Below are 67,338 nucleotides of genomic sequence, written 5' to 3'. Positions count from 1 at the left end.
TTCTCCTGAAGATGACTATCACTTATTTTTTAGGAATGAGATTCTTTTGGAGAAGTCTAAGACTGCATATCAAGAAAAAAAGCAAAGATCACGACTGAATATTATTTTTTAGGAGAGGATATTCACGCATGAGAGAGTTTTAAGGAAAGAGGACTTCAAGTTGCTACTTACCATAGGAAGACATCTTTGAGAGGAAAAGATTACTGATAGTTGAGGAGGAAATTAGGAGACTCGTCACATCATTGGAGAGATTGACGAGATTAGGGAGAGCTTTCCCATCATATCTAAGAGAAGGGTTATAATTTATATGCTGACAATTTTTTCGAAATCAATTGTTATCAAGGAGTAAATCTCATGGCAAAGTTCAACTGAATTTTCCAATTATACATTGAGCAAGATTCGGTATTTTGAGGATAACTTTTGCTACATATATAAAAACAAGGTGATTCTTGAAGATGTGGAAAGATAAGAGAAAGGAATACAATTAGCATGTTGACAACTTCTCCTATATCAGTTGTTATCAAGGAGAAATATTAGTGATAAGATTTGGGTATAGGATTAGCCTAATTAGAGGATTCACTTGGTGTGAACTTTTTCGATATTGAGAAGAGAAGAAGATGGTGGTTGCACATAGAAGTGGGCTCACACGCCATTAAAAAATGGAATTAAAATAAGAAAAGTGAGGTATTGAGAAGAAATGTGAAATTTTAAGAGGTAAAAGTGGAGTCTTGAGAGGCAAGGAAAGGTATGTTTTCTTTTATTTTGTTTATTTATTTATTTATTTGCACCTATTGTTTATCATCATCTCTTTACCTTCCTCATTTCTTTCCATCTTGTTCAGATTCAGGTTTATCTTTGGTTGGTGTAGATGCATAGGCTACACGGATTGTTGATTTCCATTTATTGATGATTGTTGAGGATGATTGCTTATAGATACTAGGGACTTATGGATTTTCTTGGTTTTCTTTCTCTATTTTTTAAGCCTCTTTGATTATAGTATGGTTTTCTTTTTCTTTTTTTCATAAAGATTCAATCTTTTTGTCTTTTAAGTTCATCTTATGTTTCTTGGTCACAAAAAAAAAAAAAAAAAAAAATCATTTTTTGAAAAACATGCAATCATATTTCACTCAGTATGTAGATTTAAAAAAAAAGGGGGGGTTTTTGATTTTTGGGTTCTCGCATGAATAAAAATTCATGGTTCCAAATAATGGAGTACTTCATAATTCTCATAAGCTTCCTCATGATTATGAAGGATCGAGAAACATATACTAAATTCATTTATATTAATTTGAACCTTGGTGAAGTTCAATATTCAAATCGTTCTTTTTGAACAAAAGCCTTACTACCATTGTTTATTCAACTCACTAACTTTTGGAATAAAAAATTAGAATCAAATATCTTAGGGATTTTTTTTAAATTATTTTGATGCTTGTATGGTGTTTTGGACTTTCTGAATATGTTTTTAGAATTTTATTTAAGTCAAAAAGCAATTTTCAAATAGGTTTTATGAATTTATCTTTTGGAGGGTTCAATTTTCACCCAATTCTGGACACTTGGAGTGTTTCTATGTTTTTAAATTAGTGGGTGACTTTGTAAAATTGTTTTGATATTTTTCTTTATTCTAGAATTCTTAAAGTTAATTTTAGGTATTTGTTTCATAAAAAACTAACTCCTCAACAAAGAGAAATATTTTTCCCTTGTTGCACCCATTGAACTTATTAGAATTTGAATAGAGGGCTTGTTTGCTTGTTTTTAAGATTTATTTGTATGCCTTTTGACCTTGCCATTATTTTTCTTGTAAATTAGATTTTTTGAGCATGCTGTATGATTTTATTACACTTCTAGATTAGCTAAAAAATTTGGTTTATACATGCCATGGAATTCTGTCTTGTTCTAGACTTTCTTACATGTTTGATGAATTGAGATTAAATGAAGCTTCAATTTGGTCAATTTGGATGATAATCTAGACACATAGGAGAGTTTTTTTTTTTTTTTTTATGTAATTAAATTCCTCTTTTAGATATTCGTTTAGGATTTTTTTTATGAATCTTTCTATTCTCACTGTGTGTTGGAATTTATGTATAGTACTCACTTTTTTATATATATATTTAATTCAAAGTTAATTGACTTATCTTGACTTGACTTTGTCATGTGTATTGATATAGACATATTGAGGATGCTGCCTAATTTTTTCCATGATGAATTAATGCTTCTAGATATTTATTTAGGATTTTTCTTGTGGATGCTATTATGTTATTTTGCTGCATACTTCATCGTAGTCCCTAATTTTGGCATTCCTAGATATCTTGTACATTAGTTAAGGTTAACAATAGGTTGTATTGTATGTCATATGTGATAGTTGATATTCTTTGAACTTTTACTCTTTGAACTTTTACCATTTCATTTAAGTTGCATATATAGAGCATAGCATATGAGGTTTTGATCATGTTATTCTCTTCTACTAATTATTATTGCTTGTAAGCTAACTCCTCAAGTTTTATGCAAGCACCTTGTAAATTATACATGTTATTTAGGTACGTCCCTTATACTTTTTATCCTTTTAGTTCTATAAATAGACATGCTTAGTATGTAAACCTATTCATGTATGATTATGTTTTCCTATGCTTTGGTCTTTGCTTGGTTTTCTTGAATAAGATGAATTGCATATTGTATGTTATATTATTTCTCAAACTAACTTTGATGTTTTCATGAAAACGCTTTGGGATCCAGCTCAAATACACTTATTTTTTCTCATGTGTGCTTAATTTATTTGATATAATTGTTTTCATATGAATAGAATATTGTGAGGCTTTTTAGATGTAATCACTTTAGTTATCCAATGTATCCTTGATTTATTGATCAATTGTCATGCTTACCCTAACCTAGTTAGTAGAGACCTGTTTTTAGGGTTAAGAGGGGTGCTACCTTTATAGTACTTTCTCGATATGTAGCCTAACCTCCAAACTTAGACTCAGGTTTTCAAAGACACTTTTCCAAAAATCAGGAGTCATTTTTTTAGGATTTTATTTTTATTTTATTTTTTATTTTTAAAAATAAATAAAAATAAGTGGTGATTCTAACTTTATATCATTGTCGAGTAGAAATACATGTGAAAAATGCAAGTCCACACATTTCACAACTCAAATAAAGTTGTAGAGACTAAATTAGAAGACATTTGGTTAAGGATATAGGCAACAATTAAAAAGAGAATTTCCTAAAATGATATTGGGAGGTTAACTTACATCATCATTGACCTAACCATGTCTAGAAAAGTATGATTCCTTCTTTACACTACACCATTTTGTTAAAGAATGTAAAAAATTATCAATCATTTATGTATCCTTTTCTCTTTACATAGTTACTAAAAACTGATGTGACAAGTATTTATAATCTCTATCAATTCAAAGAATCTTTTAATGTCTCTCTTTGTTATTCTCAACCTTTACTAAAAAGCACTTGAAACAATCTAATGCTTCAAAGCGATGAGATACCGATTACATAACTGCAACACAAATAATCATCAATCAATGTGAGAAAATAAGACGCATCATCACGTGTCTTCATGCTCATGGGTTTGCAGATGTCCATTGGAACCAACTCTAAAGGGTAAGAGGACCTAGGTACCTTTCCAAAAGGCTTTCTACTCGCTTTGCCTACTTGATAGGACTCACACATAGGTAGACTAATATTGGTGAGAGACCTTAGAAGGCCTTCTTAAGCTAGTCTAGCCATTCTTTGTTTATTTATATGTCTTAATCTAGCATGTCAATTTGTAAAATCATAGTATTATCACAAGCCAAGAAGATGCAAAATCTAAATAAAACATGAATAAAAACCATTAGATAAAAACCCTTGTCCATACATGGCCTATAAAATGAAATTTAAAACCTAATTCAAGTAGTGTCATTATTAAAATTAAATTAAAATGGAAATTTGGTGCATATAAAACGTCTTCCCTTGTTCCATTACCTAGAGTAATGTATTGTCTTGCAATTGGTATTCTTTTGTAATCTATGAATCCTACTCAATCCCTTATTACATTTTTTGTTATTCCAGAGTCTATAATCCACCTAAGAAGAGAATGAGAAACTGATACATGTGTACAAACGTATGAAAAAAGACAGTTAGGATTTGGGTATACCTTCTTTGACTCAATGCATTCTTGAACAAAGTGACCTACCTTTCCATAGTTGTAGCATTTTATTTTGGCCTTATCATTCCTTTTACCTTGCTTACCTTTATGACACTTTTTCTTATTTTCTTTCTTTAGCTCGAAATTTCTAGCTATATCACCACATTTTTCTTTTCCTTTACATTTAGACTTATTAGCTTGTTGTTGCCCGCATAAACAACAATTATAGTGTACTACACCCCTAAGTGCTCTGCTTCTAACTCAATATAGCGAAAAATATTAGTAAATGTTTTGATATTCTCATTGTAAATAAGCACAAGTTTTACTTACCCCCATGATTTAGGTAAAGAGTGGATAACAGTTGTAACTTGCTACTCATCATTCAAATTATTACCAACTACCTTTAAGTTACAAATTAAGGTTGACATTGTCCTCGAATGTTTAGTCATGTGTTTGGGGTCCATGACATATTGCTTGAATTTCAAAATGAGTGCTTGCAACCTAGTTACAAATGTTAGACCATAGAAAATCTTAAACTTATTCTACATGTCTTAGGCAGTGAAACAATTCTCAAACTCCCCTAACTCATTAAGCATGCTACTCAACATAGTGAAATGTGCACAAAGGTCATTTTTTATCCAATAATAATAAGCTTTCATATTGTGACGATGTTAGATTGAATTCCCTTTTTCAAGTTGGATCAAGACATTACTTAAGGTCTCTAATACCTCTTATTCATTTAACTGGTATTGGATTTCTCTATGCCATATATCATAATTATTGTCGTCTAATTTTTCCTCTTTAGTCAAATCAACAACTTTTTTGGTGACCATTTCAATGCATTTATTGTATAAAATATGACATTAGCACACATTCTCAATTTCAAATTAGCATATGATATTCTTGTTAACATAACATGAGATAAAAAAAAATCACAATGTTCATAATCATCAGTCATTGAATATGAACTAGAATATTATAGCTAAATTAAAATTTTAATTTTTTTTAGAAGATATTGATATCCCTTAAAAAAAATCCACCATAATAGCAATGAGATTATAAAAAAAATTTCACATTCATCCATAAGTAAATTCTAATTTGAATAATATTGGACAAAACAACTCACATCACATTCATTCACAAGTAAAGTTCAATCTGTATAATATTGGACAAAAAAACTCACTTAAACAATTGATATGTAAATAAAAATTATATGCATAAAAAAAATATATAAATGTAATCCATAAATTCAATAACTTTGTTATCATTTTTTTTTTAATGAATAATACAACCCCTTGGACTAGGCTGCATTATGAGACAACCCCTTGAGCTAGGCTGCTCTTTTGTGTTTTGCACACCTAAACTTGTATTTTTGGATTGTATTTTTGCTTGCATGTTTGGGCTTGCGCTTTTGAATTGGGTCTACGTTTCTAGGTAGTCCATTTTTATGCTTAAATGTCTGGTCTTGCTTTTTTAGATTATTTTTATGCTTGCATGTTTGAGCTTGCACTTTTGGATTATTTTTATATATGCACGTTTGAGTTTGCACTTTTGGATTGAATTTGTGTTTTTTAGTAGTCTATTTTTGTGCTTGTATGTTCGAGCATGCACTTTGGAATTAGGTTTGCATTTTTGGACAATCCATTTTTGTATTTGCACACTTAAGTAGTGTTTGCTTTTTGGCTGAATAGAAAAAGCCAAAATATTTGGCTTTTTCTATTCAGCTAAAAGCACCTTGTTAATATTAACCAAAATAATTAAAGTAAATTTGTTATCAATAAGTTTAATTTAATTATGTTAATTGATGTCAATGAGTTACTTTTAGCTAAATAGAAAAAGCCAAATATTTTGATTTTTTCTATTCAGCCAAAAAACAAACACCACCTTAGACTTTTATTTTTGTGCTTACATGCTTGGGTTTCTAAATTTGGATCGAGTTTGCTTTTAGTAGTCCATTTAATGTAAATAAAAATCCATTTATTTCAAATAAATAAATATAAATAAGAGACAAAAACTGGCCTTATCTAGCTATAATACTAATATAGGATAAAAATGAAAAAAATTATAAATTAAATAAATGCCTATATAAGATATTTGTATTTTGTATTACGATCTCTAATTATTGGTAAGTTTCTTCTTCAAATAAACTATTAAAGTTTTTTATTACTTCATTCTTCTATTTGAGGTGCACGAAGAATTATTATATAGCTAGACACAATCACTTTGGGAAAAAATGATTAGACTTACCAAATAAGGTAACTATTTATAAACAAATTTATTGATGAATGATAAAGGTCTCCAATTGAATGAATTCAAAAACAAATTTTGAATTCAAAGGAATGTTGTCTACTTTTTCATTCATTTCCTTTTTTTTTTTTTTTTTTTTTTAACCCATGCTTAGGATGAATTTTATAAAAACACATAAATTCCAACATTGAATCAAAGGAAAGAAAAGAAAGAACTCAAAAACACGTTTTGCTTTGAGTCTAAAACTTTCAAAAATTTGTATTAAGGTAGTATTGGACACATTTCCACATTTTAGAAAATTGAGTAGAAAAAATTATAAAGTAAAATATTCTTCCACGCACTTTTTCAACTTTATAAAAGATAACCGTATCCACCATACAAAGTACAGCAACCAAAATTCCATTAGGCCTAGGGTTAGGGTTTGTGAGATGGGCGACCGTACAAGCTCTGCTGTGACTAAGCCAATATGGATGAAGCAAGCGGAAGAGGCAAAGATCAAGAGCGAGGCTGAAAAAGCCGCCGCCGCCAAAGCTGCCTTCGAAGCCACATTCAAGGATGCCGCCTCCGCCTCCGCTCCTGCGGTGGCCGACTCCTCCTCTTCTGACAGTGACGACGCTGAAGAAGACGCCGAGAGTCGCCTCGCCAGCAAGCCCATCGGCCCCGTCGACCCCTCCAAATGCACGGCTGCCGGCGCTGGAATTGCGGGCGGGGCCGCCTGTTCGGCTTCGTCGTTCGTCGTCGTGACCAAGGATTCCGATGGCAGAAAGGTTCCCAATGGTGGCGCTCAGATTAGGGTTAGGGTTTCGCCTGGAGTGGGCGTCGGCGGATCGGACCAGGAGGGCATCATCAAGGACCAAGGCGATGGCAGCTACACTGTCACATATGTAGTGTCCAAGAGAGGGAATTATATGGTACACGTTGAGTGTAACGGCAAGCCCATTATGGGTAGTCCCTTTCCAGTTTTCTTCAGTGCAGGTTCACAAATTCTCCCCTTTATTGATAATTACACTTGGGCAGATGTTTAAATCAACATATAGGTTACTTCTTTATTAATTGCTGGGCCAATGTGTGCATGTTTGAGTAATATATATCCTGATTTTCTGGAGTTTATTTCATCATCTTTTGAATAATCGAATGCATAATGATTCAATGCTAATTCATGAATTGTTGGGGAACTTCTTGCTGTTTCAGATTGAACACATGATCCAATTTCTTTATTTATTTTATTTTTATTTTTTATTATATTTTTTTTAATGTTGATTTTATTTAATTTGCGGATTAGTTGTGAAACTAGTTGCTTTATATTTAGTTTTTGAATGAGGCCTACTTTTGTATATGGATAATTCATAGCCTGATTATGTGTGTAGCTCGATATTTGTCAATGATTGAATGTTGATTTGATGATAATACACGTCTGAATGCATAAAATTTTCCTTATATATATATATATATATATATTATTTTTTGTAATATTGATTTCACTGTGAGTCTCAAATTAGTTGTGAAACTAGTAGCTGTTTATTCAATGTTGCCATGAATTGTTAGATTAATATGCAAATGGATAATGCATAATGTGATTTTCTTTGTCTAATTCATTATTTTGTGAATGCTTAAATGCAGATTATCTGATTTTGTATGAAGTGTTTTTTTTTGATAGGCAAATGAAAAGAAATTTATAAAAAGTGCCAAAAAAAAGCATACTGAATTACACAGATTGTATACAATAGGCGCCAAATGGCACAACCTAAAAGATAGAAGGCACAAAAAAAAAAAAAAATCGTACTCTTAGCAAGACCCCAACCAATCTACAGCGTTGAACAAAGACAAAACCTCCTTTTATTAGCAATTTCACCCATGAGAAAAGATTACAAAGGAAAGATTTTTGCAAAGAAAGATCCATTTGCTTCACATTAGCTAAAGACCTTTGGTTTCATTCTTTCCATACTATCCAAAAAAATGCATTAAGGGAATTGCTCTCCAAACCTTCTCACACCTTTGCCCACAAAGGATTAATGCCAAGATAAATCTCTCTGACTATGAAATGTTGGGCCCAATATACACCAAACAAAGCAAAGAGGAGCTGCCACAACTCCCTTGTCTTGCAGCAATGGAGGAGAATATGATCAATGTTTTCTTTTTCAACTTTACACAGAAAACTTCCATTAGCAAGGGATTACCCCTTTCCTTTGAAGTTAGATGAGGGTCGACACCTCTTTCCAACTAGCTTCCCATGTGAAAAAACTTGCTTTAGATGGAACCTACAAGTTCCAAATAATACCCGCTGGGAAAAGCATTGACCCTCCTGGTTCCAAAATGGTGTATAAGGTCTTGATAGAAAACTTATCCCTCCTTGAGTCTAACCACACCACTTTGTCCTCCTTCTCATTGCTAACTGCCATTACTTGCAACCTAGTGTTCACCTCCCAATCATTCAAAGATCTAGAAAAACAAATGTTATAATGTCCCCTCTTCCCTAAATGATCCCGAACATTTGTTACCCAAGCATCCTTTGAAACTTTTAAGGCATATAAAGAAGGGAAGGATATACAAAAAGGCTCATCCCCACACAACCTACTCGTACAAAACACCCTCCTTCCATTTCCCAAGGAGAATAAAGCTCTACTATAAAAAGTGCTCCCATTCTTTATAACAACTTTCACCATACCTGTTTGTTACTTCTCGAGATTTCCATCCTGCTTCTTCCCTAGAGTTTCCTTCTATAATATGCTTTCATAAAGCTTCCATCTCATTTGCATAATACCAACTTCACTTGCATAATAGAGCTTTATTATTCAAAAAAAGGCGTCTAATGCCTAAACCACCTTTACTTTATCCAAGCTCACAATTGGCTACTTCATAAGTACAACTTATTTTCCAAACCCCCACCACCCAAAAGGGAATCCCTTTGAATTCTCTCAAGTTCAAAGTGTTAATTCTATGATAATTCATGGATTAATTGTGAAATTTCTTGTTGTTTGTAAACAATTCTTAATTGAATGCTGATAATAATTTGCTATAGTGTTCATTTCATTTTTTTTATCAAAAAAAAAAAAAGTTCATTTTCTATGTGCATATAGATAGAACATTACCTCATTTTCTCATGTGGTTCATCAGTTTGTGAATGAATGCAAATGGTCCAGTTTTCTCTAGTCCATGTCTGGTTGATGGGAATGGATTCTTTTTCAAGTATTGGTTTAATGATAATTTATGGATTAGGTGTGAAACTACTTGCTGTTATAAACAACTTTGCAATGAAAAAAAAATGCTTTTGTGTCCTTTTTGTTGGGAAATAAGAAATCTTCTTATTCTCTCATTGAAAAATTATTATAGATATATGTATACATCTTTGAGACTTGTAAAGTAAATGGAAACTAAATAAGATAATTGACCTACTCCTAAATTTTTTCCTACAAATCCTCCTACAAAGCCTTTAAACTACAACTTCCCTACTTTACATAGTCAATTAATTTAAATATGCACAAATTAGGAATAAATCACATAAACTCCATAAAATCAAGAGTTGCACAAAATGGCAAAACAAGAGTTGCACAACCTACCAAATGTTAATGTTTTACCAACGTGATAGGGGGATGAAGAATGAGGAGAGGAAAGTGTTGGTTTGGTGTGGACTTGAAGATGTTTGAAATCTCTGTTGAAGAGGTCAAAGGAAAGTTGTTAGGAAAGATCTTGGAAAGGGGTAGAGGTTGTTCTAGTTGGATTAGACTTGGTGAGCTAAGTCTCTCTCATCTTTTGGATGAAGTGGAGTCTTGCAGCTGGGGTGATGGAGGGAAGCCTTTAAGCAAGCATTGGTTGGAAGGTGGGGGAGTTTATAGAGTGGAATGTCGTTGTAATGATGTTGGAAAGTTCATCCTTTGTTTGATGCGCTCTGAGGAGGCGAAGAGGTTTGTATTGGTTTTCTTGGAAGGGAAAGGTCTTCCTGGGGGTTGGGGCATTTTGGTTGGGAACTTCAAAGCTTAATAGTAACACAGGTTAGTAGAAGTGCTTTGTTGGGTGTATGCTAGTCAAAAGAGAGATCCTTGTTAGGGGTTTTCTCTACGAGTTGCAAACAAGGCGAAGATAGGTTTAGAAACTCTGGGAGAGGCAGTGTGGTTTAAAGTGGGGGAAAAGGAGGCTAGTACTAAAAAGGAATCCTTGAAGAGTTGTCTAGTGGGATGGTGGGGGGATTCTTCTGTCTTGGTGCCAAAGTTGTAGATTTTGAGGAAACGGGCAGTTCGCAGCTAGCACTTAAAAGGGGGTGTTGATTTATTTCTGTTAGGGGGAGCTCTTATCCTTTTCAAATTTGATCCTTTTGAAGATGCAGAGGAGGTGATGGTTAGAGGTTTTAGGAGGTTTGCGAACAAAAGTCTATCTTTGGAGGGATGGGCGCTAGAGGTGGGGTGCTCTTGAAGAGAAATACACGCAAAGGAGGTTTGGGTTAGGCTAGTAGGGCTTTCTTTGCATTTGTGTAGCATGGAGTTATTCAAATAGCTAGGGGATTATTGTGGGGGTTGTGTTGTAGTGAACAAAGACTGCAAGGCATCAAAATCTCCAATGGGCAAGAGTTCTTGTGAGTTCAGGTGGTAAGAAGCTTCTTGGTTCTCTTCAAGTGGTGCTGGGTGCTACATGGTTCAGTTGTGGTGGGAGGCCTCGCTTGGTTATCTCAGGTTGAAGCCATAAAAGGTGAGAAGCATCAAGAGGTTAGGGTGGAAGAAGAAGGTGGTGGTGTTACACGTGCTTCAAAGGGTGTGAGTGAGAAAGTTTGGTCTGACTGTAGAGGTCCAAAGAGCGTGTTGAGCTTGGGGGCCTTTAGGGGTATGATAGCTATGAAAGCTGGTGGCTTTGGAAAGGCTACATCTCTAGGCCTGGGTGATAGTGGGGGTGGGCTTGGACACATCGGTTCAGTGTGCAATGGGTGCAAGCCTTTGGATCTTGGGCTTTTGAAGGATGCCCATTACAAGCTAGATAAAGAAGCATCTTTGGGCTAGGGCCATATCGATCTAAGGAAGGATGGTATAGTCACCAACCCGCTAGTCCATGAGGTTTGTGTATTGGGCCTGACCCAATTTTCTAATTCAAGGGAATTGAACAGCGTGTTGAGCTTGGGGGCCTTTAGGGGTATGATAGCTATGAAAGCTGGTGGCTTTGGAAAGGCTACATCTCTAGGCCTGGGTGATAGTGGGGGTGGGCTTGGCCACATCGGTTCAGTGTGCAATGGGTGCAAGCCTTTGGATCTTGAGCTTTTGAAGGATGCCCATTACAAGCTAGATAAAGAAGCATCTTTGGGCTAGGGCCGTATCGATCTAAGGAAGGATGGTATAGTCACCAACCCGCTAGTCCATGAGGTTTGTGTATTGGGCCTGACCCAATTTTCTAATTCAAGGGAATTGAACAGCAGATTAAGGGAGGTGAGTTGGGCCTTTTCTGGTTCTGAGGGACTTGAGGGTTTGTTAAGTATCTCATACTTGGAAGGAGATTGCAACGTAGGGCTGTGAGAAGGATTCCCTGCGTAGTAAGAAAGTTCAAAAAGCCATGTCTCTAGATTTGGGGGTTGTCTTCAATTTTTTTTTTCTATGACACTAGGTTGGGTTGCAGCGACAATTCCTAGTCTCTTCTAGTTTGCCATTCTCTGCACCCAGAGGAGAGAGCGCCTTCTGCTGACACTGCACTTTTATTTGAAGTGGAAGGGTTTTTTTGTAAGCCTTTGTCTCTATTTGGTCTATTTGGGGGAGAGTCTTCTTCTTCAATTTCTTCTTTCTCCAAAGATGATGGCTTTTCTTTGGGTAGAACCAAAAGCTTGGTTCCTTGGAGGGAACAGGGCGTAGGTCTTTTGTCAGAGGGCAAGGGCGATGTTTATAGGCCCTTGTGTGTGATTTCTGGCAAGGGGTTGGTGGTGGAATCCCCAAAGATTCAACTTAAGGATACCAAGAAGGTGAATCCCAAAGTGTGCAATGATGAAGGGGAATTGGATTTTGGGAGTCCTAATAGGCGTTTGTTGGCAATAGGGAGCTTCTCCAATCCTTCTTTTTAGAAATTTATCTATTTTAGCAAGTTTGTGGGGTTGTCAATGGATGGCCATGAGAAGGAAATTGTTTCCCTGCTGAGAAAGATAGAAATTGGAAATGGTTGCAAAGTTTTGGTTGTGAAGAGAAGACCATCCTCCATGCCTCATGTTAGGGAGCTTCGTAATTTGGAATGCTTGGTCAGTTATTGCAATTCAAACAAAAAAAAGAAAAAAAAAAGGAGCTGGAGCAGTGGGTGGGGGATGGTTTGTAAGTGATACTGTACATTGTGTTTTTGGGGTTGTTGGTGGGTGGCTTAGAGGCTAGGTGACCGTCTTTGCTCAGATTTGGGGTTTTGCAGAAGATGTGAAGGGTTGCTGCTCCTGTGCCCGGTCTTTAGGTAAGGGTTGTGGGGTTGTGGAATCTTTTGTATTTACTAGAGGGCAAAGGGGGGTAGTTTTAGGAGTGGGAAGTTGCTAGGTCTGGGATTTTATGTTTTTCTAGGCTTTAGGATGAAGCCTTTTGCTTCGAGTGTTGGTTTATTGTTTCTAGTTCCCTCTGCTTGTTTTCGGCTGCTACCTGTATGCTCTGTGTATTTTGTGCTCATTTTTCAAGTGCTTTTTATATATTTGTTTTATTTACTTAGCAAAAAAAAAAAAAAAAGAAGTTTCCATAAAATCAGGAATCAAATTATTTGATTTTGACAACTCCAAGATGCACGGTAAACTGTAGGTTGACACAAGTGTTTAATTCAAATTATTTTTGGTTCTGACAAATTTTTAAATGCAGGTACTGCTAGTGGAGGATTGTTGGGTTTGGCTCCTGCATCTACTTTTCCTAATCTAGTTAACCAGACAATGCCCAATATGCCAAATTATTCAGGGTCTGTTTCGGGGGCATTCCCCGGATTACTTGGAATGATTCCAGGCATTGTTCCTGGTGCTTCAGGAGGAGCAGTTTTACCTGGGATTGGAGCATCCCTTGGTGAAGTTTGTCGAGAGTACCTTAATGGACGTTGTGCCAAAACTGATTGCAAGTTTAATCACCCACCTCACAATTTGCTGATGACTGCATTAGCTGCAACCACCACCATGGGAACCCTCAGTCAAGTTCCGATGGCTCCTTCTGCAGCTGCAATGGCTGCTGCTCAGGCAATTGTTGCTGCCCAAGCCCTTCAAGCTCATGCTGCTCAGGTTCAAGCACAAGCCCAGTCAGCCAAAGACTCAGCTGGTATCCCTTCTCTTGTTGCACTGTGTAATTTTTTTTATTCAATGGTTTATTCTTGGAAAGCAGTTTTATTTTGTTTCATTTTTAAATTCCGCTTTAACTGTTTCCTGTATGATTCCGTGTTGCTCTTCTTATCAGGCTCTCCAGATAAAGTGGGGAAGGCTGATGCTCTTAAAAAAACACTACAAGTCAGCAATCTCAGCCCCCTTCTAACTGTGGAACAGTTGAAACAGCTTTTTAGTTTCTGTGGCACAGTTGTCGAATGTAGCATCACTGATTCAAAGCATTTTGCATATATAGAATACTCAAAACCAGAAGAAGCAACTGCTGCTTTGGCATTGAACAATATGGATGTTGGAGGTCGCCCATTAAATGTTGAGATGGCAAAGTCACTCCCTCCAAAACCAGCTATATTAAATTCTCCACTGGCTTCACCTTCTCTGCCCATGGTAATGCAGCAAGCAGTTGCCATGCAACAGATGCAATTTCAGCAGGCTCTGCTTATGCAACAAACAATGACTGCACAGCAGGCAGCTAATCGAGCTGCAACCATGAAGTCAGCAACAGAATTAGCATCAGCTAGAGCTGCAGAAATAAGTAAAAAGCTAAAAGCTGATGGATTTGTAGAGGAAGAGAAGGAAGAAAAGGAAGAAAATAAAAAATCTAGGTATGTTTTTGTATCAATTGCCTCCAAAAATGTCTTAACTAATAACTAATTTATATCTGAACTCTTACAGAGAATTTTTTTTTATTCCATGTGATATGCATCACTAAAATCAAGCCCAATCCAATCTTGACCACAATCAAAGGTTTTAGCAAGCTATCCAAATAATAAACCATTGGTGCAGTGTGGCTTGTTTCTAGTCCTATTTGTGGTTATGAGAGCACCATGATTTAGGATGCATTGGCTTGGCTTTAGGAGTTGAAATGGAAGAATGATAAGATTGTGAGGAGGTAAATCAAATTAGTTCCCTATTCCCTTGGTAATGCAGGATTTAAGGATGATCAAGTTAGGATGTAAGTCAAATTAGGTTCTTATTCCCTTGGTAATGCAGGATTTTAAGAGCCTATTTTGGAATTGTTGTTAAAATACAGAAAACTGTTTTCCACACTTGAAAACACGTTTGGTAATTTTTTGACAGAAAATAGTTTTATAAAACTTGTTCTGAACTTCTGAGGACATATTTTAGTTGTTTTTTGGAGATTGTTTTAAAAAATAATTGTACAAATATGGAGAATGATTAAAAATACAACATTTATTTTTAAGAAATATTTAGAAACACTAAAAATAATGAGAGCATTCCCAATTATCAAACAAGCTTTTGTTCTTGAGAACATCAGAGAACAATTTTTGAAAATTGACCTAAAAAACTGTTATTTGAGAATTGTTTTCAAAAACTTTCCCAAACAAGCTCTTAGATTTCCTGCACCATAGAATATTTTCCTTTGTTGTATAATGAGATGCAAGATCAAATAAAAGAAAAGAAAAGAAAAGAAAAGAAAAGATAGGTCTTTGATAATCACATCAAGGTTTGTGGACAATTACACCAAGGGGTTCTAAGCAATCTCACATAGGGAAGACAATCACACTTTAAAGTGCTAGAAGGTAATGAAGATTAGGAATTTAATTTAAATAATTGAATATTGATATGGATTTTATTAAGGATTTGAATGCTTAAATTTAGAGATTGTTTCTATTTATTAAAGTCAATTGAAAGATTGATTTGAAATGCTTGTGAGATATAAGGATTTATTTGAGTTATTGGTCAGGGATATTTTTCTTTTGAGAAGATAGGAAGATTAGGAATTTAATTTAGAATTTTAATAACTAAATAAATTTTAAATAATTAAATATTAGTATTAATCTCAATTAATTAAAAGTTAAGTGAATATTAATAAGAAATCTTTTAAGGTTTGAGAGTTTATAAGATGTAGGAGATTATGCTTCTTAAAGATTTGGAAGATGAAGAAAAATTAAGAAGAATAAGTGATAAAACATTTGATTGGGAGATGATGCATTTAATTTAATTCTTTAGTGATTAATTATGGAATTAATTTGGATTAATTAAAAATAATTAAATGATTAATTTCAAATTAACTTAGGATACTAAATTGAAGTCATTTCTGAATCTTTAGCTTAAGAGATAGTTGGTATTAATATGTATATATATATATATTAATTTTTGAATGATATGAGCAGCTTGCATCATCAATTTAACTGCTTACATCAACAATTTGACAGCACTTTAATGACAAATGCGGGTCATGTTGTTTGACCTAAAGCCCAAGGGTCAAGTGTAATTTTTCAAAATAGAGGGGTGGTCCATGTGTTATGTCTTAACCTCAAGGGAGCTTGGTGTAATTTCCCCAAAACAAAATCCTTATAGATAAGATAATATCACCAATAAGGAATTGCTTGCACCATAGCGTAAATCTCTCGTTTATAAGTTGAATAACATTATTTTGCATCATTTAGTTTCCTAGTAGAGAATACAATCAGATTCCCCTCTTAGCTGAGAGCACCTCCAATTCCCACATTAGAAGTGCCTGTTAACACTTCAAAAACTTTAGAGAAATCCCATAGGTTTTCGTGAGTGCTTCTGTCATACTTTCTTTCACTTCTTCAAAAGGCTTTACTTCTTTTCATAGTTCAAGAAAACTTGCCTTTCTTAATACAATCAGTTATAGGGGCTGTAATTTCCCTCCTGTAGAAAGTAGCCAGGCTAGGGAAATTGCAAGCTTTTTTGTAAATTTGTAGGTTTAGGCCATTCTAAAATGGCTTTTGCCTTTGAAGGATCAGGTTCCACCTACTTAGATGATATAAAAAAGCCCAAAAATATAACAATAGGAATCATTAATGAACACCGTTTCAAGTTTATGTACAGTTTTTCCTGACAAATTACTGGCATTACTTCTTGAAAGTGTGAAATGTAACCCTCTTTCCTTGCGTACAAAACAATGGTCTTTATTGTACATTTGTTGATTATTTCAATAAGCATAGCCTCTAATTTCAATGGCCAAAACCCATTTTCTACGTAATTGCTAGCAACAAATCCTAATTTACATGATTATAGGCCTTCTCGAGGTTGAGTTTGCATAAAACACTTAGAGAAGTTATTCAACCTTGAATTGATGACTTCATTTTCAATAAGTATAGCCTCTAAAATTTGCTACCCTTTACAAAGGTGTTTTGAGAATTGGAGGCCACTCTATATAGAAGGGATTGATTTTCAGCCCTCTGACTGGGTTTCTGGTTCTCCTAAGTATTTTCAAATGTAAACTAATGTCTTTCTATTGCTGCAAACTAAGATGAGTGAACCTTCGAGAGGTGGAAGAAGTTGGTTTGCGGTGGAGGCTAAATCCTTTGAGATCCTAGTTGAGGATGTAGGAGGGAAGTTGAGAGGATGCATTTGGGAGAGAAGTAGAGGTGTTTCCTCTTGGGTCAGGTTTGGGGAAGCAAGCTTATGATGCTTGCTGGATGGAGTTCAGTCTTGCTGCAAGGAGGATGGAAACAGAAGGTGGATCATTGTTTGGGAGGAGGGGGGAAGTACAGGTTGGAGTGTTGCTCAAACAAGGCAGGCAGGTTTCTTCTCTGCTCTGTGCGTGATCTGGAAGGAAAAAAGATACTGTGTTATTTTCCCAGAAGGGAAGGGGTTGATTGGAGGTTGGAACACTCTGGCGGATAGTTGTGAGGTCTTGGAGTGACTCCTTCAGTTGGGATAAAGGGATCCATTTCCCCAGAAGCTTCTTTGAAAGAGAAGGGGCCGGTTTCAAGGACGTTTGCAGAGGTTACAAAGCCGAAGCCAAACAGGATAGGAGACTTAGTCTGGTTGGAACTGGGGACGAGGGAGCTGCAAGGAGGTTGGAACTGCTGGAATGTTGTTTGGTAGGCTGGTGGGATGATCCGTCGGTCCCTTTTCTAAAGCTGGATTTTTTGAGGAAGTGGGCGCTTCACCGGTTTTTGAAGGGGAGTTTGAGTATTGCTGTTTTGGGTGGAGGCTTGTTGATATTTGAGTTTGAATCTAGATTAGAGGCTGAAAGGGTCCTTGGTAGAGGCAAAAGGAGGTTCAAGGAGAATTTATTGTTTTTGGAAAAATGGAGTTCAAACCTAGGGTGTTTCAACAAGGGAGATAATGCAAAGGAGGCTTGGGTGAGGGTGGTAGGTCTATCACTTCACGTGGAGTCATGAGGTGTTTAGAAAAATTGGATCGTTTTCTAGTGTTGAATGATTGGGAGGCCATTTTAGTGGGGTTGTGTGGACCACTTTATCTAGACCAATTTCTGATCACTTTCCCATTTTGTTAGATGGGGGAGTGGTCCTGTGCAGTTCGTTTCGAAAATGTGTAGTTGAAGGAGAAGGGGTTTAAAGAGTTGCTGAAAAGTTGGTGGTGGGGTTTTATTTTCAGCGGCTCCTTCAACTTTATTTTGGCAGAAAAGTTGAAGACTCTAAAGTCTAATTTAAAAACTTGGAACAAAGATGTGATTGGGAAGGTTGGGGTTAATAAGAATTTGGCTCTACATAAAGTGTCTTTCTGGAATGAATAAGAGAATTCGAGAATTTTATCAATGGAGGAAGTGAAGGCTAGGGAGGAATACAAGAAATGGGGCCTTATGGAGGAAATCTTATGGAGACAAAAATCTAGAGAAGTTTGGTTGTGGGAGGGAGATAGGAATACGAGTTTTTTTTCCATAGGATGACAAATTCTCATTGAAGGAGTAATTGCTTATCCAAGATCAAAATCAATGGGACTTGGTTTTTAGAATAGCAAGAGATTTAGGGGGTTGTGGTTAGTGCATTCCAGAATTTGTTGATGGAACCTGATGACTGGAGACCATGTTTTGATGGGCTGGAGTTTGGAGGATTTGGGGGAGAGGAAGTTGCGGGGCTGGAGGTGGCATTCATTGTGGGAGAGGTTTTTTTTGCCCTTTCTGAGCTAAGTGGGGACAAAGCGCCTGGTCTGCATGGATTTTTCTTAGTGTTCTGGTAGTTTAGTTGGGATTTTGGGAAGGACGAGGTTATGGGCTTCTTCAAAGAATTCCACGAGCAAGGAAGATTTGTAAGAAGTTTGAATGCTACATTCTTGGTGTTAGTTCCAAAGAAAAAGGAAGGGGGGTGGGGAAGGATCTTAAAGATTTCATACCTATTAGCTTAGTGGGAGGTTTGTACAAGCTGTTGGCAAAAGTGCTAGCTAATAGAATTAAGAAGGTGGTGTCTTCACCCCAAAATGCTTTCATAAAAGGAAGACAAATTCTTGATGCGACTTTGATTGCCAATAAGGCTATTGATTCTTTACTAAAAGGCAACGAGTGTGGTGTGCTATGTAAGCTTGACATAGAGAAGGCTTATGATCACTTAAACTGGAAGTTGGGCTTTGGTGAAAAATGGACAAATTGGATCTAGGGGTGCATTTCTACTGTGAGGCTCTCTGTTTTGATAAATGTCACTTCATCAGGTTTCTTCCACAATTCTAGGGGTTCGAGGCAAGGGGACCTTCTTTCACTCCATCTTTTTGTGATTGTGATGGAGGCGTTAAGTAGCCTCATCAATAGAGCGGTTAAAAGGGGCTTTTTGTTTGGCTATAGGGTGAAGGGGTCCAAATTTTGCATTTGCTGTTTGCTGACGACATGCTTGTGTTTTGTGAGGCTTTTGAGGATCATATGGCTTATCTAAATTGGCTGTTAATGTGGTTTGAAGCTATCTCAAGGTTGAAAATCAATTTGGATAAAAGTGAGATTATACCAGTAGGAATGGTGGAGAATCTAGAGGTTTTGGCCCTTGAGCTTGGTTGTAAGGTGGGAGAGCTTCCTTCCTCTTGTTTGGGGCTTCCTTTGGGTGCTTTGCATAATTTTGTGGCAGTTTGGGATGGGGTGGAGAGGTTTCGTAAAAGACTAGCTTTGTGGAAAAGATATTTTATCTCTAAGGGAGAGAGAATCACTTTTATTCGGAGTACATTGTCTAGCATGCCTATTTATAACATGTCTTTGTTCCATATGCCAAGAGTGGTTAGATTGAGGTTAGAGAAGATCCAGAGGAACTTTCTTTGGGGGGGAGCTTTAGAAAGGAAGCCTCACCTAGTAAAGTGGGTGGTGGTTTGTTCAGACAAAAGAAAGGGTGGATTGGGTGATAGATGTCTTTCTACACTCAATATGGCCCTTTTGTGCAAATGGAGTTGGTGTTATGCGTTTGAAAGCGAGGCCTTTTGGGAGCAAGTTATTGGTAGGAAGTTCAGGGTAGAAAAAGGGGGGTGGAGTACTTGAGCAATTAGGGAGGGGTATGGTGTGGGTTTGTGGAAGGAAATTTCGAAGGAAGGATTTTTTTTAGTAACAAAATTGGGTTCTCAATGGGTAATGGAAGAAGAGTGAGATTTTGGAAGGATGAGTGGTGTGGTGATGTTGCTTTGTGTGATTCTTTTCCTTCTTTATATGCCTTGGCAAAATCTAAAGAGGTTTGGGTGGCGGAGGTATGGGATTCATCGAGTGAGGTTGGGGGATGGAATCTTCGTTTTTCAAGACCTTTCAATGATTGGGAGGTGGATTTGGTAGAGCGATTCCTTTCGACAATTCAAGGAAAGAGGGTGTTTGTGGATTTGGAGGATAGGACGCTATGGAAGGAGACTAAAAGTGGGAGTTTTCTGTTAAGTTTCTTTATGATGCTTTGGAGACAAGGAATGCAACCCCTTTTATGTGGAACATCATATGGAACCCATGAGTGTCTTTCAAAGTGCGCTTTTTTAGCTTGGGAAGCATCATGTGGTAAGGTCTTAACATTGGATCAGTTAAAGAGGAGGGGGTGGACTCTAGCCAATAGATGTTTCCTATGCCTTGTTGAAGAAGAGTATATGGACCATGTCCTAATTCATTGCTCCAAGGCTAAGGTTTTGTGGGAGTTAATTTTTGCTCTCTTTGGGGTGTCGTGGGTTCTTCCTTTGTCGGTTAAAGAGACTCTTCTTGGTTGGAATGGTTCCTTTGTGGGCAAGAAGCATCAAAAAGTGTGGAAGGCAGCCCCTTTATGTCTCTTTTGGACAGCTTGGAAAGAAAGAAACAAGATTGCTTTTGAAAGTGGGTAGTTTTCGGTTCAAAGATTGAAAAATTCTTTTGTTTGTAATTATTGGTCTTGGGCTAAGTTGTTCATAGATGTAGGTCCATTATCATTGATCGACTTTTTTGATTGGTTGGGTTCTAAATGAGGGTGGGTAAGTTTTTGTAACCCCTCTTCTTCTTCACTTTCGCCTCGAGGCACCTCTTGTATACTCCCGCTATGCTTTGGGTTGTCTTTTGGGCGCCTTTTTCTCTTTATATATAATAGACTTTTGTCTTTTACTTATATATATATATATAATATATATATATATATATATATATATATATAAAATTGGAGACCACTCTACCCACCACTTTCTTAAGCCTATTTGCCAACACCTTTGCTAATAAATTGAAGAGGTCCCTCATCAAACTCAAGAGCCAAAAATCCTTCAAATATTCTACTTCGCCTTTTTTTAGAGATTAAGACCAAGAAAGGGATGGTAAAACTTCTTTGAGAAAACCTTGATTAAAGAATTTCCCAAAGAATGCCAACACTTCACTCTTCATGAAGTCCTAGCAATGTGGCCTAGAAGTTGTAGTAAACTTGTTTGGTCCTAAGGCTTTATCTTAGCTTAAAGCTAAAAGGGTAGAGAAAATTCCTCTTTTGAAAAAGGCATCTACAAGTTCCTAGTTTCCTCCCTCCTCATGGAGTGTAATACAAGATCTCCAAAATCCCGAGTTGGCAAGAAGACTAGGATTTTTGAGGATACTTGGAGGACGCTGAAGTTGATGTGGGATTCTCTTTGGTTTTATGTTTCTTTAGAAACCTCCTCCTTCATCTCTTTCCTCCAAATAGCAAAACACCATTCACTCTGATTCTAGTGAAGTTTCTTCTCCTATGTGCATTTGCTATCTTATGGAAGTAGTTTGTATTTTTATCTCCTTTCTTCAACTATAACTCTCTTGAGTTCTATATCCAAGGAGGTCATCCACCTTTACCCACTTGTTATACTGTTCTATCCACTCTTTTAGCCTTAACCTCTTCCTCAACTAGAGTAGCTTCCCTCTCCTTAGCATCTTAGAACCTTATTTGATTGAAGCTTCCACTTTCATGGTTAAAACATTTTCAAACACCTCTCAGTTCCAAGCTTCTAAGTCCATCTCCAAGGTTTTCTATTTGGAAGCCAGATTATAGTTGAGAGATGCCTTGAACATATAGCCCACCCACCACTTTTGAATCAAGTCTCGGAAACACTCCACTTTAAGCCACATGTTCTCAAATCTAAAGGTAGTTTTCTCCCTCCTAACTCCCCCACCATCTAACAAGATGAGAGATACATTAGGGAACACATAAATGTATGTGCCTAGTTAGAATTTGGAGCTAAAGTTCGTCTCTAAAATTTCAAAAAAAAAATTATTTTTGTGGATTTTGTGATGAAAGTATGCATTAAACTCATATTTTGTTAAATTGAATTTTCAAAACTCAAGGGTTCAATATTTGCAAATGATTAGAGATAGTGTAGCTCTTCAAATCTATAAAATTTCATGAAATTGATTAAATATTACTCTATACTTCAGACATTTATATATACATGTATGTTTCTTTCTCTATTATTTTTCAATATGTTAAAAAAAAAAAACTTACAATAAATGATATAGGAAATAGGAAAATGATACACAATACGTTTTATGAGTTAACAACAATAATATCAAACCTAGATTAAATTGCAAAAAGGCATATTGGGAAGTATTAATGCCGATGTGCAGTCTTATTTATCTTTAATCCCATATATTTCTTTTTCGTTTTTAAGATCTCAGTAAGAATGATCACCAAGATTAAGAGATTACAATGGGATTTTTTGTGGTGAGGATATGGGGAAAGCTAGAGAGACCACCTTGTGGATGGGATTATGCCTGCAAACTGAAAAGAGATGAAGGTTTGGGGTTAGATAGGACCTCCTTCAGATGGTGCCCTTTTAAGGAAGTGGTTATGGATTTTTCATAGGTAGAGCAACCCTTTATGACCTGGGATCATGTTTATGGGTCTCACTGCAATGGCTGAAATGCCAACACTATGGTTAAGTGATTGCATCGTTGTCCTTGGAAGACTATTGCTCAAGTTTCCATGATTTTTGTAATTTTGCTCATTTCTCTATAGCAGATCATACAAAAATGTTGTATGGGAATATTTATAGTTGGGTGATTGATTTCTTTCAATTTCCAAATCTTTTTAGAGTTTGAAGGACTAGAGGCTGTCTTGTTTCTTTTGTCTTAGTTCCTTTCTCTACCTTTTCATCTTGGAATTTCAATTTCTGTGGAAACCATTTCAATCTAGAGATTGAGGTAGTAATAATATTTTTGTCGTCCTTGTTACATGTGGATCTTTTACCTAACTTCCTAGTTGTGAGGTTCTAGTAGCTTTTAGGACTTTTCTTAGTGAGTTCCTTTTTTAGTGCTTTTACAATTTCTCCCACCTTGACCCCTCTTGATCTTGCTAAAGTCACTTGGAATTCAAAAGCTTGACCTAAGGTTAGTACTTCTGCATAGCTTGTGGCTAATAAGAGGGTTAATACTAGCAATCCAATGTGACAAAAGTATCAATCTGGATTAATGTTTTATGTGCTTTGAGGGTACTAAATTAGTTGGTCATTTCTTTTTTCATTACCCAAGTCTTGAGACTTGAGCATAAATTCTTCGGTCTTGCCAAGTTTATTGTCTCCTTTGTCAGGGGCTATCACTATAAACATAAAGGGTGAGTTTTCTAGGGAGTGGCTATCCTATCTTTGATATGGTTTTTTATGGCAGGAGATAAATGCTAGGATCTTTGGGGACAGATGGAGATCTGTTAAGGCTATTTCGGATTTGTTTCATTTCTCCTCAATTTTGGCCTTTATCACTTAACCTTTTGTTGGTACTCCTTTCAGTCTTTTATTGTTAGATTGGAAAAATGTGGCTACTCTTAAGATCACATCAGAAGACTATGCTTGATTAGCTACCACCTCCTGTAGGTTCAGAATATTAAATTTTTATGGTAATCCTGGTCAATCAGGTACAAAGGGCATGACCAGAGATTATTTAGGTATAGAACTGAGGGTTTATTCTAAACCTGTTGGAGAGGGCTTGACCATTGAGGTGAAAATATTAATTAAAATGGCATATTTAAGCCAATCAAAATAAATAAATAAATAAATTGGCATACTTACCCTCTTTCTAGATCACTTTCTTTCTACAACTGGTATGAGCTCTCAAATGCTTTTTCATTTTCTTCCTCTATCTCTCTCTACAGTTTCAGGGATTTTAATTTTTGATAAATTGTACACCAATTCTCCATAAGTTGTTCAAAATTTGTCCCACTGAATGATAGGTTTTCTATTTTCCAGCTGAGTGTTACATAAAATACTGAAAACTAAAGAAAATAATGAAAAGAAGGAAAAATTTAAACCTTGTAAGGCACAAGATTGCTTCTTGAAAAATTGAAGTATTTTAGATGAAACAATTTATATTGGATCCAGAAAAAGTCAAATTCAAGATCAGAGACAAACTGTTTGGTCCTGTTATCAATTTTTGGGACTATTCTCAGGATGCCATTTCATAGCCAGTCTAGTTGTTTACAAATATCTTTTTTTACATATCTTTTTCAAATGAGGCAAAATCAGTATTCAAATGATTTAAAACAATTGCAAAGATATACTGTCATTACCTTTTCTAGTAAAAAGCTGATACAAAGGTTGAAGTGCTTCAGAGGTATGGTTTGAGAGGTTATCTGTCTACTTTTATAGTTAAGGGCGGCAAAGTGCCACCACCCCCAGAGTTGATTAAAGTTTTCTGTAAGTTATCCCATTATCTATATCGGGATATGTCAGTAAATGTCTGATTTTAGAAAAATAAAATAAAATTACATCCATGTCCCCATGTCTTCATGTCTGCTAGTGAAGAATTACATTACATGTGATTGACTTGAAGAAACAGTTCAGGGAAAGAATCCAGGAGATTCACTTTTTTTTCAAATACAATAATGAAGTTTGTGACGACAATGGCAGAAAGCAAAGGAGATATGAAGTTTTAGAATTTATGATGGTGATGGTGGAAAGCAAGAATATCTGGTTATTTATTTTTAAGTTTTAAGTTTGAAAATAAAAAAGAAGAATTAAGCATGGGAGGAATTAGAAGAAAGGCAGGAAGGCCCAGCTTCTTTGTTAGATTTTATAGAATGGTTGGGCTCTTTTTCTTAAAGTGGGGTTGTAGCTACTGTAGCTGTTTTTTTTTTTGTTTTTCACTTGTATACTTCCTGTATATTGTGTTTGCCACTTTAATTTGGCACCCCTTGATATATTTATTAATATACATACTCTATTTGACAAAGAGATGGGAGGAATTAAAAGTTTATAGGAGTGGTAGTAAGTTGATTTTTAAATTCAAAGATCTGAAATGATTAAAGAGGCTACCAAGGTCAATATTGACAATGTGTGCTTGTGAGAGTTTTGAGATAATCTTAAAAAAAAAAGGCAAAAACCAGAAGGCGTGTGGGGTAAAGTTGGAAGACAGATATAGAGGGGGAGAGGGTGAGATTTCTTCAAGACTCTTAAGATGTTGCAGTGGGATGTTTGTAGTTTTATTTTGAGTTAACTGTTCATGGTAATGTCCAATGCTAAAGAGAGAGCTTCCTATGTGGACAGAACTTTTTGCTGTAGATAAATGTTTTCTTCCAACCTGCCATCCATGATTCCTTGAGCAATCAAAACTTAATTCTCTTCCCATTCCAACAATGAAACAAATGCTTGTGTACTACTATTACTATTACTGTCACTATACTACTGCTACTTCAAATTTTCTGGTGTGTCATTTGTGTGTTTGCCTTCTTTTGTGCCTTGTGCCTTGTGCCTTAGCCACAGAAGACATCGGTGACCTGAAACCTTCAATTTTTGACATCTGTGTAGTCATTTCATCCTAGGCTTGCTTCTGATCTCTCATGGTTGTTTGTGGTATTATTATGAATTTTTGAACTTTATTTGTTCCTTTTCTAATATATTCTAAAACACAAGGATATTTCTTTTCCATTTTTTCCCCTGAAAACTACAAAACATTACTGTGGATGCAAACCTCCAACCTTTGTTTGCTAAAAGTTTCCTATTGTCAAGGATGCTATAGAGCAATTTGTGACATTCAGTCTCGCCATTTTCTGGTTGCCTTAAGTTAAAAGGGTTTCAAAATTTTTATAAAGGAAGTTTCTCAGCTGGGTTGGGCTTATGATTTTTGTGTTCTTGAGAAAATTCTCTGTATGAAATTGTATGCTCATTTTAATGGCATGTATTTAATTTTGGCTTATCTAAATGGGCTGTAGAATTATAGAACTTTCCATGTTTGTTAAGTCTTATTTTTTTTTTTTCTCTGTTCTTGTTTAAATACTTCTAGTTTTGAGGATAGTCCAACTCTGCCTGAGTTATCTTTGTTTTGCAAGATTAACAAGGTTGGAGTGGATTGGATAGACTTCTGTATATTTAAAATGATGTAAATCTGCTTGAAAGAGGAAATTGTGTCTTCCACTGATAAATTACTCTTGTACACAGGTCGCCATCCATATCTCGTGCAAGGTCAAAATCCAGGTCAAAATCACCTCTCCACTACCGGCGACGGCGGAGATCTCGTTCTTTTTCACCTCCATCCCGGTACTCAAGAGACCACAGATCTAGATCACCATTTAGATCTCATCACTACTCAATTCATGACCATGGAAGCAGGTCATATAGAGACAATAAAGATGGCAGTGATAGATCTAGAAGGCGGGATTTGGATAGATCACATGATCATCATTTATCTAGCTCAAGGAGAAATAGGAGTAGGAGTCGAAGCCCTAGATCTAGAAAATCATATCGAGCTGATTCAGAATCACCAAAACGCCGTGTAGAGAGTTCATCACATAGAACCAGGAAATCATCTCGTGTTAGTCCAAAATCACCAAGACATCACAGGGGAAATAGGTCATCACCTAGAAATGATGATGACAACAAATCAAAACGGAGAAGGCGGTCCCGGTCAAAATCTGTGGAAGGTAAGCATTATTCTAATGAAAAAATAGATGAAAGACGAGATAAAAAATCAAAGCATCGTGACAGAAGGCGGTCCAGGTCAATATCAGCAGAGGGAAAGCATCATAAAGGAAGTGGGTCCTCCCCACGAAGTTTTGATGACAGCAAATCAAAGCATAGAAAGCGATCCAGGTCAAAATCTGCAGAAGGTAAGCGTGTTTTAAGTGACAAAACAGATGAAGGCAGAGATGAGAAATGGAAGCATCATGACAAGAGGCGTTCCAGGTCACGATCAGCAGAAGGTAAGTACTGTAGACTAAATAGGTTATCTCCTAAAAGTTCTGATGAAATCAGACCAAAACATAGAAGACATTCAAGGTCAAGATCTGCAGAATATAGGCGTTCAGATAATAAAGGAGATGAAAAATTAATGCATCACAAGGAACCAAAAGAACGTGAAGTCACCGAGGACTTGAAGGAACCAAGCAAACATAAGATGCCAAAAATAGAGGACATGGAGCTGGCCACAACAGGTAATGTTAAAAAAAGTGAAAAACTGATGATTTTCCAGACTACTTGTCTACCCACTGTTGCTTAACATGATTTTGTGTGGTGTACAGGAGTGGAAGACCAAGGTGGAGGTGAAAAATCAGCTGAGGTGGTTGGCAGAACTGGTTTCAGCGAGGGTCAGGGTTATGTCAATGATGACGGGAAGGATAAATCAGAAAACTTGATGATTGCAGATCCCCCTGCTTTGAATGTTCATATCACCAACACTGTGTCATCTGATGCAGATTTGAGTTATGGGGTCTTCAGGGCAGAAGATGTTAATCGAAACAAAGAAGATGTCAATGAATGGGACATCTATGAGAAGAGCTCTGGTCTTGTTTGAGGAGACGGTTGAGACCCTCCACTACAAATTTATCCAAGTTTGAGTTCTGAGCAATGAGTCCTGCTTCTGCAAAGAAGGGCTGCTTGCTTAGAAGATTGCTTAGTGCTTCTTTTGGTGCTCAGAATTTTCTGTAGGTTGGGGAACTTCATAAAATTGCATCTTGTGTTTGTTTATCTTGTGCAGGTTCATGGGGAACATATTGGAACTAGGGTGTCTGAGCTGATCTTAATATGGTGAAAAGTAATTCAGAAGTGTTACTGCCCCAAATCTGGTACCAACCATGCAATATTTGTACTACTGTTTCTATGATGTATGGTGGACTATAATCTCTTATCACTAGGTACTGAATTTCTTGAACAGAAGTGTTTTAAGGTTTGTTATGACAACACATGTCCTTGTTTTCCTTTAAGATAACATTCTGCTGTTGTTGTCAGAAGTTAGAACGATTTTTATGAAGCCTTGACATCCTTGATAAATTGTAGCATAGGAATTAAATCTTCAGTTATTGTGGGGATCTAAATAGGTTATTGAATAAATGTTGTATGTGCTGAAGATAAGCATGCTTGATTTGAAGGTGAATCTGCACCTTAGGTATGTTTAGCTTGAAAGTATTCCCTTGAATTGACTCGTGTCTTGGGCCTCATTTTGCTTATTCCTAGCATTTATGGTAGCCTTTCTTTGATTTGGCTATCTGGGCTCCATTTTATTTACCTTGATAGAATGGTGGGTAAATTCCAAACACGTGCAGGTTTTATATGGTGGCTTCTGTTGGAGGTTTCTCACATCAATTTGGCTGGGTTGATTTTCTCTGTTTGTAAATGAAGGTATGCAGTCACAGATTTATCAAAATCTATCATGGGGAGCTTACAGAAATTAGCTTCCCTACCAGGTCTTGAAATTTTTTGGTAGTTAGTGGTTTGGATGGAAACATTTCTTTGATTAAGCTTGTCGCATGTTTTAACTTACCAGTAGTTGTAACTTCTACTGATGTCTTCCAATCATTGTGGCTTACGATTTGCCCATCTCTCTCTCTTTCTCTCTCCCTCTCCTCTTTTTTCTTTTTCTTTTTCTTTCTTTTTTCTTCCCCCCAATTTCCTTTTCCTTCTCCTTAAATTGTCTTGATTAGGTAAGCTTGTTTTAAGGTCCAGTGAAATCAGATGTTGCTGGGATGCATAGCTTTGCAAATGCACTTTGTTGAATATGAGCAGATTGGCTGATTTACTGTACTTTTAGTTCATGATGAAATGCGAGTATTGAGTATAGCAGGTAATTTTATTTTGTGAAATTGCAAATTGAGTTGTGTTAGGCATGGAAACTCTTTAATTTTTTTTTTGTGGGACAGAAACATTATATTTGCCCTTTGAGATATGTAAGAATCAGTTATGGGTGATTCACTAGGTAGTATGATTAGTCTGTGATAACTTTGATTATAGTGAATCCTCACACGTTGATGGTGTCTTGAAATGGTAAGTGCACCTTTTTTATCGCCAAAATATTTGTGCCAATGCTAGTCAAATATTATCGCATCATTATGTTTTATCTTACTATTTGTATTATTTTTATTTTCTTTCTTTCTGGTGGAGGGGTTTTGGTTGGATGCAATGATCGTGTTGGATTGGTTTGTTTTGTTATCAGCTTTATTGCTGAGTAACTTAAATTTTAACTATACGTGCAGTGAGTTTATACTATTAGAATGCATGTATTGTGAGACTTTGTTGCATAGCAGCTACTGGGAATGGAACCTTAGCTAAGTGGCTTCAGTGAGGGAACAAATATATCCTGTGCCATGTATACTTTTTGCCTCATTTTTATTCATCTGTCCACTAGTGTACTACTTCATTGTTTAGTCTCTGAACCCAATCACTTTTTCCCCTCTCATTCTCGCTCTGTGAATGTGTACTTGTTTTCTTTTGTTTGATTTTTTTTTTTTCATTTTTTTGGGGGTCCTTTTTTTTTTTTTTTTTTTTTTTTTTCTGTTTCATGTTGTTAGGGTAAGCTATGGATATGATGAATTGAGAGGTGAAGCCCTTGATCTCAACAGCGGGCACAATGCACTTGCATGAAGTGTCAGCAAATTTTTGGTCCAAACTCTCTTCTGTAGTTGAAATGTGGAAGGTGAATGGAAAAGACACCAAGCTGAGGTGATTTTGCATCGATATTCCTTCCATTTTAAGTTCTCTCTTGTCTGCAGCTGCTGAATGTGGCTCATAGCTATATCCTGCACTTTTCCTGTTGCTCTTCACTACTCACTAGAGTACATTTATCCAGAATGTCACCACAACTAAAATACCCTCTTAGTTGAGATGGCATTAAATGAAATAATTTGTATTCCCCCCTGGTTCTGAAAGAGAATCGAGTTTGAGGGAGCGGTCTTGTTTGTTATGGAAAAAAACCTCACTGGGAGGTTGATCATTTAGTAGCAGTATTCGTCTTACTTTCCGATTTGAAAAATTGTTGGAGTGTTTGCAATTACAAACATTTGCTCTGACATGCTTATTTGGCTGCATATTGCAGTTGACAATGACGAAGCCAATACCTTGTCGTTTTTGGACCCTGAATGATGCATGAGCAAAGATAAAAAAATTTCACTTATGTTAATACTTTGGAGATGGAAGAAAGTTATCTTGTACCTACTCTGTTAACATTTGCTACCATCATCCATTCACATTCTTAAAATCAATTGATTATAAAACCTAATAAAATGCAAACTTATTTTATTAAAAACCAAATGGCAAAATTCTTTTTCTTAATAGTTGGAAACTTCAAATTACTTTTAAATTTAAGCAAATACATCTTTTTCCTTCTAATATTTATAGATAGGAAACAAATGTTTTTTTATTTATTATTATTTTTTTTAGTTTTATGGAAGAAGAATTTTAAAAATTTTCCTAAAAAAAGTACATCTAGGTGAAATGTTATTACATAATGATAAAAAAAAAATACAATAAAGTTCATATATAACATATAAGAATCTACATTCGGGTGCCCATGCAGGTCATTTAAGACTTTCCAAAGAATCAAACTAGGATGGAAATATTGGTTTTTATAAAAGTATTGATAGATTTTATAGATATTAGAAAAAATATTGATAGAAATTTTGATAAAATATACAACTGGGAAGAAAATTGATTTAAAACTTATAGAAATATTAGGGGAAAGTAAAAGAAAAATGATAGAAGTAATAACACAATTGAAAAAATTGACATATATATATATATATACATACTCTCTCTCTCTCTCTCTCTCTCTCTCTCTATATATATATATATATATCTCAAAATATATGGTAATAATGTCGTGTGTAGTAATAAGAAATATGAATTTTTCAAGTGTATACTCAATAGTTATATACTATAAATATTTGATCATTAAATGTTAACAATTTATTCATATTACATTGTAAGGCTAAAAAAGCTAATCATAACTAATGAACTTGTCGATGAAGATGTGTCGAAAATGTTCACAAACCCAATGATCTTTGGCTACGATGTCTCTTACCTTGAATCCTAGCACTAGAGGGGTGATATCCTTTCTAAGGTTGAAGGATAGGGCTCCCTTTCTCTTTTTAAGAGAATAGAATATAAGACTGAAACCCTAACCTCTAAAGCGGGTTTATATAGGCATCTAGTGGGCTTAAGTGATTTGAGCTCATCTTGGGTTTGAGTCACTTAAACTAGCCCAATTGGATCTCAATTGATTAACTAGCCTTATTAGGCTTATTAATTGATAACAAATCCATGAAATGTTACATCATGTCATCTTTTAAGGGCCTTATCTTAACAATCTCCCACTAGCCCTCATACCATACTAGGAACACATATGACACCCATGTTATCCATATGACCATCAATGATTATGATTGACAAAGTCTTAGTGAAGGGATCTACCAAATTTTCCATAGAAGGTTCTCCACTATTACATAACCCTTTTGCACTATCTCACAAATCAAATAGTACTTCCTCTCAATGTGCTTACCCTGGTGATTGTTTTTTAGTTCTTTAGATTGTGTCACCACCCCACTATTGTTGCAAAATAATGTCATGAGCGGTACAACCAAAGTTACTACCTCAAGTCCCATAAGAAACTTCCTAAGCTTTTGTTGCTTCAGAATCTTAACGAACTCGACTTCCATGGTGGTGTTAGTAATGCAAGATTACTTTACACTCTTCTAACTAACAACCACACCACCTAGAATAAATACAAATCGAAGGTGGGTCGACAAGAATCCTTATTAGATTTAAAGTTTGAATCTGTTTACCTAATGGGTACCAACTTGTCACTTTAGAATACAAACATATAATCTCTTTTTCTCCTAAGAAACTTTAGTATATGCTTGATAGTTATCCAATGTTTTGAGCTTAAATTAAACCAATATCTACTCATCATCCTTATAACAAAGCAAACATCTAGTTTAGTACGTAGCATCACATACATGAGGCTACCTATTACTAATATATAGGGTACTGCTTGCATGCACTCTTTCTTCTTAGGTGTCTTAGAACATTAATCCTGGGAAAAGGAACTCCATGCTTGAAGGGTAAGAAACCTTTCTTGGAATCCTGCATCACATACTTGACCAAAAACTTGTCAATATAGTGGCTTGAGACAACATAATTTTCCTATTCTTGTAATCCTTTAAGACTTCAATCCTAAGAATATATTGCGTTTATCCTAGATTTTTCATTTGGAATCGAGTAGACAATTAGATCTTGACTGATGACAAACCCTACACCATTTCTAATGAGTAGAAGGTTAGCATCATACAAGATCATACAAACCATCATGCTTCCTTATACCTTCTTGTGCACACGAGGCTTATCTTTGTTTTGATCAAAGTCAAAAGTCTTGATTACCTAATCGAAACATTTGTTCCATGAGCTGGATGCTTGCTTCTTTTTGACCATTTGCTATGAAATTGTTTGGTTGTATCATGTAGATGCTCTCATCAAGATAGCCATTTAAGAATCCTGTCTTTGACATCTATTTTCCATATCTTATAATCGAGATATGCCACAATAGATAGGGGTATTTGATTGGCTTGAGCATGACTACTAAAAACAATTCTAGGATTTAGATATTAAGATTAGTGTGCTTACCTCTAATCTAGATGTTCATAAATCAAATTCGTGTAATGAAGAACCAAAATGATGTCCTCAAAAGTCTCGTAGACCTACAGTCTTCCGCCCAATGACTCAACCTTGATCTTTAAAACAAAACAGTGGGATGTTTGGGGAAGGTGGAAGCGAAGACCCTCTCTTCTCTTTGGACGGTGGAAAATGACTAAATTGTAACCCTAACACCTAATGGGGTATTTATAGAGTTCCTTATTGGGCTTAAGTAACTTAAACCCATATGAGCTTGGATTACTTAATCTAACCCAAAATGGGGTCATCTAATTAATCAATTAGCCCAATACAGAAATGTTGTTCACTAACTCTTATGCAACCTTACATAATTACAAAAACACCCTTACATACATAAGTGAACTAAGAGTCGATCCAACCTTTATAAATCATGCTAACAAGTTATACAAGCTTGAGTGAGGGCCATTGTGACCCATAGGATAGCACTAGCCTCCTTAGAATCCAATCTTGAAATTGATTCAACATCCCACTACAAAGAATAAACTGCACTTCAATACCCTATATAAATGACAATGAAACACTAAAAGTTCAGGTCTGTGACTTGTTATCTATCACGTTCAGTTTTCAATGAACTGGTATACTTCTATTGTCCATGAGTTACAGATCCTCCTATTGTGTGATCAACTGACACATCTTAACTCTCCAAAAGCTTATGTCAAGTTCCACTTAAGGAACTACTATGACAATAGTTTATATGAACACACCACCTTAGGATCATCTAAGAGGATATACTTTGTCTCAATTCCATGAGATATCATGGTGCCCCTATTGAGAATACCTATTGCTATTGACTTTCATCAACTCTAAAAAATCCATAAGGTGTAGGGAATCCTAGATCTCTCTGTTTTTTTATCCCAATATTAGGTTAGGTGCATGTGAATCTTCCTAGTTTTTCTAAATCTTATGCATAGTTGAAAACATGCATTTTAAACAATGCTAGGATTCAATTTTAAGATTAGTGCACTTAGCTTAGATTTGGATGTTCCCAAATCTATTGTTTTCGGAGAAAAAGAAACCTTAAGTTTTCGAAGGTCTCGAATACCTAAGATCTTCCATCGCGATGACTTTACCTTGATCTTTGCACTCCACCGGTGAGGAGGTTTGGGAGGGTGGAGGCCGAGTTTCTCTCATTCTTTTTGGATGGTGGAAGACGATTAACTTGAAACCTTAACCCTTAAGGGGGTATTTATAGGGTTCTTTAATTAGGCTTAAGTGACTTGAGCCTACCAAGGACTTGGGTCACTTAATTTAGTATAAAATGGATCCTAATTAATTAATTAATTAACTCTAGGTCTTCCAATTAATCAATTAACCAAATTCAGAAACTTTGTTCACTAACCCCTATGCAACCTTTCGTAATTACCAAAATTCATTTGTGCACAAAAGTAAACCAAAAGTTAATCCGACCCTCATAAATTGTGTCAATAAGGTATATGAGTTAAAGCGAGGACCATTAGAACCCATAGGACAATATTGACTCCTTTAAAATTCAATTCTAAAGTTGATTCAACATCTCACTATAGATAATCAACTGCACTCCGGTACCTTATGTTAATAACAATGAGACACTAAGTGCTTGAGTTTGTGACTTGTTATTCATTGTATTTAATCCCCCCTTGACCTGGTAGTTGTAGTCAAACAGGGTGAAAGCTATTAACCTCTCAAGACTATCTCTACTATCTTTGAGTTATAAATCCTCTTATTGTGTATTCAACTAATATATATTAACTCTCTAAGAGCTTATGTCAAGTTCCACTTAAGGAACTACTATTACCATAGTTTACATGAACACACCTCCTTAGGATCACCTAAGGGGACACTCTATCTTAATCCCATGAGATATCATAGCGCCTCTATTGAGAATACTTATTACTATTAGCTTCCATCAACAATGACCCAACTCATAGGGAATATATGATTAGCTTACAATCTCATTGATTTCTACTCAAAAAGTGCTATTTTATAGTTTGTAATTAACTCTTTTAAACACTTTTGAGTAGTAGTTATTACCTTTTAACTCAATTGGCATGTTAAGGACCCTTGCAATCATTTCTAATCAAATTGTGTTAAGTTTTGGTGTTTTTGATAGCTTTTTGATCACCAAAGCAATCTAAGATGAGGGAGAGTTCTATATAATCAATGGCAAAGCAAATGGAAGCTCATTTACAAGAATAATCCAAGCTTTGGAGCTTTGTAGTTCTTTGCCAAAAGCAAATCAAGAATGCAAGGAGGAAAAACAGAGAGAGGAATCTAACATGAAGAAATCCAAGAGGACAGCAACTGTAGGACACATTTCGAGCACTTCCTGGAGTCCATTTTATGCATACTATATGTCATTTCGAAGCTTGGGAAGTCAGGAGTCCAACGCTTCAAACGGTGTGCAAATCAGAGCTGAAATGAAGAAGTTATGGCTATTGGAAGACAACCGCACCAAGCTGAAAGACAATTTCGCAAGCTGCGAAATCACAAAATGCAAGCTGCGAAATCCACCTTTTCTTGCGAAATGGACACTTTCAGCTTGCGAAATTTTTGTAGGTCATGTTGCAAGCTGCGAAATCCACTTGTGTGCTCCTAGATATTTGCGACCGACTCTTTTATATTTTTTTCTTCAGATATTTGTTGTTTAAATCCCTATTTTCTCCCTGTAATCCACCAATCATAGGATTCCTTAGTTAGGAAGTAAGAAGAAAGGGTGAATAACCTCCTATATATCATTTGTAATTTCCTTTTTACAAAGAGCTTGGGAGTTTTTTCTCAGAGACCAACGTTTTGTATAGTTTTTGAAGAAAGTAATACACAGAGCTTTTGCTCTGCCTTACCTACTTGTTTTGATTGTATTTTTTTCACTAGCCAAACAAACTCTGAGGATGTTTCCTTAGAGAATGAGTGGTTAGGATTTTTGTCTCTTGCAGTTAAGGAAGCTGGGTAAGGTGCCGAATGCAAAAATTGGAAGTTTTGTTGTTTTAGCTTTTAATGAAGAGAAAGTGTGACCCATTAATGGTTTCTATGTTTTTAGTTAACTTAAAACGCCTTAAACTCACCTGAGCCAACACTTGGTAAGGCAAGTGGTCTCCGTCCATTGAGATACACTAGTTTATCTCTTGCGAGCCTTTGGGAGGTGGTTTAAAGGTAGGATTTTCTAGAATAGCCAACACTTGGTAAGCTTTTGGACTCTAAGGAGACATTCATTAGTTATCTCTTGTGAGCTTTTGACGAATAATCCAAGGTTAAGAATCACCTTGAATGACCAATACTAGGTGAGAGGTATGAACCATTGCAAGATGATTCAGTGATAGGGAATTAGTGTTTGAAACCATAGGAGGGAAGCATCTGTACCACACCGGTTCAGGAAATAACTATATGTTAAATCCCTAATGAGAGGAAAAGATTCAAGTGACCGGAACTCTCTTTTTGTAATAGGAACCTGAGCCCAGTGATCCAAAAACTCCAAGAAACACTTTTCTTTGTAAGTAATTTCCGTTACTTTATTGGTTTCACTTTAAAACCAACCTTTTCAAACATCTTTATGTTTTCTTTTAAAGCTAACCTTGAAATGAAAAAACACCAATTCAGTTTTGAATTAATATCGGTTGTAATTTGAAAACCCATCCCAGTGAACGATCCTAGAGTCACTATGTTATGCTAGCTGAAGCTATTCTAGTACATGGTGAAATAGGTTTATAAATTTTGTTGATTACTCTCGTCTGAGGACCGAAATCAAGGTACACCAGTTAATTAAACACCAATCAACAAGACGTACACCAGCTGGGCATGAAATCAAATGGAAGAGAAATAAGGAAGGAAGTTTTGCTTTTAATGCTAAGTATTTTGGTAATTTAGTCGCTTTTTGCTTAATTTTTTAAAAATTTTTTAAGTTTTTTATACTCTCCATGGTCATTAAGGAAAAATTCTCAAAATTAAATGGCGCCTTTGCCGGGGATGGTGCCAACTTTACAGTGATATCATCTTTTCAGAGAACTTGTGATCTTCATCACAAGTTTGGTGATTTTTCTTTCATTTTACTAACTCTTTTTAATTGTTTCTTTTTTCTTGTTCATATTTTAGCATACCTTTTAGTTTAGTTTTAGTTAATTTTAGTCTTTTTGTAGTTTTGTTTTCTTTTGTTTCTTTGTTTTTGTTACAGTTGATACTAGTTGTGTATGCCAAATTGGATACGAGACAGTGGAGGAAGACTTGTGAAACTTGAAATACCTCATAAAATGGAGTTGGAATTGAGCTTGAACATCATAGAAGCTACACCTGAAGATCAGCATAGTCACCATGGTCACCAGGATAATCCCAAAGCATTCAGATCAATGAGGGACCGCATGCATCCACTTTGTATGAGTGCACCATCATGTATAGTGCCTCATACAGAGCAGCTAGTAATTAGACCGCATATTGTTCCGCTTCTACCTACTTTCCATGGGATGGAAAGTGAGAATCCCTATGCACATATCAAGGAATTTGAAGATGTTTGTAATACATTCAAAGAGGGAGGAGCTTCAATCGACTTGATGAGGCTAAAACTATTTCCTTTTACTTTGAAGGATAAGGCCAAGATTTGGCTTAATTCTTTAAGGCTAAGGAGTATCCAAACTTGGACTGATTTGCAAGCTAAATTCCTCAAGAAAATTTTCCCTACTCATAGGACAAATGGCTTGAAAAGGCAAATTTCAAACTTCTCAGCTAAAGTGAATGAGAAATTCTATGAGTGTTGGGAGAGATACATGGAAGCCATCAATGCTTGTCCTCACCATGGTTTTGACACATGGCTATTGGTGAGCTACTTTTATGATGGAATGTCTTCCTTAATGAAGCAACTCCTCGAGACTATGTGTGGAGGAGATTTCATGAGTAAGAATCCGGAGGAAGCTATGGACTTCTTGAGTTATATGACCGAAGTTTCAAGGGGATGGGATGAACTGAACAAATGAGAAGTGGGGAAGACGAAGTCTCAACCAAATGCCTTTAATGCTAAGGCTGGGATGTATACCTTGAATGAAGATATTGACATAAAAGCAAAAGTTGCAGCTATGACAAGAAGATTGGAGGAGCTAGAACTGAAAAAGATACATGAAGTGCAAGCCGTTGCTGAGACACCAGTGCAAGTCATGCCATGTCCTATTTGTCAATCTTATGAGCACTTGGTAGAGGAGTGTCCTACAATTCCAGCTGCTAGGGAAATGTTTGGAGATCAAGCAAATGTCATTGGACAATTCAAGCCCAATAACAATGCTTCATACAGTAATACCTACAACTCAAATTGGAGGAACCATCCAAATTTCTCCTGGAAGACAAGAGCACCCCAGTATACACAGCTAGGTCAAGCATCTCTACAACCTTCAAATCTTGAGCAAGCAATAATGAATCTAAGCAAGGTCGTGGGAGATTTTGTTGGAGATCAGAAATCCATCAATGCTCAACTCAGTCAAAGAATTGACAGTGTAGAGAATACATTGAATAAAAGGATGGATGGAATGCAAAATGACTTATCTCAGAAGATAGATAATCTCCAATACTCAATCTCAAGGCTCACTAACCTTAATACAATGTAAGAGAAGGGAAGATTTCCTTCTCAACCTCACCAAAACCCCAAGGGTATACATGAAGTGGAAACTCATGAGGGAGAGTCTTCACAGGTGAGAGACGGTAAATCCTTGATCACTTTAAGGAGTGGTAAAAAGGTTGAGCTGCCAACACCCAAGCCACATGTTGAGAAAGAGGAGGAAGAAGAAGAGACAGAGAAGGGGGAGGAAATCAAAGGAAAGAAGAAAGATAGCAGTGAAAGGAAAGAGGACCATGATTCAAAATTGAATACAAATCTGGAGAAAGTAGTTATCAAGGGAGATGTGATGAAGAAACACACACCTCTGCCTTTTCCTCAAGCTTTGCATGGGAAAAAGGGAATCAGAAATGCATAAAAAATTCTTGAAGTATTGAGACAGGTGAAGGTCAACATCCCATTGCTAGATATGATTAAACAAGTGTCAACTTATGCAAAATTCCTAAAGGACTTGTATACTATCAAAAGAGGGTTGAATGTGAATAAAAAAACCTTCTTGATTGAGCAAGTAAGTGCTATCATACAGTGCAAATCTCCATTGAAGTACAAAGATCCGGGTTGCCCTACCGTTTCAGTCATGATTGGAGGAACTGTAGTGAAGAAAACTTTGTTAGACTTGGGAGCAAGTGTGAATTTGCTACCATACTTTGTCTACAAGCAATTGGGACTTGGTGAATTGAAGCCAACATCAATCACTCTATCTTTAGCAGATAGATCAGTGAAAATTCCAAGAGGGATAATTGAAGATGTCTTAGTTCAAGTTGATAATTTCTACTATCCAGTAGACTTTGTTGTTCTTGACACAGACCCAATTGTCAAGGAAACTAATTATGTTCCTATCATTCTTGGAAGGCCATTCCTAGCTACATCAAATGCAATCATAAATGTTAGGAATGGACTCATGCAACTCATGTTTGGCAACATGACATTGGAGCTTAATATCTTCTACATGTCCAAAAAGCCAATTACTTTAGAAGAAGAGAAAAGTCCAGAAGAGGTGTGCATTATTAACACTCTAGTGGAGGAGCATTGTAATAAAAAAATGCAAGAGAAGTTGAATGACAGTCTTGGGGATCGTGAAGAAGGGTTGCCTGAACCCTCAAATTTGCTTGCTACTCTACAAGGTTGGAGGAGGATAGAAGAAATTCTACCTTTGTTCAATAAAGGGGAGGCACAAGAAGCTACTAAAGAGGAGACTCCAAAGCTCAATCTGAAGCCCCTACCCATGGAGTTGAAGTATACATACCTAGAAGAGAATAAAAAGTGCCTTGTTGTTATATCTTCATCTCTTACTACTCCTTAGGAGGTGTGTCTACTTGAAGTTCTCAAGAGGTGTAAGAAAACAATAGGATGGAAAATATCTGACTTGAAAGACATCAGTCCTTTGATCTGTACACATCATATATACATGGAAGAAGAAGCTAAACCAATTCGTCAACCTCAGAGAAGATTGAATCCTCACATGCAAGAGGTGGTGCGAGCTGAGGTTCTTAAGCTACTTTAAACAGGTATTATCTACCCTATATCAGATAGCCCATGGCTGAGTCCTACTCAAGTGGTACCAAAGAAGTCAGGGATCACGATGGTGCAAAATGAAAAGATAGAAGAAGTTGCTACATGCCTCACTTCAGGTTGGAGGGTGTGTATTGATTATAGAAAATTGAATGCTGTGACAAGGAAAAATCATTTTCCATTGCCATTTATTGATCAAGTGTTGGAGAGAGTCTCAGGCCATATTTTCTATTGTTTCTTGGACGGCTACTCCGGGTATTTTCAAATAGAAATCAATGTTGAAGACCAGGAAAAGACCACTTTCACATGTCCATTTAGAACATATGCCTACAGAAGAATGCCTTTTGGTTTATGCAATGCACCTGCAACATTCCAACGATGTATGTTAAGTATCTTCAGTGATATGGTGGAGCGAATTATGGAGGTTTTCATGGATGACATCACCATATATGGAAGTACATTTGAGGAATGCTTAGTTAACTTGGAAGCGATTCTGAACAGATGCATTGAAAAGGACTTGGTGCTTAACTGGGAGAAATGCCATTTTATGGTACAACAAGGAATTGTCCTTGGCCACATCATCTCTGAGAAAGACATTGAAGTTGATAAAGAGAAGGTGGAACTTATTGTCAAATTGCCATCCCCAACAACTGTAAAAGGAGTAAGGCAATTTCTTAGCCATGCAGGTTTCTACAGGAGGTTTATAAAAGATTTCTCTAAGCTTTCAAAGCCTCTTTGTGAACTATTGGGTAAGGATGCTAAATTTGTATGGGATGAGATATGTCAAAGGAGTTTTGAGCAACTGAAGCAATTCTTGACAACCGCTCCAATAGTGAGGGCTCCTAACTGGCAACTACCTTTTGAAGTGATGTGTGATGCCAGTGACTTTGCTATAGGAGCTGTTCTTAGCCAAAGAGAAGATGGAAAGCCTTATGTGATCTACTATGCAAGCAAAACATTAAACGAAGTGCAAAGGAACTACACAACCACAGAGAAAGAATTGTTAGCTGTAGTGTTTGCCTTAGACAAGTTTCGTGCTTATCTAGTAGGGTCTTTCATCGTGGTTTTCACTGACTATTCAGCCTTGAAGTATTTATTGACAAAGCAAGATGCAAAAGCAAGGTTGATTAGATGGATTCTCTTACTACAAGAGTTCAATCTCCAAATCAAAGATAAGAAAGAAGTGGAGAATGTGGTAGCTGATCACCTTTCAAGGTTGGCTATAACACATAATTCCCATGTTTTACCCATTAATGATGACTTTCCAGAGGAATCACTCATGTTGCTAGAAAATGCTCCTTGCTATGCTCATATTGTTAACTATCTAGTTACTGGTGAAGTTCCAAGTGAGTGGAAAACACAAGATAGGAAGCACTTCTTTGCAAAGATTCATGCCTACTATTGGGAAGAACCTTTTCTTTTCAAGTATTGTGCAAATCAAATATTAAGGAAGTGTGTCCCTGAAGAAGAGCAACAAGGAATCCTCAGTCATTGCCATGAAAGTGCATGTGGAGGCCACTTTGCCTCTCATAAAATAACCATGAAGGTGTTGCAATCAAGTTTTAGTTGGCCATCACTTTTCAAAGATGCCCACACCATGTGTAGGAGCTGTGATGGATGCCAAAGGTTTGGGAAGCTGACATGAAGAAATCAAATGCCTATGAACCCCATTTTTATAGTTGATCTCTTTGATGTTTGGGGCATTGGCTTCATGGGACCTTTCCCAATGTCTTTTGGTAACTCTTACATTTTGGTGGGGGTAGACGATGTTTCTAAATGGGTTAAGGCAATCCCATGTAAACACAATGATCACAGAGTTGTTCTCAAGTTTCTCAAAGAGAACATTTTTTTAAGATTTAGGGTGCCTAAGGCCATAATTAGTGATGGGGGTACTCTTTTTTGCAACAAGCCTTTTGAAACTCTTTTAGCCAAGTATGGGGTGAAGCATAAGGTAGCTACACCTTATCACCCTCAGACTTTTGGGCAAGTTGAGTTAGCAAACAGGGAAATCAAGAATATATTGATGAAGGTGGTGAACACGAGCAGAAGAGATTGGTCTGTTAAGCTCCATGATTCACTATGGGCATATATAACAACTTACAAGACTATTCTTGGCATGTCTCCTTATCACCTAGTCTATGGCAAAGCATGCCATCTCCTTATGGAAGTTGAGTATAAGGCTTGGTGGGCAATTAAGAAGGTAAACATGGACTTGACTAGAGCCGGGGTAAAGAGGCACTTAGACCTTAATGAGATGGAGGAATTAAGAAATGATGCCTACATCAATTCCAAAGTTGCAAAACAGAGGATGAAGAGGTGGCATGACTAGTTAATCTCCAACAAAGAATTTTGAAAGGGACAAAGAGTCTTACTCTATGACTCTAGGCTCCATATCTTTCTTGGAAAGCTAAAGTCAAGGTGGATAGGCCCTTTCCTTATTCACCAAGTGCATCTCAATGGAGTGGTGGAACTACTAAATTCCAACAGCACAGACACTTTCAAAGTCAATGGCCACCGTCTCAAACCATTCATGGAGCCATTCAATCAAGACAAAGAGGAAGTCAACCTCCTTGAGCCACAGAAATCCTGACCAAAAAGGGGTTAGATGGACTTAGTCTTTTTGAAGACTAACCAAAGTCCATGTTTTTGTTTTAATTTTGTTAATTTAAAAGCTTTATTAATTGTTTTAATTTTGATCTTAGCTTTGATTTATTTTATTTTGATATAACTTAGACTTTTTGAATGATCAAAATCAAGAGGAGTTTCAAAAGAAGTGGATGGAAGCCACAGAGAACCAAAGAAGGACAAAAATAGAGGAATTTATTTTACTTGCGAAAATTTTGCAAGATAAAAAGTCATCCTATGAAAATGGGGTCATCCTGGGAAAAAATTTCGCAAGCCAAAGAGCCATCTTGCGAAAATGGGGTTCTCTTGCGAAAAAATTTCACAACCAAAAGGCTCCTAATTGAGAAAAATTTCGCAGCTGCGAAACCACGTCCAGGCACACGTGTGCCATTTTGTAGCCTCCAAAGCCCATTTTGCAGCTACAAAATGAGCTGCGAAATCCCCCAAGCATAATTTCGCATGTTCAGGCTCCCAAGTTGTGAAAATTTTCGCAGTTGCGAAACCACCTCCAGGCACATGTGTGCCATTTTGCAACCTCCAAAGCCCATTCCGCAGCTGCAAAATGAGTTGCGAAACCACCTGCAAAATCCCCATCTAGTTGCGAAATCTCCATCACGTTGTGAAATGGCCCTCCAGTTGTGAAAATGTCAACTGTCATTTGAATATCTATTTAAGCCTCTAATTTCCTGAACTTTTATTTCGCACAACTATTTTAACTTGCGAAAAATCTCTTTAAGTTGCGAAACTCAGGAACATTAGAGGACCATCTCCAAGGGAAGTCTAGAGGACGTGTATCTAAAGAAGAACACCCCGCGCACCTCCGTCTAGCCTTTGGAGCCTCTTCACTTCAGCCATGGCCAAAACCAGAGGAGCCAAGACCCCATCTCCATCAGCCCACAGTAGTAGACCAAGAGTCTCACCTGTGCAAGACTCCATGATTGAGCCTCCATAGCCACCCGCCATGCCACTTTCCGAAGATGGAGCACCGCCTAGTCCTCTTCAACGAAGATATCAGACCAGGAGACCACCCACTACATTAGGGGGAAGCTCTTCACATCCCAAGAAGTCAATTTGTCGCCCTCTTGTGAAGAAAGCCAGAGTCTCAGGTCCAGTAGAGCCATCAGAGCCTCCACAGCCTCAGCCGCCTACTACAGAGTCTCAGATTCCTTCTGGGATGACTCCGGAAGTGATTATCAGGTGACCTATGGTTACTTAACCACCCATAGAGGGAAATTTGGATTGCTGGGCTAGGCCATTCCACTCTGAGCTATGTTTTGATAGAGAGACTTTCAAACACCAGCCGGAGCTCAGAGATTCATTCCACCTATCGCAAAGGTGCCATTTGGAGCACCTAATGACTCCAAGGGATTTCTTCTATCCCCGAGTAGCATTAGACTTTTATCAGTCTATGACTACGCATCGCGTCCGGGATCATACGACCATCCACTTCACTATTGATAGACGTCATGGTATCTTAGGAGCCAGATACATTGCAGAGGTCCTACGCATTCCATATGAGCCAGTGAGTCCAGCAGATTACAGAGAGTGGGCTCATCCTTCTCAGAGCGATATGGTCTATATATTGTCCAGGGGGACATCCACACCCTCGTTTCTTTTGAAGAAGGAGTTTCCACCTAGCATGTTTCTTCTGGATGCGCTCCTACACCACAACATATTTCCACTTCAGCATATGGTGTAGAGGAGGGGAGCTATACTGGAGGCCTTGTTCAGGATATCAGAGGGTTTTTACTTTGGCCCTCATCATTTGATCATGACTGCTCTTCTTTACCTTGAAGAGAAGATCCATAGGAAGAAGCTACAGAGAGCAGATGCCATTCCACTGCTTTTCCTTAGGCTACTTTGTCAGATATTAGAGCATTTGGGCTATCCTTCTAAGCCTCAGCTTGAGCGTAGACGCATTTTCCGAGATATATTCACTCTCGACAAATGGACTAGTATGACGGCTTATGTTGCACATCCAGGAGCCCCAGCTGGACCAGAGCATCTAGAGATACCATAGGACGAGCAGCCACAATAGGCTGAGATACCTACAGAGATCATAGCACCTGCCCCTGTAGTGCCTCTACAGTACTCACGCCTGAGGCTACATCTTCTACTCCTCCTACCACTCCTAGGACTCCGCCAGTTGTACCAGCTACATCCGTACCTCATCCATCTGAGTCTAGTATCGCCATATATATTTCAGAGTTCAGAGGCCTATGTCATACATTGCAGACATTGACCGCTACTTAGAGCATCCTTGCCCAGCAGATAGTAGCCATACGTGCACATCAGGATCAACTTATCGCCACCCAGACCCAACATACTGCCATCCTTAGGTAGATACAACAACATTTGGGTATTTTATCGCCACCTAAGCATGAGATGCCCGACCCATCAGAGTCTACAGATCCATCCCAGGACGCTCTTCCAACAGAGTAGACTGTGCCCCATGAGGAGACTACTATAGGGGAGATAGAGAGACCGATCCCGAGTACTCAGACTTCCACAATCGAGCCATCGTCTCCACACGATCCTTCCACCACCACCTGATCATCTATCTACCTTTTTTGTATTTACTTATTATAGTAGAGCTCGTAATCCCATGTTTTTGATGTTTTATATACTGGGATTGGATGTATTACTTGTTCCTAGTTCGTAGTGTACTTTCTCAAAGTAATACATATCCATTATTTTTAAGTATACATGGCATAATAGCATTTTATTTCCTCTACTCATAATTTTTTGTTATTTTTGAATCATGTGGTTTCTCTTAGACGACTCAGACTCCATGTCACTCAGGAGGTACCACTTCCTCCCTGTAGTTTCAATCGCTCTTACCACATTGAGGGCAATGTTCAGCTTGGTTGGGGGAAAGAGAAATGAGGAAGGGAGTTTTGCTTTTAATGCTAAGTATTTTGGTAATTTAGTCACTTTTTGCTTATTTTTTTTTTTAAATTTGAAGTTTTTATTCTACTCTCCATGGTTATTAAGGAAAAATTCTCAAAATCACTCACTCATAGGTTAAAGCCACTACTAATTTTAACACAAGTTTAGGATTCTCTCAAGATTAAAAGACAACAATGAAATAGTTTGGTGAAATCATGACAACTTGATAGACTTATGTTATGACTCACTGTTGCTCCTATCCACTATGTAACTATACACACTAGTGGACTCACCATGGGAAACCCATCTCGATAGTCAAGAATAGTCATCCCTTTAATTAAGAGGTAGTGCACAATAGACTTTAATGGATTGCCTAGGCCTACGAACTGGCTATGAACAAGTCATCCACTTGCAAGGGACCCGTGACTTGGATCTTCTATACAACTCCTGATACACCTAAGTCACGTGCAATGCAAGAGATGCAAATCAAAATGCTTACAAGGTATAATGCATGGAAATAGGATATATAAAAGTGAACTAGAACTTTATTAATAAATAATAAAAGCTAGAAGTTTATTACATCATATCATGCTTTTAAGGACTTTATCCTAATATAGAGAATATACAATCATTTTAGAATCTCACCCGTAGGTCAAAATCACTACTAACTTTAGCACAAGCTCGATATTCTCGTAAGGTTGAGAGACAACGTAATGAAGCAGCTTGGTGAAGTCATGACTACTTGATAGTCTTATGTTATGACTCACCATAGGTCTTGTCTAATGTGTAACCATACACACTAATGCACTCATTGTGGGAAACCATAATAATAGCTAAGACCAACCATCCCTCCTATTAGGAGGTAATGCACTACAATCTTTAATGAGTTTTTAAAGTCCATGAACCGATTGTGAACAAGTCATCCACTTGTAAGGAACCTATGACTTGGATCTTCTGTGCAATTCCTAATGCACCCAAGCCACGTACAATACAAGAGGTACATGCCAAAATGCTTATAAAGTATAATGCACAAAATAAGGATAGATAAAAGTGAATCATGACTTTATTAATAAATAATAAATTCCATAACTTATTACATCATGTCATGCTTTTAAGAGCTTTATCCTAACATTTTCCCACTAACCCTCAAAACATCACACCTCTAAGGCATACTAGGTACACATTTGATGCTTATGTTATCTTTGTGTGTCACACCCCAATTTTTTATTATTATTATTTATTCTTCAACTAAACAATTGATACTCAAATACAGTATAAGTGCTCTCAAAAATTTAAATGTTGAGTTCCTACTTGAATTTGTTCAAAAAGAGGATATGGAAAACCTGTTATAAAGAGTACATCCTGTATTAAACATTGTGACTATTAAGTTAACAAAATATGTTTTGTTTCACAAAAGAAACTTGTACAACATTAATTTACATATACCAAACCCCATTGTTTACTACGGGTAGCCCATACTACAAGTGTATCTGACAAATATATACATTACATCATTCCAACAAAAGGTTTAGTCTTGATACAAAAGGCATGGCCTCAAAAGACTTTCAATATGAGCAAACAACATCCAATCATAGTAAAGCATTGCTCAAGCATTATTTTCTGCACAGGTCTTCTGTCCTGCATCTAGAGGTGGAAGGGATAGGGTGAGTTCACAACTCAGTAGGAAAGTTTATAACCATCCTAAGTATACCCTTAAAAACATTGAATTAAACGTTTAACAACATGCATGATAAACATTTCATAACCATTAACAAATGTGTATTCATGTCAAACATGTATGCATGTGTTTGTTGGTTTCATCATTGCTTTTCCCTATCCATCCTTTCACAACTGATAAATTGCTGACTCCCAACAATCTACACAGCAGATATCAATGCTCCACAAGAGACTCAATCAATATAATAATGACTATTCTGGGACATCACCTAAGGGCAAGTCATACCCCGTGTCTTTTGGGACTCATACCCAAGGGTAGGACCAACCCCGTGTCTTTAGGGACTAAAACCCAGGGGCAGGACCAACCCCATACACCCACATCGGAGTGTCTTCCTCGAGGGCTTTAAGGACTTTCACCCAAGGACCCACGGTCCCACATAAACAATATATCAAATGATAAGGCCTATAGCATCACATAAGCACTTCGCCACCAATAAATTCTCTGAATATGATCTGTGATAATTCCATATCCTTCTTGCAATGCAATCACACCATAAACCATTTCGACAACACAAAACCATGAATCTTCATACCAATATACGTTCCAACATCATGGTAACATTTCAATGCAATAAACCGAGATGCAATGACACTTTAAAAGATTTTATGAAATCATAGAAATAACATAAAATTCCAACAAATAATTCAAGGACAGAAATCAGATACACCATAGAATAGCATAAAATTCCCTACCTTACACCGACTTCCTTTTTGTGTTTCTTCTAAGTAGGCGATATTTGCCTATTACGAGGAACTGAAATGAAACAACATAATTTAGGTTTCCTAACCATGAAAATTTATATAGTTTATTGTTGCAAATTTTTAATTCTCACATTCTCTAATCTATATCCTACATGTTTTCAGATCAAATTTGAATTGAATTAAACAATATTTACAATGCATATTAATTTCCCTAATTAATTACCAAACACTAATTCTTTTGATTTTCTTAAAGCCTAACCTATTAACAAATCCCAAGTGTCCAAATAACCCAATTCATCTTATGTTTACTAATCTGTTTTTCAATCAAACTAAATTAAACAAAGATTTATGCTGATCTTACCATTAATAAAATACTTAACTTAAAATACTTTAATCTTTAATTAATTGCGATTTTTAACTAAAACAAGTTTATAGCTAATTATACTCAACTTTTACACAATTTTTACCGTTAATTCTTTTCAACATACCATTAGGAACCAAAATAAACGAAAATTACAAATTTAAACAACTTGCTTACCTCAAATCTACACTTTCTCTCTCTAGATTCTCTCTCTAACCCAAGTTGCTGCAGGTGAAATGGTGCAAAATGAGCTGCAGCCCCCTTATAAAGGGGTCTCCATGCACCCAAGCATGAGGTGGCAGCCAATCCACCCAAGTAGGAGGTGGCATTCCACTAACTCCAATTTCCCAAATTTGCACTTTAGTCCTTCAAGTTATAAAAAAATAAAACCCATAATTGCCCATTAGTCCTTTAGGTTTTCATAACCCTAATCAGTCCCTAAGAACCTAATAAGCATGCTTAGATCATTAACTAATCCCACTTAACCTTAATCAAAGTTTAATTCATAATTAAACATGATTAGCACTAAACTAGTTTTAACATCTAATTAAGCAAGCTTAAAGTTAAGTACTAAAATAATCATTATTGCCTAATTAATTCATTAGTACTAGGTGTTACATTGTGACCATCAAATACTCTCCTTATCAATGTCTTAGTGAAGAAATCTGCTAGGTTATTTGGAGATGGCATTTGTAGAAGGTATAGTCAACCATACAAGATTGATTCACACTCTTCAATTAACAGTCGCACCACCAAAAGTAAAAACAAAATGGAGGTAGAGACTGACGAGAATCCTTATTAGACTGAAAGTTTGAATTTATGTACCATTTAGGTACTAACTCGTCACTTTGGAACACAAACATATAATCCTTCATTCTCCTAAGTACTTGAGTATATGTTTGACAACTATGCAGTGTTTTGAGCTTGGATTTTACCAATATATACCCACCATACCAACTACAAATCAAATATCCGGTCTAGTACATAACATTACATACATAAGACTACCTACTACAGATGCATAGGGTATTGCCTGCATGCACTCTTTTTCCTTAGGTGTCTTAGGACAATAATATTGGGAAATAGGAATTCCATGCTTGAAAGGTAACAAACCCTTCTTAGAATTCTGCATCACATACTTGACCAAAAGCTTGTCAATGTAGGCGGCTTGAAACAACGTCAATTTCTTATTCTTATGATCTCTCAGGATCTTAATTACGAGAACATACTACACTTCACTCAAGTCTTTCATCTGGTTTTGAGTAGACAACTAGATCTTGACTAATGACAAAAACCCTACTATTGGCATCTTAGATCTAAGAAAATAAGTAATACGAGTTTCTAAAAAATTGATCTTTTAGGGTTAAAGCACTAACCTTTAGATTTGGATGTTCCCAAGCCTTAAATTTCAAGTGTTGAAGACGACCTTGAAGTTGTTGGAAGTCGAGTAAACCCATGATGTTCTGCCCGATGACTCAACCTTGTTCTTGGCATACTTTTGGTGGGGAGGAAAGAATGGTGGATCCTATGAATCTCTTTCTCTCTAGATGGTGCAAGACAAAAGTTATAAAAACCTTAACCCCTATAGGGTATTTATAGGGATCTTAACCGCATTTAAGTGACTTGAGCCCATATGGGCTTAGGTCACTTAATGTAGACCAAAATGGGTGCTAGTTGATTAATTAACCAAATAAGGCCTACTAATTAATCAATTAGCCCAATCCAAAGACCTTGTTCACTTACCCTTGTGGAACCTTGCATAATTACCAAAATGCCCTTATGCACAAAAGTGAACTTAGAGCCAATTCGACCCTCATAATTTGTGTTAACTATGTATATGAGTTCAGAGCGAGGATCATTAGGACCCATAGGAGTGTTGGATCCCTCATAATCCAATTTTGAAGTTGATTCAACATCCCATTAAAAAGAATCAATTGAACTCTAGTATCCTATATAAATAACAACGAGAAACTAAGTGCTCGGGTCCGTGACCTACTATCTACTACATACGGACTCCCCATGAACTAGTGTCTGCAATCTATCAAGGTAGTGCTATCACCTATCAAGATTACCTCTCAAATATTTGAGTTACAGATCCTACTTATTATGTGATCAACTAACATACTCTAGTTCCAAGAAGCATAAGTCAGATTTCACTAAAGGAATTACTATGGCCACAGATTTCATGATCACATGTCCTCTGGATCACCTAAGGGGACATTGATTCATGCCTAATTGGTGTCTCAGCTGATTCGTGTCCAACTGGTGCTCCTTGATTGAGGAAGCAATCAACAAAATTTATAACCTATTACACCATGAACTAGGGTAGCAAAGACAAAGCTACTATAGCATAGTGGCTCTAGGATCGTTCACTAGGATGGGTTTTCACTTTGTAAATGATATTAATTCAAAGCTGAATTGGTGCCTTTTCATTTCAAGGTTAGCTTTAAAAGAAAACATAAAGATGTTTGAATGAAAAAGGATTGGTTTTAAGCTAACCAAAAATAGTAACTAATTTTACTTACAAAGAAAAGTGTTTCTTGGAGTTTAGATCACTAGGCTCAGATTCCTCATACAAAAAGGGAGTTCCGGTCACTTGTTTCTTTTCCTCACATTAGAGAATTAACATATAGTTCCTTCTCCAACCGGTGTTGTACAGATGCTTCCCATTAATGGGTTCGAACACTAAATCCTTCTCACTGATGCATCTTGCAATGGCTTATACCTCTCACCTAGCACTTCCCATTCAAGGTGATCTTTAACCTTGGATTACCCGTCAAAAGCTCGCAAGAGATAACTAATGGATGTCTCCTTGGAGTCCAAAAGCTTACCAAGTGTTGGCAATTCTAGAAAATCCTACCTTCAAGTCACCTCCCAAAGGCTCGCAAGGGGTAAACTAGTGAATCTCCATGGACGGAGATCACTTGCCTTACCAAGTGTTGGCCCAGGTGATTTAAAAGCGTTTTAAGTTAACTAAAAAGATAAAAACCATTAACGGGTCACACTTTCTCTTCATTAAAAACTAAAACAACAAAACTTCCAATTTATGCATGAGGAAACTTACCCGGCTTTCTTCACTCCAAGAGACGAAGAGCCTAGCCTCTCATCCTCTAAGGAAAAATCCTCAGAGTTTGGTTGGCTAGAAAGAAAAAGAATGAGAAAACAAAAATATATATGAAAAGCAGAGCAAGTGCTCTGTATTTTACTTCCTTGAAAATTTGTACAAAGGATGCGTCGTAACCACCCCTCAAGAACAAGCTCCCGAGAGATATATATATAAAGAAAATTACAAAACAAAATATCTGAGGTTATTCACCCCTTTTCCAAACTTAATAACTAAGGAATCCTATAATTGGTGGGTTACAAGGAGAGTTTGGGGGTTTAAACAACAAAAATCTAATGAAAAATATCTCCAAGTGTCGGTTACAAATATCGGGAAGCACTAAGAACCATTTCGCAGGTGAAAATGAGGTCTGCGAGATTTTGCAGACGCACAAAAAGGGCTGCGAAATTACTTCGCAGCAACCAGCTGATTTCGCACCACTGCGAAATGGTCTTTCAGCTTGCGGTGGCCGCCTTCCAGCTTGTCGTGAAACTTTAGGAGGAATTCCATAGCACTATGCAAAATGGCTGCGAAATCATTTCGCAACAAAAAGGTGATTTCGCAGCCGAGCAAAATTCTTCCTTCAGCTTGATGCAGTTGTCTTCCAAAGGCTATAACTTCCTCATTTCAGCTCCAAATCATACACGGTTTGAAGTTTGGATTCTTGACTTCCTGAGCTTTGAAATGGTATATAGCATGTAGAAAATGGACTTTGGGAAGTGCTCCAAAAGTGCAAAGGAAGACTGCAGCTGCTGTCCTCTGTTTTCCTCTTTGTTTTTCTCCTCTTTGCTTCTCTCCTTGCATTCCGGATTTGCTTATGGAAAAGGACTTCAAAGATTTGGTTCTTCATGTTTCTGAGCTTTCCATTGCTTTTCCATGGATTCCAAATAACTCTCCTCAATCTCGGATTGCTTTGGTGATCAAAAAGCTATCAAAACACCAAAACTTAACACAATTTGATTAGAATTGATTGCAAGGGTCCTTAACATGTTAATTGGGTTAAAAGGAAATAACTACTACTCAAAAGTGTTTAAAAGAGTTAATTACAAGCTATGAAATAGCACTTTTTGAGTAGTAATCAGACATACTGTCTCAATCCCATGAGATATCATGGTGTCCATATTGAGAATACTTGTTGTCATCAGCCTCCATCAATAGTGATCTAATCCATAGGGATATATGACCACTTTAAGGTCTCACCTAAAAGTCAAAACCTTCTGTTGATTTTGGCATAGACTCAATATCCCCTCAAGGTTGAGAGTCCATGTAGTATAGTAGCTTGGTGAATCATGACAATTGATAGCCTTACATCATGATTCACCGTAGGTCTTGTCCAATGTGCATCACATACACTAGTGCACTCACCATGGGAAACCCATCCCAATGGTCAAGATAAGCCATCCCTCCAATTAGGAGGTGGTGCACTATAATCTCTACTTGGTTGCCTAAATCCATGAACCAACTATGGACAACTTATCTACTTACAAGGAACCCATGACTTGTATCTTTTGTGCAACTCCTAATGTACCAAAATCATGTACAATGTAAGAGACATGGGTTGAATGCTTAAATCAATGCCAATACATCAAAAGGATAACAAGCGGATGGTTAAGTTTAACTTTGTTACATTATGTCTTGCTTTTAGGGGCTTAATCCCAACACTTACATCATTACTAATGAGTAGAATGTCATCAATGTACAAGACCATAAATACCACCATACTTCTATGCACCTTCTTGTACACACAATGTTCATTCTCGTTTTAATCAAAGTCAAAGGACTTAGCTACCTAATCAAAATGTTTGTTCTTTTTGTGAGATGCTTGCTTTAATCCATAAATGGATTTATGCAACTTACATACCATATGCTCTTGTCTCTTTGTTATAAAACTGTCTAGTTGTATCATATAGATGCACTTGTCAAGATTGCCATTCAAGAATGCGGTCTTGACATCCATTTTTCATATCTCATAGTCGATATGCACTTCAATGGATGAGAGTATTTCTGATGGACTTGAGCATGGCTATTGGTGAGAAGGTCTCCTCATCGTCAAAACTAGGTTTTTGATTATAACCCTTTGCTACAAGCCTATCCTTAAAAGTCTCAACCTTTCCATCTACTCCCCTCTTCCTCTTGTTGACCCACTTGCTCCCTATGAGTTTTGTTCCTTCAAGTGCTTCTACAAGCTCCTAGACTTGGTTGGAATACATAGGTTCTAACTCTACTGGCATAGCCTTTTTCCAAAGATGTACATCCATATTGCTCATTGCTTCATCATAATTTGTGGGATTGATATTATGTTCTTCTGAAATGGCCTTCAAAGACTCCCAAATACATGGATCGGTTTGGTTGAACAACAACCCTCCTACCACAATGAGGCACTAATGTACTAGAAATGAGAATGGTTAGTTCTGGATCCATAGTATTATGTGATGTTGTGAGAGTTTCATTTAGATATCTCAAATTGATCTAACTACTAATCTTATTATTCATCATATAGTCATCTTCTAGAAATCTGGCATTTGGATCCACATGTTTCTTTTAGTCGACTTAACTATAAAAGTAATAACTCCTAATTCCTTTTGGATATCTTATAAACTGACAAACTTTTGATCTAGGTTCTTAACTTAGCTACCTTTGGCTTTAGCACATGTGTTGGGCACCCTCATATGCGAATATGATGTAAACCGGGTTTACATCCTATCGACATCTCCATAGGAGTTAAAGGTATTCATTTAGATGGAACTACATTAAGAAAATATCCCGTAGTTTCCAAGGCATATCCCCAAAAAGATGTATGAAGTGTTGAAAAACTCATCATGGATTTCACCATGTCTAATAGAGTTCGATTTCTTTTTTCTACTACATTTTTTTGTGAAGTTCTAGGTATAGTCAATTGGGATATAATCTCATGCTCCTTGAGGAAAGAATCAAACCCATTGGACATGTACTCACTACCTCGATTAGATCGAAGTGGCTTAAGGTGTTTACTTAATTGGTTATCCGATTCAGCCTTAAATTCCTTGAATTTATCCAAGGCATCAGATTTCCTATGCATAAGGTAAACATAACCACACCTAGAGTAATTATCAGTGAAGGTGATGAAATACTCATAGCCTTTATGTGCTTGGACATTAAAAGGTCCATATATGTTAGTATGCACTAATTCTAAACATTTTTTCTTCTAACCCCTTTAGCAGTAAAGGGCCTCTTGGTCATTTTTTACCTTGTATACATGATTCACAAATTGGAAGGTCTTTTGAAACTATTGAGTGTAATGGTCCAGACTTAACCAGTCTTTGGATTCTATTTAGATTTATATGACCTAAACATAGATGCCATAGAAAAGTCTTATTAGTGCTAGGTACTTTTTTCTTTAGTGAGACATGATTATTTTCAACATCAAGCAATAAAGAAACAAGAGTGTTATGAAAGAGATTATAAACCAGTATACCTGAGAAAATAAACTGAATGATCCAATTTATTTAAACTAGAAACTAAAATCAAATTCTTTCTAGACTCATGTATATAAAGAAAATCCTTGAGTTTTAGATATTTATTATGTTCTAATACTAGGTAATGTCTCTTATATTTCTTGCACAACTATCCTTGTAGTAGAGTTAGGTATATCTAAACCCCTACAAAGAATTATAAATATGGTTAGTGGCCTAGAATTTATCCACCATGAATTATTGGAATCCACCATTAAATATGATTCAACTAAAAGTGAATGAGACATACCTTCATTTTTCTTCAGGTAGTAAGGAATTCCTTTTTCTAGTGGCTCTTCTTGCCACATATCAAACACTTGTCATTTCCCTATTTGGATTTCTTAAAAGTATTCCTCTTATTACAGGAAGAATTTGATGATCTTTCACTACCATTTGAACACCTCTAGTATCCTTGAGAGTCCCCTCATCCATCTAGAGATACTTTATCAGTTCAAACAAGTTCATCATTAACTTATTAATAGTGTAATTGAGCTAGAACTACTTGAAAGAGTTTAATAAGGTCTTTAGGATCACATCGACCTAGGTTTCCCCATCGATTTTAGCTCCAAAAATCTCCATCTCATTAAAGAGTGCAATCATACATATCATATGATCTTTAACAGGAGTACCTTCTATCATCTTGGTGTTCATGGTGGTCCTTAGGACAGCGAGCCTAGCTAGCTTATCCTTATCACTAAACTTTTCTTGCAAGCTCAAGAGAATCCCATAGGTAATGACAATGCCCATGTGTTATTGCTGCAACACATTGTTAAGAGACCTAATTATAATACATCGAACCTTCTTATGTGCTCTTTGCCATCGAGAATGAGCATCTTTCATTTCCTGTGTGGAAAGCTCATTAGGAATGGTAGGAGTAAGCTCCTAAGTTACCCATTTCAACTATTCTATTGTGAGCACTATGTCCAATTTTCCTTTTTAGTTAACATAGTTAAGTCGAGTCAATTTATTATCAATGAGAATAAGGGGGATAGTTTTATAAGACATGATTCCTGTAATAAACAAAACACTCCTTGCACTAATAAAGGAAATTAAGCATTCAAGGCAAAGATGGAATTATTTAGCAAAAATATAGTACTCTCAAACTACATATATCTATGCAAAGTATCCTAATATCTTAAGAATCAAGCATACTTTAAGCAGGACATGACTTTATTACTAAGGTAGAAACTTAGTCTAATTAATTAACCTGCCTTAAACCTCAAAATGTTATCTTAAAGCATTTATTAACATAGCTTTATGTTCAACTCTTAGCACATGCAAGTGCCATCACTTTAGGTGATTCTACCACTTCATATCTAAGTTAAGTGCATAAACAAGATCCTTGACATTAATGTTACCAAGTGAAGAGTTCCATCTTTAGGATTGACTCACTACAAATATGTATAGTCTTCTCCTTTTAGGATAGTCCATATTCCTTGATTCCTTGGGTCACCCCATCTTTAGGATAACGATGAATCCGAAACCAAAATAGGCTCAATCTTAGAGGCTGTGGGCTTGCCTCTGACCCGTTCCTACTTAATATTTTGAATGAGAGACTTTAGATAATTGTGGCAACCATCTTCAAATAAATTATCCATCATGAGATTTTCTAATATTCTTTTTTATTACTTGAATTGGGACTCCTATGCTAAGTAGGAATTGTATCCATATTTCTTGTCCTTGGACTTTCCTTTCCTAATCATAGTTCTTCTTTTGTCAAGTTGGGAGAACTTAAATAACTTGGTGCTAACCTCTTTCTCTTAGGGTGGGAGAGCTTGGAGGACTACCTTAGGTATTGTTTTCCTTCTCTCAGGGTTGGAAAGCTCGGAGAACTACCTAACCAAAAAATAGGAAAGTCCCAAAATGAATTTGAAATCCTAAATAGCAATAACCAATTCTTTAAATAAATGAATAAAGGAAACAATCTTCATAAAATTTTATTCTTTTAAGAAAATTCAAAATTACTATTTAAAAAAAATAAAAATATTTTAGATATTTTCTCACATATGCAATATCATATAAAAACATAAAAGGGAAATAAGATATAATCTCATGATCTTAAGGATCCTATTGCTTATTTGGTAACCCAAATAGTTGGATTTCCAAAAATCCAAACATTCCAAATGTATTTGCAACAAATTAGGGTTAATGACTTTTACAATGGACAAAAGTACCCCTCAAAACCCTAAAATAGCCAAAGGGAGCTGCAAGGAGCACTGGATAGGAATCTAGCGTGGAAACGGCGCTTGAGTGCCACAAGCGCTCAAGCGCTCAAGCGCCACTCTAGTCACTCGAGTGCTAATCCAAGCACTTAAGCACTACTAGAAATTTGCATAATATGAGAGTAGATACAATTCTGATTGTTCCATAAGATCTCTTATTTCTAGTAGGGAAACATGCAAGACGACTTATGATTAGTTGGAACTCTTCCAAGCACTCAAAGGGTTATAAGGAATGGAAAAAACTATAAACTCTTACATTGAAAAACAGAAACCTATGCTTCTTTCAAATCAAAGCTTACATCTCATTCTAGAGTAAAATGAAACCAACCAATAACCATAATATATAATAATCATTATAAATGAAAGGATCTCATGCATATAATTTATCCTTGGGCCAAGGAATAAATAAAATACCTTGCAAAACCAAGATTAACACATCTTAGAAAGGTTTTAACATGCTTTTGCTAACCTACGACTCTTATACCAGTTGTAGGGAATTCCATATCACTGTGTTCCCTATCTTAGGATAAGGTTAGGTGCATGTGACTCTTTCTAGTCTTTTATAAATACTATGCACAATGGAAACATGCATTTAAAAACAATTTTAGGATTTAGAGATTTAGATTAGTGTGCTTACCTCTAACTTGGATGTCCCCAAATTTAATCTATGCGATGAAGAACCAAAATGATATCCTTAAAAATCTCGCAGATCCACGATTTTTTGCTCGATGATTTAACCTTGATCTTTTAGCACAAAAACGGTGGGATGTTTGGAAAGGTTAAAGGGTAGGTCTCTATTTTCTCTCTAAATGGTGGAAGATAACTAACTTAAAACCTTAACCCCTAAGAGGGTATTTATAGGGCTTCCCCTACTGAGGTTAAGTGACTTAAGCTCATATGGGTCTAGGTCACTTAATCTAGCCTAAAAAAGGTCTTAATTGATTAATTAACCTCACAAGGTCATCTAATTAATCAATTAATCCAATCCAAAGATGTCGTTCACTAACCCTTATGCAATCTTGCGTAATTACCAAAACACTTTTATGCGCAAAAATGAACCAAGATTATATCCAATCCTTCATAAATCATATTGATAAGGTATATGAACTCAAGCAAAAACCACCAGGACTCATAGGATAATCCTAGCTCCCTCAAAATCTAAGTTTGAAGTTGATTTAACATCTCACTATAGAGAATCAACTGCACTTTAGTACTTTATGTAAATAACCATGACACATTAAGTGCTCGAGTCTATGACCAATATATCCATTATGTTCAATTTCCTCATGAACTAGTGTTCATAGTCTAACAAGCTGAAAGCTATCAGTTTCTCAAGACTACCTCTACTATCCTTAAGTTACAAATCTTTTTATTGTGTGCTTAACTAACATATCTTAGCTCTCCAAGAGCTTATGTCAAGTTCCACTTAAGGAACTACTATGGTCATAGTTTCCATGAACACACTGATGCGACTCATGATAGCTTAGCTTTAAAGGCGTATCAACAAAATTTATACCTTAAATACTATTACTAAAGTAGCCAAGCTACTATAGCATAGTGGTTCTAGGATCGTTCACTGGGAAGGGTTTTCGCAAACACAAGTGATATTCAAATTAGGAAAATATGTGATTTTCTTATGGATGTTAGCTTTAAAAGAAGATGTAATTGTTTTAGAAAGATTTAAACTAATTTAAGCTAACATTAAAGACTAAAATGAAAGGGTGTAAAAACAAGTTTCTCAAAGATAGGATAGCTATGCTCTGGCTCTTATGCAAATTGGAAATCTCAGGATAGGCTCTTCGCGTTGGGGTTGCAACTATGGTGATGCTTGCTTCCCGAACCGGTATGGATTTAGCAAATCAAGTTTTAATCCTTTAAAATGGCAAAACAGATGGTAGTGGATTTCATCAATGGTTATTCACCTTAGACTTCCTTTGAATGGCTCGTAAGAGATAACTAATGGTCTAAAGCCAAAAGCTTACCAAATATTAGCAACTCAAAGTCATTCCAGGTGATAAACTCACCTTTCAATGGCCATTGAAATTGGTTCTAATGGATTAATGCAAAACTTGGAATTGAAAACCTCACATTCCAATAGCTCGTAGGAGATAACTAATGGATAGAAATCCAAAAGCTTATCAAGTATTGGCCGTTGGAAGTTGTCCAAAGGAAATAAAAACCAAACTTTGCATTAATGAACCATTAATGAAAAACGACTACCTTACCTTCCGGGTGCGAGAAATTTCCATGGGATTGCATCCAAGCCATCACATAACATCCATACTTTGAGAAACTTAAAGGTTTTAGCCAACCATCCTCTGAGGAAAAGTCCTCAGAGGCTGTTTAGCTTCTAAGAAAATAGAAATGGGGAAGAACTGGAGAAGAGAGAAAAAAGAGCTTTATATATTCCTAAGTTAATGTACAGAGGATCGATCTCCCCAATCCATCCTCCTGGAGGCATTGTGCACCTCTATATATAGCAAAATTACAAGATAAAGTCTTATGTCGGCTGAATACAAGGTTACAAAAGGAATTTACACGAGAAAATATCAAGCTAAAAATATATGGGAAGTCGGTGGTGCGTGCGTGGAGAAATAGAGGAAATTTGGCATTTTCGCAATGTGCCTAAATCCTCCTTGCGAAATTTTGCAATGTTGCGAAATGGCAAAATTTCGCACCATGAGGAAAATCCCCTTGCGAAATTTCGCAAGGAGAAATTCACCTTGCGAAAATTTTCGCAAGGTTTGATGCAGTTGTCTTCCGAAGGCCATATCTTCCTCATTTCAGCTCCAAATTGTACACGATTTGAAGCGTTGGATTCTTGACTTCCTGAACTTTGAAATGGTATATAGTATGTAGAAAATGGACTTCGGGAAGTGCCCCAAAAGTGCGAAAGAAGACTGCAGCTGCTGTCCTCTGTTCTCCTCTTCGCTTCTCTTTGCTTGTGCTCATGCTTCCACTTGAAATTCAAGCCTGTAAACTTCCAAAATCCTTCCTTTAACTTGTCCAAGTAGCTCCTCCATCATTTGGCATGCTTGAATTGATTCATAAGCTGATAAAAACATGTAAACTTGCCACAAAATGGTTAAAACCAATTACTAAGGACCTTAATGAATTAATTGGGTTAAATGAATATGATTACTACACAAAGGTGCTTAAAACCATTATAATTAGGTCTACAAAATAGCACTTTTTGGTAGTAATCACACACCTCCTTAAGGATTAGCTAAGATGACTCTTTGTCTTAATCCCATGAGATAACATGGTGCCTCTATCAAGAATACCTATTGTTACCGTCTTTTAACAAAAATGACCCAATCCATAAGGAATATATGATCAACTTACGATCTTACCCATAAGTCAAAGCCACTACTAACTTTAGCACAAACTTATTATTCTGTCAGGATTGAAAAACAATACAATGAAGCAACTTGGTGAAGTCATGACAACTTGATAGCCCTAAGTCATGACTTATCATAGGTCTTGTTTAATGTGTAATCATGCATACTAGTGCACTTACTATGGGAAACCCATCTCAATGGCTAAGACTAGCAATCCTTCTAATTAGGAGGTAGTGCACTACAACCTTTAATGGATTGGCTAGGCCCACAAATTGGTTGTGAACAAGTCATTTACTTACAAGGAACCCATGACTTGGATCTTCCGTACAACTCCTAATGCAACCAAGTCACGTACAATGCAAGAGATGCATACCAAAATACTTACAAAGTATAATGCATGAAATGAGAATAAATAAAAGTGAATTAGAAATTTAATAATAAATAATAAAATCCAAAGTTTATTATATCATGTCATGCTTTTAAGGGCTTTATCTTAACAAGTAGGAGGTGCTTAAGGCTATGAAAGCTTGGTGTAAGCAAGCTTGATGTAGGTAGTCTTAATATGGGTTAACTCCATATGCATAGATTTAATATAGGCGTGCACGGTGAATTAATCAGGCTCAGTACAAGTGGTCTGCTTGGTAGGGTACTTGATGCTCAAAGGAATTTCCATTATGGTGTCCACACCTTAATTATCCTACTAACTACCTTCACCTTGAATCTTGCATATCTTATCCTCCTCCTCAAATATAGGTGGAGGATTGCCTCTAGGTGGCGTAAAGCCAGTCTTGTGTACCAAGAGCCATTTGGCAACTTCTTGAATTGCATCTAATTCATCGATTTATCATTGTATTTGTTATAAATGGTAGGAACCTGCACATTTTTCTCTCTAGTCAAGTCAATCCCCATGTCCTTATAGATCTTCATTGGGAATCATCCATACAACAATACCCTAGTCTTACTCTTACAATAGGACATCATATGTTGCATCATAAAGTATTCAAAATGGATCTGTAGACCCCCATTTAGGTCATTCTTTGTTGTAGCTGATTTTGCCACGTGGAAGAGCCTTGGCTAGCCACTTGTCGACTCGTGGATGGTTGCTGGGAATCAGAGCAGTGGAATTGAGGAGCAATGAAAAAGGGACACCTATTAAGGAATCTTGGAGACCGTTAGTGCTAGCTGCCAGGAGTGTATGAGAGAGGAGGCTTCTGGTGGCAGCAGCAGGAGGTAGTGGTGCTTTAGGGGTGCTTTTTAGAGTTGGTTAGGATACACAACTAGGAGGGAGGGAGAGCAGAGGTGAGGGAAAAAACCAGGGAGAGAAACCAGAGGGGGAGGGGGGGGGGATTCCTGGAGTTTAGGCAGCTACGGAGAGGAGTTTTGGTGCCAAGGATGGGAGTAGACTGGTTTTGTGGGTGAGTTCGAGAGGAAGACCAGAGAGAAATTAAAAGAAAATAAAGGGAAGAAAAGGAGCATCCTCAGGTACGTTTGCTAGACCACATTTTGGATTTCCATTGATGTCATTTGGGTTGCTGTTACTTTGTGATAATGTATCCGTGCTTTGCTCTTCATTGAAAAATTGTTTTAGTACAATCTGATTCCTTTATAACTCTCATTTGAATATTTGAGTCATATCTTTGAGATCTTAGTTTCCCCTGGTTTTTCCCACCCATGCATAAGCCCACTGGCTCCAATATGAAATGGAGCTCGGGTTGGTGTTTTCTTTGGTTCAGTTGATACTCTGTTTTTGTGTTTGCTCCATTGCTGTTTATACTTTGTTCTCGATGGCCATTCATACCCTCAAGGAGAAGGGTTTTGGTCCAGCATGAGCCTCGGGTTTTCATATGGGCACAGTTTCCAAAGCTCGGGACCAGAAGACGGTTTCATGAAGGGGATTTCCTGAGGGAAAAAACAACAAATGAAGAGTTTAGAGTTTATTGCTTCAGAGGATTTTACATCCCGGACAATGATGGAAGCCATTGATCCTTGCCTCACCAAACAAATGTTCTGAGGGATTGCTTGGTAAAAGGTATTATGGTGATAACGAGCTCATTGATGAGCTGGGAACACTATGTCAGAAGAGGGTTTTGGCAGCATTTCACTTAGACGATGGGAAGTGGGGTATCAATGTTCAAGCATTATCTGGTTCTCCAGCTAACTTTGAAGCGTATACTGCCCTTCTTAATCTACATGACAGAGCCCTGGGTTTAAATTCACCTCATAGAGCCACTTGTCTCATGGTCTCATGACTCTTAAAAGATGGGCATCAGACACATCAATTCATTTTGAGTCTATGCCTTATCGACTTGATGAATCTGAAGGTGGCGTTGATGATTTTTTTTCATGGTGGATATGGCTCCCATTAATGGACTTGTTGCTGCTTCCGTGGTTGCTGACCCCTTTAAGCCCTGCGATATTGTAATGACAACAGCACACAAGTTGCTTAGAGGCCCTAGGGTGGCATGACCTTCTTCAAGAAAGATTATATTCTGGGACTAGACTTAGAATCTATCATCAACTATGTTATTTTTTCCAAGTTTACAGGGTAATCCTCATAATCACAGAGTTGGGGAATTTTCAATCTGTTTAAAGCGTGCCTAGTCCTCGGAACTCAAGGCTTATCGGAATCGGGCTATTGAGTATTGATGGGGTCCGGTCAGAGAAGATTCCCGACATTGGCTTCTATCACCTTCAGCAAAAGTTCAGCGCCTGGCAGACCACGTGGAATCACTGATTTCTGGTTTTAAAAAAAAAGAAAATAAAAATAAACGCTAAGTGATGAATCCTCTACATCCAGTTTGAAGATTGAAGCTCTCATATTCACAAGATTAATGTTGGCTCCTCATTCATTTCCTATTTTCTATTCCTATCATCAATAAACCATCCCTGTTTCCCATCCTTTCAAGAATCTATATGCCTGCATATACCCATTATTTCATACCTAGTCCCCACGTCAATTTCACCCGTTGCATTCAGACCCATTTCCTATTTTTCATAGCCATCTCCACTTCTATTCTCCATGCCCCTATTCACTTCCATCTTCTAAAAATCCCCCTGAGAGACAAACTTCACGTGCATGGCGCATTCTTCCCCACAAAATCACTATCATTACTTAATATGGGATTGATCCGAGTTTGAAGTCGAGCTTCAGAAAACGCTGGCAGAAGCAAATGCACTCCGTCCAGTCGAGAGCACTGTGCGTCATGCCCTTACCATTCAGTATAGCCATACACCCTGCACACCAAACTGGTACTCTTATATTCATCAAGCATGAGCCTAATGCTCCCTCATGGACCCTTCAGACATGCACTGCCAGTCTGAGAATAAATTGCCAAGAGAAGGTTTCTGACTTGTCATCATCTTGGCAGCGACCAAGATGTTACCATACTCCATCACCAGAATCGGGGAGTCTAGTAGGATCTGCTCAGTTACTCTTTGAACCTTGACGCAAGCGCATGGCAAAATGATAATTCGGACGAGAATTGTGTCTATGAGTTTTCCGTCTGGTACACCTCGGTATCATTCTCGTCAAAGTCACCTATGGAATATGAGGATGCAATCACAACCAAGACTCAAGAAGAACATAGGAGTGCATTGATTGCTTCAAAGATGCAAAGTGGAGCAACAGGACAAGTCGGGTCTTCAGTATTTTCAGGTTCCAATGCAGAATTATTGGACTTTGATAGCTGGTTCATAAGGCTCCTCATTCATATGGCCACCTCGGGGTACCTCTGATCAGTCCTCGCCCATAATCAGTTTCAGTGTACACATGATCTCGCAGTATTCATCACTCTGGCTCCGTTGAGATTTTAGAAACGACATGCAACTAGTGTTCAAGGTGCCCCAAGTCCAAGACTCCACTCTGCATGGTGCATGGCCACTTTCAAGCCACATGTCTTTCTGTCTTTGTTTCACTTTTGATTTTAAAATAATCCCTCAAATCCCAATTTTCAAACAGTTTTTCAAAATTTTAAATTCTTTCAAATGATTTTAATTCTTTAATTTTTCTTTCTTGATTTTAAATAAATCCAATCTTAAATAAATCAATTCCTACCATTTTCCACTAAGTATGCATTATTCTTATCTTATTTATTTATTTATTTTTTATTCTATTCTTTTTATTTATTTATTTATTTATTTTTATTTTTATTTTTATTTTATTATTATTATTATCTTCCCTTGATTTTAAGCATTTTCCATCTTTTTAATAAAAAAATTCGCTGCAATTTTCTTTCCAAAAAGACACTTTCAAATTTTCTTCGTTTTTTTTTTAAAATGTTTTAAAATAAGTGTGAATTTATTTTCGTAATTCTTAATTATAGAATTTACGAAATTAATTCACTAAAAAATAAACGGGCTTTGGTGGGGGCCCGACATATGTGATTTATGATCGATTGATTGACTGGTTGATTAACTTTGATTATCATACATGATTGATTTTATTATGATCTATGACACGCACGAGATTGTTCTTTAATTGTGCGCTAACCCCCTTTCTTGATAGCGCATTCGAGATTGCTGCCCAGGTACGCATTCACTCGCTCTGATAATTCATTTTATATATTTAGATTCTCACATGTGTATGATCACTCTGAGTATTCATTGATTCCCTCATCAATTGCCATGATTGCTTCATTTTATTAGTAGAGACCCGACTTTAGGGACTTAAAGGGGTGCTATGGTCTGTACCGTACCTTCCCGATAAGTAACCTGACCCCCGAACCCGATCCGGTTTTTCACAGACCACCTTTTCCAAAATAAGGAGTCACACTTAGGGTTTTTCTTTCTTATTTTGTTTACCCTTTTAAAAATAAAACAAAAATAAGTGGCGACTCCGTCAGTTTTCTTAATCAAATAAAAATCAAATTTTCAAATAAAAATCGAGCTCGCCATCGAGTGGGAAACGCATTGAGCCGAAATACGGGGTCCACAGGATCATATGTCCTATTAAAATAAAATCTATAAAAAATGCCCGTATATGAGACCTCATCCTAATGTCCTCATCTCAAAATAAAACTATAGTAAAGAATATGGTAAAACACTCTACTAATGATAGTGAGTATATGGGAAAATGGTCTCTCGATCCTTGACGCATCAAACAAGCCACACAATTGTTGAACTACCTATCAAGCATCAAAATCAACTTCACTCGGTCATGGCTTTGTTGGCATCTTCAATATAAGCAACGAAAGCAATACCAATTTTATAAAAAAATTGATCTTTAGGGTTAAATTACAAAGCTTTAGGTTTGGATGTTCCCAAACCTTAAATCACAAGTGTTGAATAATCAAATTGATGTCGGAAGTCTTATAGACCCAAGATCTTCCGTCTAATTGCTTTTCCTTAATCTTAGCACACTTTCGATGTAGGAGGGAAGAGATGGAGGAGGCTATGGCTCTCTTTCTCTCTGGAGGTGGAAGACAACTCTATGGAAACCCTAATCCCTAAGTGGGTATTTATATGGTTTCCCATTGGGCTTAAGTGACTAGAGTCTACTAAAGGCTTGGTTCACTTAATCTAGCTCAAAATGGGTCTTAATTGATTAATTAACCCAACAAGGCCTACTAATTAATTAATTAGCTCGATCAAAAGACCTTGTTCATTTACCCTTATGCAACCCTATGTAATTTCCAATACACCCTTATGCACAAAAGTGAACCTAGAACCAATCCAACCCTTATAAACCATTCTAACAAGGTATATGAGCTCAAGCAGGGACCATTGGTACCCATAGGATAGTACTGCTCCCTTAGAATCTAATTTTGAAGTTGATTCAACATTCCACTATAAAAAATCAATTGCAATCTAGTACCTTATATAAGTAATAATGAGACACTAAATGCTCGAGTTTGTGACCTACTATCCATTGCATTTAGCCTCCCCATGAACTGGTGTCTATAGTCTAACAAGGTGAATGCTATCAACCTTTCAAGACTACCCATTCTATTGCATGTTCAACTGACATCTTAACTCTCAAAGAGTCTATGTCTAGTTCCATCTAAGGAACACATCTCCTTAGGATCACCTAAGATGACACTTTTTCTCAATCCCATGAGATATCATAGTGTCTTTATTGTGAATATCTATTACTATAGGTTTCCATCAATAGTGACTCAATCCATAGGGAATATATGATTAGTTTATGATCTCATTCATAGGTTATGATCTCACTCATAGGTTATGATTTCACTTGTAGGTCAAAGTCACTGCTAACTTTAGCACAATCTCAATATTCTCTTAAGATTGACAGATAACACAATAAAACAACTTGGTAAAGTCATGACAACTTGATAGCCTTATGTCATGACTCATCCTAGGTCTTGTCTAGTGTGTTACTATACACATTAGTACACTCACCATGGGAAACTCATCTTGATAGCTAAAACCAATTATCCATTCAATTAGAAAGTAATACACTACAACTTCTAATGGATTGACTAAGTCCATAAACTAGCTATGCACAAATCATCTATTTGAAAGGAATTCATGACTTGGAGCTTTTATGCAACACCTAATCCACCAAAATCATGTACAATGCAAGAGATGTTAGGTGATAATACTCATAAAGTAAAATGAATGGAATAAGGATAGATAAAAGTATAACTAGAATCATGGATGAAAATTTTGAAAAATTTCGTCGAAATTTCACTGACTGGTGATACGAAATAGGAGAGCGAAAAATTGACGAGGAGAAATATCATAAAATATCAGCAAAAATCGTCGAAATATCGGTTGAAGCTGAATAATCGACAAAATCCTAAAAATATTGCTGAAGATTGTAGAAAATCTCCAAAATTTCAATGATTTTTCATCGATTTTTTGAAAAAATTGGCACCCTCTCTCTGCTTACTTGGTTCGCTGATTTGATGGCTTTGGGCTTTTCCTCATTGATTTGACAGTCCAAATCTCATTTGAGCTCCAATTATCCATACGCTATGCATTTGATGGTCTAGATGGAATCTGGATGTGATCCAACAACCAGAATTGAACCCCAACGGCTATATGATGATCCAACAGTCAAATTTCGCCCAGATTTCGATCCAATGGTCAGAATTGTTTTCCAACGATAAAATGAGATTCCAACAATTATTTTGGATTA

The 67,338-nt window shown here is 36.7% G+C and overlaps 1 protein-coding gene across 4 annotated transcripts; it reads left to right on the top strand.

Annotated features, from left to right (window-relative positions):
* Window positions 1-6,762: 6,762 nt before the first annotated feature.
* Window positions 6,763-30,034, top strand: LOC117913704. 4 transcript variants are annotated; one of them, XR_004651145.1, is made up of 8 exons: window positions 6,763-7,354; window positions 13,168-13,608; window positions 13,744-14,272; window positions 26,196-27,187; window positions 27,275-27,817; window positions 28,295-28,370; window positions 28,673-28,812; window positions 29,537-30,034. XR_004651145.1 is itself a non-coding variant. In XM_034828761.1 (5 exons), the coding sequence occupies exons 1-5, from the start codon at window positions 6,808-6,810 to the stop codon at window positions 27,544-27,546; spliced, it is 2,781 nt and encodes a 926-aa protein (XP_034684652.1). In that variant the 5' UTR covers window positions 6,763-6,807; the 3' UTR covers window positions 27,547-28,164. The 4 variants fall into 4 exon arrangements, 1 of the variants encoding a protein (XP_034684652.1); XR_004651144.1 differs by having other exon boundaries at window positions 27,275-27,886; XR_004651143.1 differs by having other exon boundaries at window positions 27,275-28,137; window positions 29,537-29,988.
* The last annotated feature ends 37,304 nt before the right edge of the window (window positions 30,035-67,338 follow it).

This window comes from Vitis riparia, chromosome 4 (genome assembly GCF_004353265.1).
Source record: "Vitis riparia cultivar Riparia Gloire de Montpellier isolate 1030 chromosome 4, EGFV_Vit.rip_1.0, whole genome shotgun sequence".
NCBI classification, from domain to species: Eukaryota; Viridiplantae; Streptophyta; class Magnoliopsida; order Vitales; family Vitaceae; genus Vitis; species Vitis riparia.
Note: the sequence above shows the minus strand (reverse complement) of the source record. Positions and strands in the feature narration are given on the sequence as shown.

Bases quoted from the DNA above. Each gene is read 5' to 3' on its own strand.
- LOC117913704 (XM_034828761.1), top strand. From the start codon at position 6,808: ATGGGCGACCGTACAAGCTCTGCTGTGACTAAGCCAATATGGATGAAG. The intron at 13,609-13,743 runs GTATCCCTTCTC...TCTTCTTATCAG, and splicing joins GTCAGCCAAAGACTCAGCTG to GCTCTCCAGATAAAGTGGGG. The intron at 14,273-26,195 runs GTATGTTTTTGT...TCTTGTACACAG, and splicing joins GAAGAAAATAAAAAATCTAG to GTCGCCATCCATATCTCGTG.